The sequence below is a fragment of the Pantherophis guttatus genome, chromosome 5, assembly GCF_059756535.1.
Source record: "Pantherophis guttatus breed Tessera chromosome 5, ASM5975653v1, whole genome shotgun sequence".
NCBI classification, from domain to species: domain Eukaryota; kingdom Metazoa; phylum Chordata; class Lepidosauria; order Squamata; family Colubridae; genus Pantherophis; species Pantherophis guttatus.
The window spans coordinates 4,708,014-4,780,102 of NC_142067.1; the positions used below are offsets into that span (position 1 = coordinate 4,708,014).

General features: G+C 44.1%; 2 protein-coding genes across 2 annotated transcripts in view; both read right to left on the reverse strand.

The window, feature by feature from the left end:
- Nucleotides 1–201: 201 nt before the first annotated feature.
- Nucleotides 202–47,335, reverse strand: DGAT2 (diacylglycerol O-acyltransferase 2). Its single transcript, XM_060684457.2, has 8 exons — nt 47,061–47,335; nt 27,354–27,473; nt 18,581–18,688; nt 16,091–16,161; nt 5,845–6,049; nt 3,094–3,268; nt 1,829–2,031; nt 202–833 (listed from the first exon to the last, which is right to left on the reverse strand). Exons 1-8 carry the CDS (start codon nt 47,119–47,121, stop codon nt 679–681), a joined length of 1,098 nt encoding a protein of 365 aa, XP_060540440.1. The 5' UTR covers nt 47,122–47,335; the 3' UTR covers nt 202–678.
- Nucleotides 47,336–61,404: 14,069 nt separating this feature from the next.
- MOGAT2 (monoacylglycerol O-acyltransferase 2) overlaps nt 61,405–72,089 on the reverse strand; it is a 21,465-nt gene continuing 10,780 nt past the window's right edge. Inside the window, exons 3-6 of the mRNA XM_060684466.2 lie at nt 66,114–66,318; nt 64,800–64,974; nt 63,791–63,990; nt 61,405–61,639 (exon numbers count right to left, since the gene is read on the reverse strand). Coding sequence (XP_060540449.2) covers nt 61,485–61,639; nt 63,791–63,990; nt 64,800–64,974; nt 66,114–66,318 — 735 coding nt within the window. The 3' untranslated portion in view covers nt 61,405–61,484. The remainder of the gene's footprint in view (nt 61,640–63,790; nt 63,991–64,799; nt 64,975–66,113; nt 66,319–72,089) is intronic.

The following is a 72,089-nucleotide window of genomic DNA, read 5'->3' on the forward strand; positions in this document are numbered from 1 at the left end:
GTCTACCTACTTGGGCCTGGGTCACAACAATCACGCATGTTCTACTGGTGAGGAGCCCAAGAGTTGCAAACAATATAAATGGACCAGCTATCATTTCTGATTTCCTGAGATTAGGGGAGGTATTTGGTGGAGTTTCTTTCCAAAATGGCTACCCTAAACCTAATTTGGATACTTAACATAGAAATCAGACAATCAGAAGAGACTCTCTGAAATACAGATATTAGTAGGCTCCAATCTGCATCTCCTTTCTTCCCCGTTTCTTATCCATTTCTCGGTGTTTTCCCTCTCCGAAGAAGCAGCGACGGCACGTCCCAAGTCGGAGACGGAGTTCCTGCTTTTTGCAGACAAGGTCTCCATTCAAAGATGGTGGCCTGTAAAGATGGCGGCTGGCTGACCTTGGAGATTGAGGTGGGATGAGGGGATTCATTACCTCTTTAAGGAGACAAGGCAGCTCTGTCAGCAGCCGAACGATACACTGGCTCTAAGAGAGATCTAATATTTGAATATTTAGACAATATTCCTTTATCTTCTCTACACATCCATGCTTGATTCCCCCAATTCCACAGAGCAGAAGACAAAACAATTGGACTGGCAGAAAGAGTCTCTTTTGGCGCCGGTTTTTCCAAGCCCGCCAGAAAATTTAAGTCCCCCCAAGGCAGCGTCGTCGCGCGGGTGCCATCAGTTGATCTCCAACGTCTCCGACTCCGACAGGCCGAATTTCGTCTTGTACTTCTCAAAGAGTCTGTCCAGAGACTGTACGTACAGGTTGTGATAAAAGTCTATCTCCTTCTGGCAGGGATTGTCCGTTTTGGGAATTGTGATGGGCTCGCCGACTGGAAGGCAAAGGAGAGAAAGGGACATGACAGATCACGGAAAGATCGCTTTTCCCCTAAAATGGGTTTCTCTCTCTTTATAATTTACTAGAATTGCACTGGAACCGTGATGGCGATCCTATGGCACGCGTGCCACAGGTGGCACACATAGTCATATCGGTGGGTACACAGGTAGCACACATAGTCATATCGGTGGGTACAGCTCTGGCGCGCATGCGCATGTCGGCCAGCTGATTTTCAGGTCTTCTGGGCTCACCGGAAGTAGGGAAACAGGCTGTTTCCTGCCTCCGGAGGGCCTTGGGAGAGGGAGGCCCCTTTTTCTCTCTCCCCAGGCTCCAGAGCCTTTCTAGGAGCTTGGAGAGGGCAAAAACGACCTTCCCCACTCCTTCGGAGGCCCTCCGGAGGCCGGAAACGGCCTGTTTACCAACTTCCGGTGGGACCGGAAGTCCCGTTTTTTGCTCTCCCAGGCCTCCAGAGCCTTTCTAGGAGCCTGGGGAGGGCGAAAACAGCCTTCCCCACATACACACACACACACCGGAGGTCCCACCAGAAGTTGGCAAACAGGCCGTTTCCAGCCTCCCTGGAAGGAGGGAAGGCCGTTTTCGCCCTCCCCAAGCTCCTAGAAAGGCTCTGGAGCCTGGGGAGAGAGAAAAACAGGCCTACCGTACCATTGTGTGCCAGGAGCTGGGGGGATGGTGGTGTCGCGCGTGTATGCGCGGGGTTGGGGTGCATAGAATTATGGGTGTGGAGACGCATGCACGCAAAAACCCCTCCCCCCAGCTCCTGGCACGCGATGGCAAAAAGGTTAGCCATCACTGCACTAGAATATGAGCAAACCCCATCGCCTACTAGCACTGATGATGTTACCTAATTTGGTCATGAAACGTCTGCAAGGAAACAACCAAGCTCAGAGAGCACCAAGGACCCCACCGTTCAACCCCGAGCTACAAACGTTCTCCTCTATCGACACCAGGAATCTCTCTTTCCCCACTTACCGACGGTCGTGACGGGCCTGGCATAAGGCACCAACCCCCAGCTGTTGGAGGAGAAGACCCCCCGTCCATGGAAGATGCACGGAGCCACGCCGATATACTTCTGCAATTTCTTCTGCACCCATCTGCACCAGGATCCCTCTTCAAAAATGATCTGTTTGAAGACTTCATTCTCCCCAAAGGAGTAAATGGGGACCAGATCGGCCCTGGAGGAGAAAAGACAAAATCACTGTCAGAATTGCAAAGAAGCAACAGCTCCATCACCATTGGGGTCCTTCACAGGGTCAGAGTTGCACCCAGGAAGGTATTTTTCTTTTATTTGCAGGCGGGACTAGAACTCTCAGCCTCCTGGTGATTGGCCCAAAGTCACCCAGCTGGTTTTCAGACCTAAGGCGGGATTAGAACTCTCAGCCTCGTGGTGATTGGCCCAAAGTCACCAGGCTGGCTTTCAGACCTAAGGCGGGACTAGAATTCTCAGCCTCGTGGTGATTGGCCCAAAGTCACCCAGTTGGTTTTTAGACCTAAGGTGGGACTAGAACTCTCAGCCTCCTGGTGATTGGCACAAAGTCACCCAGTTGGTTTTTAGACCTAAGAAGGGACTAGAACTCTCAGCCTCCTGGTGATTGGCCCAAAGTCACCCAGTTGGTTTTTAGACCTAAGAAGGGACTAGAACTCTCAGCCTCCTGGAGATTGGCCCAAAGTCACCCAGTTGGTTTTTAGACCTAAGAAGGGACTAGAACTCTCAGCCTCCTGGTGATTGGCACAAAGTCACCCAGCTGGCTTTCAGACCTAAGAAGGGACTAGAACTCTCAGCCTCCTGGTGATTGGCCCAAAGTCACCCAGTTGGTTTTTAGACCTAAGAAGGGACTAGAACTCTCAGCCTCCTGGAGATTGGCCCAAAGTCACCCAGCCAGCTTTCAGACCTAAGGCGGAACTAGAACTCTCAGCCTCCTGGTGATTGGCCCAAATCACCCAGCTGGTTTTTAGACCTAAGGCGGGACTAGAACTCTCAGCCTCCTGGTGATTGGCCCAAAGTCACCCAGCCGGCTTTCAGACCTAAGGCGGGACTAGAACTCTCAGCCTCCTGGTGATTGGCCCAAAGTCACCCAGCCGGCTTTCAGACCTAAGGCGGGACTAGAACTCTCAGCCACCTGGTGATTGGCCCAAAATCACCCAGCTGGTTTTTAGACCTAAGGTGGGACTAGAACTCTCAGTCTCCTAGTAATTGGTCCAAAGGGAGGCAAATGAGGGTCCTTCATTCTCCTTACCCATGTCTTAATGCCAGCTTCACAAACCCCTTCCGGTGCTTCAGAGTCACACAGTTTTTCCCCGGGGCGCAATTCAAGGACTCCGCAGCGCCCCCCACCACGATGACGACCGCGTTGCCAGTGCCGTTTTGGGAAAGGAGGTAGTCTATGGTGTTGCGGTTCACGGGGCAGAGACCTGGACATTAAGAGAGAAAAAGGGCCTTTAGGGGGAAGAAAAAGGAAATGCAGGCAGTCCTCGACTTACAACCAATTCATTTAGTGACCGTTTGAAGTTACAACGGCACTGAAAAAAGTGACTTATGGCCCTTTCTCACACTTACGACCATGTCTTCAACCTACAACCATTCATTTAGTGACTGTTTGAAGTTACAACAGCATTAGAAAAAGTGACTTATGATCCTTTCTCACACTTACGACCATGTCTTCAACTTACAACCATTCATTTAGTGACCGTTTGAAGTTACACAGCACTGAAAAAAGTGACCCAAGACCCTATTTCAGACTTACGACCATTGCAACACACAAAGGTCACATGATCAAACTTCGAACATTTGGCAACTGGCTACTCTTTATGACGGTTGTAGTGTTCCGGGGATCATGTGATCATTTTTTTACAACCTTTTGACAAGCAAAGTCAATGGGGAAACAAGATTCACTTAACAACCGTGTTACTAATTTGAGTGCAGTAAGAAAGGTGGAAAAACAGGGCAAAACTCACATGAATTTTGATTGGTCACTAAACGAACCGCTGTAAGTGGAGGACTATCTTTATTAAGCCGTTTCCATCTCCCTGGCTTTTTAAAGATCAACCAAGGATAGCAAGTGCTGCCACCTGCTGCAGCATTAGAGGCATTACATGGCATTTTCTAAGTTTATCAAGAAAAACAAGATCTCGCAATTGGAGCTCAATTGAAGATGTTACCTAGTTGGGTAATGAAACTTCTGCAAGAAAACCACCAAGCTCAGAGAGCACCAAGGACCATACAGCCATTCTCCTCCTCCTCCTCCTCCTCCTCCTCCTCCTCCTCCTCCTCTCCGCAAACCCAACTCCCTTCTAGCACTGGTGATATTACTTAGTTGGGTCATGAAACGTGTTATGAAATGGTTATTTGTCTAACTAGTTGGTCAGGCAATATATAAACCAACAATGTATGTTTGCAGTCAGAAAGGTATTATATTGCTTTAAGACTGTATTGCATCATCCTGTATCCTGATTGGCTAAGCTCTGTAGCCAATGTACTTAAGGGAAGTCAGGATCATGGCTTGTGTGGATACTACACCATTTTACCTGCTTATTTGCTGTAACTCTCTACCTGATCTCTCTGCATGATCACTGTTTGATCATCGCTACATGTTGCTTTCTACTATTTATTGAATGTTTTGATATTGAACTTGTTCCTGTTTTGAAACTCAAGGAGAACTGTTTTATTGTGTATGACTACAACTGGTAAGAAGACTTTGTACTTGAAATATCCCTGGATTGATCTTTTAACTCTCGTCTTATCTGTGTATGACTTGGATTGTTTTTGGACTTTGCTTTACTTTTTCTAAAAGTAAAAGACTACAACAACTCAGTGTGTTTGTATGTTGACTGTGATTGTTCACAACCACTTCCAGGCGCTTTTCATGCATTTACTCAAAGGGTACTCTGCTCAATAACCCACAACATCAGTTATGAGCCAAGAATATCCTTAACAAAACGTCTGCAAGAAATCAACCCAGTTCAGAGAGCACCAAGGAATTTTCACTGAGGCTCAATTATCCATGTCGTTTTCCTAGTAGCAAAAATGGTTTTGCCACTGTTCTTCTGGATTGGGTCTTTAGCTTTCAAGTCTTACTATTTTCTAACCACTCCAAAACTCTTTTTGCTTTATTTTCTTCCCAAGAACAACCAAGGACAGCTAATTGCTGGTTCCAATTGTTTTTCTTCCTTTCCTCCAACCCATATAAACAAAGATTAAACGTCGCAGTCCTTTTCAGAAAGTTCCAAGTTCTACAACTTACAACAAGGGATCTCCAACTCTGGCAGCTTTTAAGACTTGTGGACTTCAACTCCCAGAATTCCCCAGCCAGCCATGAAGTCCACAGGCCTTAAAGCAGGGGTGGGATTCAAACATTTTAGCAACGGGTTCTCTGCCCGGTTGCTGGGTGGGCATGGCCTACTCGGCCTCATGCATCACGGCGTGAGGGGGGGCATTTTCACCCTCCCCAGGCTCCGGAGGCTTTTTTTGAGCCTCCGGGAGGGCGAAAAATGGCCTCCCTTGGGCTCCGGAGGCCGGAAACGAGCCTGTTTCCAGACTTCCGGTAGGCCTGTTTTTCACCCTCCCCAGGCTCTGGAGACTTTCCTTGAGCCTCCAGGAGGGTAAAAACAGCCTCTCCTGGGCTCCGGAGGCCCGAAACAGGCCCGTTTCCGGATTTCCAGAACTTCCAGAAGGCCCATTTTTCGCCCTCCCAGAGTCTCCGCGCAGGCGCTGCATTTATCTGGCATCCAAAACGGGCCGCATGGAGACTCCTAGGAGGGGAGGGGCAGGGCCGGGTGGGAGGGTTCAGCCAGTCCTTGCAACTACCAGTTTGGCGAACCAGATTAAAATTAACATCCGAACCGGTCCGAACCGGCTGAATCCCACTCCTGCCTTAATGTTGCCACGGTTAGAGACTCCTGCCTTAGAAGATCCAACGCATTCAACGGGCTTTCCTCCCGAGACAAAACTGCATCGCTCGACAACCCAAAGCAGGTTTTTTCCTCCTTACCTCCGGTCATCAAGTAGTCCCTCAGAATGGGCCACCGGAAGTTTCCCGTGAGTGTGGTGACGTACGGACGTATCCCGGGGAAGATCTGGCTCACTCCTGTGGCCTCAGTGCTAAAGTTGCAGAAGGCACCCAGGGACATGATTCCGTGCGGGTGGTAGCCAAAAATGTAATTCCGATTGGGGGCCAGGTTGTGAGTTTTGATCATCTGGGGAAGGAGAGAAGGAAAGGGGGAAAAAACAACAAGAAACACATATATTATACACTATCCTATCTGTTTGTATCCTCCACGTAATACAAACAGTGCATTAGATTGGACCAATTTTTTGAATCAAGCTATTTCAAATCCACTAACTTAAAGTATACATAAAGTATGCTTTATGTATAGTACTAGTAGTACTTAAGACTTATGTACCGCTTCACAGTGCTTTCCAGCCCTCTCTAAACGGTTTACAGAGTCAGCCTCTTGCCCCCAAGAATCTGGGTCCTCATTTTACCGACCTTGGAAGGATGGAATTTTATGGGTAAGGGGTTTTAAATTGGGGGAAGCCAATATAGATTTAATTATGTTTTTAAAGTATTTTAATGTTTATATTGTATGTTTTTTAATCCTGGCTGTTCACCGCCCCGAGTCCTTCGGGAGAGGGGCGGTATAAAAATTTAATAAATGAAATGGAATGAAATGAAATGAAACTGGAAATTTACATTACCAGGCTGAAAAAAGCCATTGCTTCATACTCCCCGGGAGATATTTTATCTCCCGAAGTTAGCAAACAAGCTTGATGTGTAACCTTTGGTCCTTAGCACCTGTGTAACCAGCTGTCCGCCACGTGCAACTTTCGTGAACAATAAGGGGGGGGGGGCGGGGAGAAAAAGGACAGTAACAGAGTTGGAAGGGACCTTGGAGGTCATCTAGTCCTACCCCCTGCTCACGCAAGAGACCTGCTCTAGGGATTCGAACCGCCGAACTGCCGAGCTTTCTGATCGACAAGCTCAATGTCTTAGCCACTGGGCCACCTAGTCAGGACTCTTACTGAACTGTCCCAGCTGCCTCACAGATGCTCAGCGATCCGCTTTGTGCTTTCTGAAGCCACGGAAAGGTCTCGGTGCCACGACACGCAATGTCAGAGATAAACGCGCTATCTACCCCCTTGCACCGTAAGGGGACGTCCTGTGTTCTCCAAACAACAACAAGCTTTGTCCCTGGTACAGATAGACCTCCACGGAGCCCAACGAATTTCTGTTTGCTAAGAGAGACCATTGGGTTGAGTGAACGGTGGCTCTGTCTTACGACCTTCCTTGCCACAGTTGTTAAGCGAATAACAGGTGGAATAACGGAGTCGGAAGGGACCTTGGAGGTCATCTAGTCCAACCCCCCGCCCAAGCAGGAGACCCTACACCATTTCTGACAAATGGCAGTCCAGTCTCTTCTTGAAAGCCTCCAGTGATGAAGCTCCCACAACTTCTGAAGGCAACTTCTGTTCCATGGGTGGATTGTTCTCACTGTCAGGAAATTCTTCCTTATTTCCAGGTTGAATCTCTCCTTGATCAGTTTCCATCCATTATTCCTTGTCTGGCCTTCGGGTGCCTTGGAAAATAGCTTGACCCCCTTCCTCCTCTCTGTGGCAGCCCCTCAAATATTGGAAGATGCTCTCCTGTCTCCTCTGGTCCTTCTCTTCACTAGACTAGCCAAACCCAGTTCCTGCAACCGTTCATTGTATGTTTTAGTCTCCAGTCCCCTCATCATCCTGGTTGCTCTTCTCTGCACTCTTTCTAGAGTCTCAACATCCTTTTTTATAGTGTGGGGATCAAAACTGGATGCAGGACTCTAGGTGTGGTCTTACTAAGGCTTTACAGAGTGGTATTAGTACCTCCCTTGATCTTGATTGTATCCCTCTGTTAATGCAATTTAGGATTGCATTGGCTTTTTTTTGGCTGCTGCCGCACACTGCTACCTCATATATAATCGCTGTAGTTGTTAAGTGAGTCACATGGTTGCTAAGCGAATCTGGCTCCCCCACTGACTTCTACTTGTCAAAAGGTCACAAAAGGTGGCTCACTTGACCGAGGGACACTGCAACCGTCATTAATATGAGTCGGATGCCAAGCTTCTGAATTTTGATCAATGAGCAGAGGTGGGTTTCAGCAGGTTCTGACCAGTTCTGGAGAACCGGGAGCGGAAATTTTGAGTAGTTCGGAGAACCGGTAGTAAAAATTCTGACTGGCCCCGCCCCCATCTATTCTCTGCCTCCCGAGTCCCAGCTGATCGGGAAGAAATGGGGATTTTGCAGTAAGCTTCCCCTGGAGTGGGGTGGAAATGAAGATAGATAGATAGATGGATGGATGGATGGATGGATGGATGGATGGATGGATGTCCCAGCTGATTGGGAGGAAATAGGGATTTTGCAGTAAGCTTCCCCTGGAGTGGGGTGGAAATGAAGATAGATAGATAGATGGATGGATGGATGGATGGATGGATGGATGGATGGATGGATGTCCCAGCTGATCGGGAAGAAATGGGGATTTTGCAGTAAGCTTCCCCTGGAGTGGGGTGGAAATGAAGATAGATAGATAGATGGATGGATGGATGGATGGATGGATGGATGGATGGATGGATGTCCCAGCTGATTGGGAGGAAATAGGGATTTTGCAGTAAGCTTCCCCTGGAGTGGGGTGGAAATGAAGATAGATAGATAGATGGATGGATGGATGGATGGATGGATGGATGGATGGATGGATGGATGGATGGATGTCCCAGCTGATTGGGAGGAAATAGGGATTTTGCAGTAAGCTTCCCCTGGAGTGGGGTGGAAATGAAGATAGATAGATAGATGGATGGATGGATGGATGGATGGATGGATGGATGGATGTCCCAGCTGATCGGGAAGAAATGGGGATTTTGCAGTAAGCTTCCCCTGGAGTGGGGTGGAAATGAAGATAGATAGATAGATAGATAGATAGATAGATAGATAGATAGATAGATAGATAGATAGATAGATGATGGATGGATGGATGGATGTCCCAGCTGATCGGGAGGAAATAGGGATTTTGCAGTAAGCTTCCCCTGGAGTGGGGTGGAAATGAAGATAGATAGATAGATAGATAGATAGATGGATGGATGGATGGATGGATGGATGGATGTCCCAGCTGATCGGGAGGAAATAGGGATTTTGCAGTAAGCTTCCCCTGGAGTGGGGTGGAAATGAAGATAGATAGATAGATAGATAGATAGATAGATAGATAGATAGATAGATAGATAGATGGATGGATGGATGGATGGATGGATGGATGGATGGATGGATGGATGGATGGATGTCCCAGCTGATTGGGAGGAAATAGGGATTTTGCAGTATCCTTCCCCTGCCACGCCCACCAAGCCACGCCCACCAAGCCACGCCCCGGTAGTAAAAATATTTGAAACCCACCACTGTCAACGACCATGGGAATGCTGCAGCGGTTGTAAGTGTGAAAAACGGTCATAAATCATTTTTTTCAATCCCGTTGTAACTTTGAACGATGACTAAACGAACTGTTGGAAGTCGAGGACTATCTGTATATAAAAATAAAAGCAAACTCCTTTCCCTTCTAGCACTGAAGACGTTACCTAGTTTGGTCATGAAACGTTTGCAAGGAAACCACCAAGCTCAGAGAGCACCAAGGAACCAAAACCCTGAGCTACTCTCTTCTATCAGTACAGGCAGTCCTCGACTTATAACAGTTCATTTAGTGACCATTCGAAGTTACGACGGCACTGAAAAATGCGTCTTAGTTATAACCACTTTTCACACTTACGACCGGTGCAGCATCCGCGCGGTCACGTGATCGAAATTGCAACGCTTGGCAACTGGCATGTACTTATGACGGTTGCAATGTCATGTGATCCCCTTTTGCGGCCTTCTGACAAGCAAAGTCAATGGGGAACCCCGGTTTATTTCCCAACCATTATTAACAACTGCAGCAAGGAAGGTGGTAACATGGGGGGAAAAAGACTCCCTTAATGACAGTCTCGCTTAGCAACGGCTCGATTGCGGTCAAGGACCACCTGTATATCCCCAACGCCAAATTTCCCGCCAGCCTCAGGGAAGGAAAAGCTCTTTTAAAGGACCACTTCTGGGGTTCACCAAAATCACTGAAGCTTCAAAGAACCCCACGGAATTTGTCTGCAACCTGAGGAAGGGTCAGGATCAGAGGTGAAATCAGTAGTGGGATTCAGCCGGTTCGCACCACTTCGGGAGAACCGGTTGTTAATTTTCTGAGCAGTTTGGCAAACTGGTTGTTGGAAGAAATCATTAGGGCAGAGAACCGGTTGTTAAATTACTTGAATCCCACCACTGGGTGAAATGTTTCCGGTTTGGCCCGGTTCGGGCAAATGATGATGGCCGGCGGTTCGGAAAACCGATAGCGATAGCAGCTCAAGGCTCCGCCCACTTGCCCGGTCGTCACTTCCTGGTTTTAACAGTAACCTGTTTTTTACCCTCTGTGCATGCACAGAGGGTCAGCGCACACATGTAATGCGCACACACACGAGAGTGAAGAGAGAGAAAGAGTGTGCGCGGTGTATGCACTTCCGAACCGGTAGGGAAGGTCAGTAGATTTCACCCCTGGTCAGGAATGCAGAGCACGGCTGTTGCGAAGAAGTTATTTTAAGAGACTTTGAGACTTAAATTGGGTCTTCGTCACCGAGAGATAAGTCACGTCTGGACTTCATTCGCTGTATTTTTACCACTGGAACCGGAGAAACCCGACTGCAGCAAATGAAAAGCTCTAGATCAAAGGATGCCCTTTGATAGGAGCCAAAGGCAAGTCACAATTCAGCTTGTTTATATATATATAAAGATGACAAACGAGTCCCAGGGCAGAAGTTCACAAACTAGGCGAATCTTTCAGTCCCAACGTGTTAAGTTTTTGCCGTAGAGCAAGAATAGGATTCGATGGTTCTGACCCAACCCATGTAAGCTCTCGTAACCCACATATCTTTCCAAGATCCTGGAGCACTGGGGAACTACCAGAGGGTGTTGTGGTCTGCCAGCAGCCTGAGGAGCTGGCAGCGGAGTCGGACAGCGATGAGGCTGAGGAAGAATGTGGGCCAGTCCTGGAGTCTGGGGAAGGCCTGGATGAGAGCTCTGCGTCGGAGGCAGAGATGGGGCCAGGGCCATCGGGGAGTGAGGTGCGGACTCCGGAGCCTCCAGAGACTGATAGGAGTGAGGCAGAGGAACAGGAGGAGCCTGTCAAGTTCCTTCAAGATACAGAAGGAACTTGACAGATTTGAACCTTGGGCTCTATCTAACAAAATGCAATTCAGTGATGAGAAAAGTAAAGTTGTACATTTAAGCAAGAACAACCAAATGCACAGGTATAGAATAGGTAATGTCTGGCTCAAAAATCTGTAGAGATTCTCCGTCATTCGGGTCACGATTGTCTCATATGTGCTTTTTGCAAGAAGCAACTGGACTTTCTCGTTTGATCTCTTTGTCTGTCTTTTAAAGGTGGCAAATCCTTAATTTCGCTTTTCTCTTTTCAAGTTCATTTCAGTTTTAAAAAGAAAGTTCAAATATCCAGCTCTGTTAATAAGCAATTCCCTCCAATCAATCAGTGCTGAAATAAAGATTCTTAAAGGGTTTAAAACTTCTTTCCCCCTTTTTTTTCCCCCAAAATCTCCAAGCCGCTCAGATGTTCAGCCGCTAAGTAAGGCTGGGGGTCTTATTTATTAATATCCTCTTTAACACGTTGTTCTCGCCTGGGCTTGTGTCACTCACCCGGCTCCGAAGCTTTTCGTCCTTTCTTCCTTCCTCCTGTACTTTGCTTGTCCTGATCTGTCACAGTCTCGAGGCAGCCGCCATGGCTGCCGTCCCCCGCCGCTGACTTAGAGGGTTGCCTCCGGCCTCCGAGGAACTTGCTCTTCCTCTCAGCCACCCAAGGGGTCCTTCTCTTTTTCCCTGTCCCTTCAGGAGAGGGTAGGTCCACAGACCTGTCAGCGGCAGTTAGTCAGTCGGGATTTTGGCGGGGCTCATCAGAGCCCTGCCATTTCCCTGACTGCATCCCCGCGACGCCAAACCGGAAGTCCCCTGAAGAAGCTTCTTGGATGAGAAGTGAAACATCTTCAAGAAAAAACAAAGTCCAGCTGCTTCTTGAAAAAGCACCTTTGGGATAGTACCTGGCTCATTAGCAGTACGTGAAATAGGGATTCTTGGAGTCCTAGTGGACAATCACTTAAATATGAGCCAGCCATGTGCTGCAGCTGCCAATAAGGCCAACACAATCCTAGGCTGCATTAACAGAGGAACAGAATCAAGATTACGAGAAGTGTTGACACCACTTTATAAGGCCTTGGTAAGACCACGCTTGGAATATTGCATTCAGTTTTGGTCGCCACAATATATATATAAAAAAAAAATTGTGGAGACTCTAGAAAGAGTGCAGAGAAGAGCAACAAAGATGATTAAGGGTTTGGAGACTAAAATGTATATGGAATGACTGCAGGAATTGGGTATGTCTAGTTTAATGAAAAGAAAGACATGGGGAGACATGATAACAGTCTTCCAATATCTCAGGGGCTGCCACAAAGAAGAGGGAGTCAAGCTCTTCTCCAAAGCACCTGAAGGCAGGACAAGAAGCAAAGGATGGAACCTAATCAAGGAGAGAAGCAACCTGGAATTAAGGAGAAACTTCCTGATAGGGAGAACAATTAATGAAATAACTTGCCTCCAGAAGTTGTAAATGCTGCAACACTGGAAGTTTTTAAAAAGAGACTGCATAACCATTTGTCTGAAATGCCTAAGCAGGGGTTGGACTAGAAGACCTCCAAGGTCCCTCCCAACTCTGTTATTCTATTCTATTCTATTCTATTCTATTCTATTCTATTCTATTCTATTCTATTCTATTCTATTCTATTCTATTCCATTCCATTCCATTCCATTCCATTCCATTAATTCTATCCTATCCTATCCTATCCTATCCTATCCTATCCTATCCTATCCTATCCTATCCTATCCTATTCCATTCCATTCCATTAATTCTATCCTATCCTATCCTATCCTATCCTATCCTATCCTATCCTATCCTATCCTATCCTATCCTATCCTATCCTATTCCATTCCATTAATTCTATCCTATCCTATCCTATCCTATCCTATCCTATCCTATCCCATTCCATTAATTCTATTCTATTCTATTCTATTCTATTCTATTCTATTCTATTCTATTCTATTCTATTCTATTCTATTCTATTCCATTCCATTCCATTCCATTCCATTAATTCTATCCTATCCTATCCTATCCTATCCTATCCTATCCTATCCTATCCTATCCTATCCTATCCTATTCCATTCCATTAATTCTATCCTATCCTATCCTATCCTATCCTATCCTATCCTATCCTATCCTATCCTATCCTATCCTATTCCATTCCATTAATTCTATCCTATCCTATCCTATCCTATCCTATCCTATCCTATCCTATCCTATCCTATCCTATCCTATCCCATTCCATTAATTCTATCCTATCCTATCCTATCCTATCCTATCCTATCCTATCCTATCCTATCCTATCCTATCCTATCCTATCCCATTCCATTAATTCTATTCTATTCTATTCTATTCTATTCTATTCTATTCTATTCTATTCTATTCTATTCTATTCTATTCTATTCTATTCTATTCTATTCTATTCTATTCTATGGGGCTGCCAGAAAGAACAGAGGGTCAACCTATTCTCCAAAGCACCTGAAGGACCTCAACAGAGTTGAACACATGGCCTTATCTATGAAAACGCAATTCAGTAGTGAGAAAAGTAAGGTTTTACACACACTTAGGCAAGAAAAAAACAAATATACAGATACAGAGTAGGTGGTACCTGGCTCAACAGCAGTAACTGTGAGAGGGTGTAGGAAGTTAGCACCCACACCTCTCCTAGAACAATGAGATATTTTAGGAAATATTACAAGGGCAGAATATTTCCCCTAAAAGGGAGGCAGAAACTCAGCCCCCCCTCTCCCACCTGTCAATGGGCCATCAAGGCCTGGGCCAGTCTATTCTACATAACAAAGATCTACCTCCTTCAGGCAGAGCCATAATAGGAATCCCAAAGCTCTTTCATTACATCATTACCCGGCAAGGCTCAACCAAGCTTGGGACTCAAAAGCACAACCTACAAAGTGACCCCTGCATGGCCCCCATGGGAGTCTGACCACCAATCAGAACACAAGCTCAAATTCAAAATCCCAGAGAGGGCATAAACTCCAGGCACTCTCAGCATCGCTTCCCCTTTTTTTGCTTCTTCGCCCAAGATTTGCCCCCGGAGATAAGAAGGATATCGGATCTCCGGGTCTTTCGCCGTGCCCTGAAAACTTTTCTTTTCCATCAAGCAGGGCTGGCGTGAAACCCCACCCCCCATTTTTTAGTTTTTTTAGTTGTTTAGCTTTTAATCTGTCAATGGGTTTTAATTCGAATTGCTTTAAAATTAGGCCAAAGTATATAATTCTTTTAATAATTTTAATTTTGTGTTGTTATGTTAGTTTTGGCTGTGCACCGCCCTGAGTCCACTAGGAGAAGGGCGGTATACAAATTGAATAAAATAAATAAGATCTTCAAGGCAGGTGATCCTGTCCACCATTAAAAACCATCCTTCCAAGCAGCCCCCATGTTTCCAGGATCTTTCTTCCCCACTTGGAAATTTCATTTTCTCTGTGAACTTTGTAAGAAGTAACACAGTATGGACACGTCCAGCATTAGACGTCAATCAAATACAGAGTTTATGGGTTTTCAGCGCGATATCACTCCAAATATTTGCCATATATAAGGAATGGGCTCTAAAGAGCTTCCCGGGGTTGGAATGAAAAGTGAAAAAGCTGTAGCCACTCTCATCCTGCAAACTTATTTTTTTGCACATCACCATAAGGACTCGATGCTGTTTTGCACAACCTCCAGAAAAACCCGAACAAATTCCGGCTCAACCAGTTTGGAAGTTAAAGGCAGAGTTCGGAGGAGCAGACAAAAGAGAGAAATTCGAGCCAGGGATCAGACACGATTTGAGCAAGATGTTTGAAGATAAGGTGCTGGGCAGAAAAACATTAAATTAATTAATTATTTATTTATTTATTTATTTATTTATTTATTTATTTATTTATTTATTTATTTATTTATTTATTTATTTATTTATTTATTTGCCGCCCTTCTCCGAAGACTCAGGGCGGCTTACAATGTGCTCAGCAATAGCCTTCATACTTTTGTATATTTATACAAAGTCAGCTTATTGCCCCCACAAACTGGGTCCTCATTTAACCTACCTTAGAAAGGATGGAAGGCTGAGTCAACCTTGAGCCTTGGCGAGATTCGAACCCTGCAGTAATTGCAGGCAGCTGGTCTTAATAACCAGCTTAATAACAGGGTGCCTTAAACCCCTGTACTACCAAGGCTCATGAAGAGGTGTGGACTTCAACTCCCAGAATTCTGGGAGTTGAAGTCCACAACCTCTTCCAAGTGCCAAGATTGAAAAACGCTACCATAGAGCTTTGATAAAACTCATTGGTAGACCGGCTGAGTCGGTTGACGCAATGTCGCCCCCTCTGGCCATCCCTAGCAGTGAGCAGTGAAACACAGCAGCAGCACCCATACTTGGAGGACCTCCTCCGTATCGGCACACTTGGGAAGTGTAATTAGTAGTTCGGCCATCGCATTCGTTACACCGCAAGCTTTCTTGGCATGTATGTGGCATGCATGTACCTGTAGTCCTCGAATTTATGACCGTTCGTTTAATGGCTGTTCAAGTTATGAAAGCAATGAAAAAAGGGACTTGCGACCAGTCCTCACACTTACGACTATCAAAGGTCACATGATCGAAACTCAGGTGCTTGGCAACCGGGTTGCAGCATCCTGGAGGTCACGTGACTGCCGTTTAATGGCCTTCCCGGGGGCTTTCAATAAAGTCAGTGACAAAAGCGAGATTCACTTAACAACCATGGCCCAAAAAGGGTCATAAAATTGGCCAAGACTCACTTAACGACCGTTCTGCTTAGCCACTTAAACTTCAGTCTCAATTCTGGCCGTAAGTTGAGGACTTCCTGTCAAAGGATCGTTTTTATCTTCTTTTTTTTTTTTTTAGATTGTAAGCTGCCCAAAGCTATCCTGTGATATGATGGGCGGCCAAGAAATTCTACAAATAAATTAAAAAATAAAGAAATAACCCACCCCAAAAAAATTATTTTAACACTTAATTGAAATAATCTCTGATAAAAACATCTCAGCAACTCACTCGGATTGGAAAGTAATCCCGGAAGTACCTCCAGATGGCCCAGTTCCTAATCCACTGTGATCTCCTTCCAGCTTTGAAAAAAAAAATAAGAAGAGAAAAGACTGAGAGAGGATATAAACAAGGATATAATCACCCTGCCAACAAAAGTGTGTATAATCATCCCAGTTGCAATGGATGGCTGTGAAAGTTGGACCACAAGGAAGGCTGAGAAGGCCAAAGAATGGAGGCCTTTGAACTCTGGTGCTGGAGAAGACTCCTGCGAGTCCCTTGGACTGCAAGGCCATCCAACCCGTCGGTCCTAGAGGAAGTCAACCCTGACTGCTCTCTAGAAGGCCAGATCCTGAAGAGGAAACTCAAATCCTTTGGCCACCTAATGAGAAGGAAGGACTCCCTGGAGAAGAGCCTAATGCTGGGAACGATGGAGGGCAAAAGAAGAAGGGGACGGCAGAGAACGAGGTGGCTGGATAGAGTCACTGAAGCAGTCGGTGTGAGCTTAAACAGACTCCAGAGGATGGTAGAAGGCAGGAAGGCCTGGAGGAACGTGGTCCATGGGGTCTCGATGGGTTGGACACGACTTCGCGACTAACAACAACAACAACATAAACAAGGAAGGTGCAGCCAAATGTCATTTTGGTGAAGCTAATTTAGTTAACCATGATGCTCGAATCAGAAATATAGTTAACAAGCATCAATGCAAAACCATCTGTTTTCCCTGGTTTGGGGTTTGGATCATCCTGGTTTAGGACTATATATCTGGGGGGGGAAAACCATTTCTTCTCATACATTTCTACCTTGGCATCTGAAGACACAGAATACAGAATAACTCTGCAAGTTCGAAGTTCGCTGGTCTTAAAGATGCCAGGACTGACTGCCATTTATAACATTTTTAGTGGAAAACCGGGGTTGACGCCGGCTTTCTGGGAAAAAAAAACCACCCACAGGGAACCATGGGCTCTCTTTAAAGACCGCCGCAAAAAGGTTGTAAAATCCGGCACAGTCATATGATGAGCCACTTAACGACCGTCACAAGTTACAATTGTGGCTCAATTAGAGTCCTAAGTTGAGGACTACCTGTACAACTCTCTTAAAGAAGGAGGGAAAAAGTCCTTCGCAGATTTTTTAAAAAATTGCAGAATTACCGGACATCCCTTACTGTCAGCTTTGCCTAGTTCGGCTTTGCGCCTCACAGGCATCCTGCCATCAGAAGCAGGCAGGCAGGAAGGCAGGCAGGCAGGCAGGCAGGCAGGCAGGAAGGAAGGAAGGAAGGAAGGAAGGAAGGAAGGAAGGAGGGAAGGAGGGGAGGAGGGAAGGAAGGAGGGAGGGAGGGAGGGAGGAAGGGAAGGAAGGAAGGAAGGAAGGAAGGAGGGAGGGAGGGAGGGAGGAAAGGAAGGAAGGAAGGAAGGAGGGAGGGAAGAAAGGAAGGAGGGAGGGAGGGAAGGAAGGAAGGAAGGAAGGAGGGAGGGAGGGAAGGAAGGAGGGAAGGAGGGAGGGAAGGAAAAAGGAAGGAGGGAGGGAGGGAAGGAAGGAGGGAAGGAAAGAAGGAGGGAGGGAAGGAAGGAAGGAAGGAAAGGGAGGGAGGGAGGAAAGGAAGGAAGGAAGGAAGGAGGGAGGGAGGGAAGGAAGGAGGGAAGGAAAAAAGAAGGAGGGAGGGAGGGAAGGAGGGAGGGAGGGAAGGAAGGAGGGAGGGAGGGGGAGGGAAGGAAGGAAGGAAGGAAGGAGGGAGGGAGGGAGGGAAGGAAGGAGGGAGGGAGGGAGGGAAGGAAGGAAGGAGGGAGGGAGGGAAGGAAGGAAGGAAGGAGGGAGGGAGGGAAGGAAGGAGGGAAGGAAGGAGGGAGGGAGGGGGGAGGGAGGGAAGGAAGGGAGGAAGGAGGGAGGGAAGGAAGGAGGGAGGGAAGGAAAAAGGAAGGAGGGAGGGAGGGAAGGAAGGAGGGAAGGAAAGGAGGGAGGGAAGGAGGGAAGGAAGGAAGGAAAGGGAGGAAGAAAGGAAGGAAGGGGGAGGGAGGGAGGGAATGAAGGAAGGAAGGAAGGAAGGAAGGACGGAAGGAAGGAAGGAAGGAAGGAAGGAAGGAAGGAAGGAAGGAAGGAAGGAAGGAAGGGTGAAGAAGGAGAGAAGGATGAAAAGGCTGTAGAGCTTTGTGGATATGCGACAGGAAATTGGGGGGGCGGGGGGAATGACAGGTGAGAAGGACAAGCAGCCAGATCTTATTTGTACCAGCATCCCATGGCCAAGCACCTTTGAGAAATATGCAGATTATCCCCAAACCTCTCAAAAAAGTTCTGAAATATCTGGAAACGGACTGGTCACGGGGGAGATGGACGGGTCGTGGGCCAACCTACACCTTGTTTTTGTATCTAGCAAGCGTGGAAGATTTCAGAGTCGGCTTGAATTTACTGCAACCCACATCCTTAGTAAATCCTTTGCTTTAACCCCAAGGGAGTCGAGGGTCTTTCTTTCCTAAGGGACCGGATTGGGGCAGGACTGACACTTACCCTTACTAGGAGTGTTCCAGTCGAAGGCGTACCACACCAAGTATAGAACTGCTATAATCCAACAGTCTGTGCAAAGCATATATATGAGGATAATGGTGCATATAATACCTGGAGGAAAAGAGAAGAGAAAATTAATCCAGGTTGGCAGGGGTGAAATGTAAAATGTGTTACTACCAGTTCTGTGGGTGTGGCTTAGTGGTGGTGGGTGGGGTAATGTGATTGATGGGTGTGGCCAACTTTTTTTTTTTTTTTTAACTTTTCAAAGCATTTTTTCTAGCCATCTGGAACGAGCTCCCCCCGGAGATACGGAGGATCCAAGACTTACGCATCTTCCGCCGCGCCCTAAAAACGTTTTTATTCCAACAGGCTGGTCTGGCCTAACTCTCCCTTTTAAATTGGGTTTAAAATGCTTTTAGATAAATCGGATGCCTTAAGTTTGTTTTTTGAGCCTAAATTATTTAATCTGTTTTTAATAGTTTTTTAACTTTTGTATGTCATTGTATTTTACCTTGGCTGTTCACCGCCCTGAGTCCTTCGGGAACAGGGCGGTATACAAATATGATAAAATAATAAAAATAATAAAAAAAATAATAGCCTCTGATGGGATCGTCAGAGACTTTTCAAAGCATTATTTTTACCACCTCTTCGGCCAAGAGGTTGCAGAAAAAAATGCTTTGAAAAGCCTCTGACGATCCCAGCTGAGCCGCGCGATCATCAGAAGCTTTTTTTTTTTACTTTTAAAAGCATTTTTTCGTCTGAAGAGGTTGTAGAAAAAATGCTTTTAAAAGACTCTGACGATTCCAGCTGAGCCGCGCGATCATCAGAGGCTTTTTTTTTTTTTTTACTTTTAAAAGCATTTTTTCGTCTGAAGAGGTTGTAGAAAAAATGCTTTTAAAAGTAAAAAAAAAAAAGCCTCTGATGATCGTGCGGCTCAGCTGGGCATGGGGGGGCACGCAGGGATTTTTGCTACCGGTTCTCTGAACCACCCGCCGCCATCGCTACCGGATCAGGCGATCCGGTCCGAACCGGGAGCATTTCACCCCTGCAGGTTGGAAATTATTTCATCTTGCAAGGATTTCCTCAAAGGAAAAATGGAATGTCCTTCACTTAGGTTGCAGGAGTTGAAAGTTCTCGGCAATACTTCTGTTTTCCAAAGCTAATTTTCCACAAATCCAAAGCTGCGGTGAGTTCTAATCAGAAAATTGCTGACACAGGTGGTCCTCGACTTACGACCACGATTGAGCCCCAAATTTCTGCTGTTAAGCAAGAGAATTGTGAAGTGAGTTTGGCCCCGTTTTACATCCTTTTTTTCCCATCGTTAAGCAAATCCCTTCTTATGACTTGCCTGTATGACTGTCGCACAACCACTGCAGTCCCGCGACGGTAATTTTGGGGGCTTGACAAGGGCCATCGACAACCAGTTGCAGCGTCCTGAGGTCACATGACAGGGATTTGGGACCGGTTTTCCGGCAAAAAGACATCCATTTGGGGATTCTGGATTGGTTGAACGACCGGGTGATTCGCTTTATGACCGACGTAAAAAAATGGGCGTATCATCAGTCCGGTCACATGATAATTTAACTTATGACTTCAGTGACTGAACGATGGAAATTCCACTCTCGCTTGTGGTTGTAAGTTGAGGACTATAATTGAGACTGGAATTAGTCCTCAACAGCTATTCATTTAGTGACCGTTTACAGTTTTTCACACTTACGACCATTGCAGCATCCCTGTTGTCACATGATCAAAATTCAGATGCTTGGCAGCTGGCTCATATTTATGACAGTCGCAGTGTCCTGGGGTCACATGATCCCCTTTTACGACCTTCGGACAAGCCAAGTCCACGGGGAAGCCCGATTCACTTAACAACCGTCTTCCTCGCTTATCAACTGCAGTGATCCGCTTAACAACCGCGGCAAGACAGCTCGTAAAATGGGGCAAAACTCAATTAACCAATGTCTCGCTTGACAACAGAAATGCTTGGGCTCAATTGCAGTCGTAAGTCGAGGACTACCAGTTAATGAACCCTGTCCCAAAGGAACAATAAAAGTGCCACGCACAGAAGACGTTTAGAGCTGGTAATTAAAAAGCTACCTGAGCTGCAAAGGGGAGGAATTTCTTTAAAATTCCTCTGCGGTTTAATTGCACTTTGTCCCCGGAGGGGATGGGGGAAAAAAAAATAACCCTTGCAGCAATAAACATGTTTACTTGCTCAGAGATTGTAAGGCTGGCGCTGGATGGAAGGCGGGCACAGCCAGGAGTGCCAGTTTGGTCAAAGGAAGGGGAGGAGGGGCTCTTTGGGAAAGGGATTTCGAACACAGGTACTCTCGACTTACGACCGTCCGTTTTAGCGGCCGTTCGAAAATTACAACGGCACTGACAAAAAGTAACGTATTCGTTGAAAATGTTGAGACTTTGGAAAACGTGCAGAGAAGAGCAGCTAAGTTGATTAAAGGCCAGGAGATGACCTCCAATTCTGTTGTTTTGTTTTGTTCTGTTTTGTTCTGTTCTGTTCTGCTTTGTTCTGTTTTGTCCTGTCCTGTCCTGTCTTGTCCTATCCTATCCTATCCTGTCCTGTCTTGTCCTGTCCTGTCCTGTTCTGTTCTATTCCATTCCATTCCATTCCATTCCATTCCATTAATTCTATTCTATTCTATTCTATTCTATTCTATTCTATTCTATTCTATTCTATTCTATTCTATTCATTCATTCTATTCATTCGGTATTCTATTCTATTCATTCATTCTATTCATTCTACTCTATTCCATTCTGTATTCTATGCTATGCTATGCTATGCTATGCTATTCTTTCATTCTATTCATTCTACTCTATTCCATTCTGTATTCTTTCTATTCTATTCTATTCTATTCTATTCTATTCTATTCTATTCTATTCTATTCTATTCTTTCATTCTATTCATTCTACTCTATTCCATTCTGTGTTCTTTCTATTCTATTCTATTCTATTCTATTCTATTCTATTCTATTCTTTCATTCTATTCATTCTACTCTATTCCATTTTGTGTTCTTTCTATTCTATTCTATTCTATTCTATTCTATTCTATTCTATTCTTTCATTCTATTCATTCTACTCTATTCCATTCTGTGTTCTATTCTATTCTATTCTATTCTATTCTATTCTATTCTATGCTATTCTATGCTATTCTATTCTATGCTATGCTATGCTATGCTATGCTATGCTATGCTATGCTATGCTATGCTATGCTATGCTATGCTATGCTATTCTATTCTATATGCTATTCTAATGCTGTGCTGTTCTATTCTATTCCATTCCATTCCGTATTCTATTCCATTCTATTCCATTCCATTCCATTCCATTCTATTCTTATGGATATTAAAACATATGAAGAACAGTTGCAGGATTTGGGTTTGGCTAGTCTAGAGAAAAGAAGGGGAAGGGAGGACATGATAGCAGTATTGCAATATTTGAGGGGCTGCCACGAAGAAGAGGGGGTCAACCTATTCTCCGAAGCCCCTGAAGGCAAAACAAGAAACAACGGATGGAAACTCATCAAGGAGAGAAGCAACCTGGAACTAAAGAGAAACTTCCTAACAGTGAGGACAATTAACCAGTGGAACAGCTTGCCACCAGAAGTTGTGAATGCTCCAACACTGGAGGTTTTTTTAAGAAGAGACTGGACACTCACTTGTCTGAAATGGTATAAGTTCTCCTACTTGAGCAGGGGGCTGGACTGGAAGACCTCCAAGGTCCCTTCCAGCTCCATTCTGATTGATTGGTTGATTGAAACGGTGTTCCCATGACCCTGGGACAATGCAACCGTCGTAAATACGGTACCTAGTAGTTGCCAAGGGCTTGGATCTTGATCATGTGACCATGACGATGTTGTAAGTGGGAGGACTAATGGAAAGTCACTTTTTCAGGGATGTTATAACTTTAAATGGTCATTACACAAACAGTCGTAAGTCAAGGACTGCCTGTATCCCAGGTTAATTTTGGGCAGATTTGGGCAATGGACTCTCGGCGCACCGTTGAAGCTTCAAATATGTCCCCTTCTCCAAACTACCTTCCCAAATCAAATAAAAGGTTCCAAACTTTTTGCACAGCAAGAACAGTTAAATATTTTTGGAAATGTCCCAACCAGAAAACATTCCCAGTTCCCCATAAACACGGCCCAAACCTGTCTCAAATCTGCAAATCATTATACTCGCATCTTGGCACAGAATTTTTCTTTAACCCGTTTTGTATTTAAAATGAGAATCTTCTCAGGGAAGAGGTCCAATTTAGAAATAATGGAGAAATGTCCTGACTGGGGGGGGGGACAATTAACCAGCTTAACTTGCCTCCAGAAGTTACGGATGTGCCATCCATCACTGGAGGTTTTTAAGAAGAGATTGGACAACCATCTGTCTGCCTGAACTGGTATAGGGCAGGGTCTCCTGCTTGGGCGGCAGGGGGTTGGACTAGAAGACCTCTAAGGTCCCTCCCAATTCTGTTATTCGGTCATTCTGTCCTTTTCACCCGGTTTGGTCAACCTGGGTTGAGAAAATGCCATCTCCAGCTGGCAAGAAACATAGAATGGACGGTTTGGAAGGAAGGACAGAGGTCATCTAGTCCAACCAACCCCACCCCAGGAATCTATTTCCATCACTAAATCAATTTGATGCTGGCTCAGTTGAGATAAAGCCACCACTCCGTGGTTAAAAGCTGCAGGGACAGGAAGCCTCGGGCCCTCCAAAACAGGGGTCTCCAACCTTGGCAACTTTAAGACTTGTTGTTGTGGCCCGCCAGCGGCCTGCGCGGATCGTGGCTGATCCCGACGACGAGGAGGCTGGTGTGGGGTCGCGCCAGCAGCCTGCGCAGCCAGCGTTCGCGTCGGACAGCGAGGAGGCTGAAGAGGATGTGGTGCCAGAGGCAGAGAGACTCAGCCAGGGCCTTCAGAACCTCCAGAGGCTCCTTCAAGTGGAGAGAGCGAAGTGGAGGAGCCTCTCCTCAATGCTCGAGCACGCAGGGCTGCCAAAAGGCAGGAGTGACTACTCAGGAGGAGGAGGTCTCCTCGAGAGTAAGGTTTGAGGATAATTGGCCATTCCCTTAGCCTATTTAAGTCGCACGCCGTTAGTAATTTCTTGCTGGAAACAACGTGTAATTATTACAGAGCATTTTTGAAGAGTGAGTGTCTTATCGTATCTTGTTTTCTGGGCTGGTTGCCAACCTTTGCCGGATTTTGTTTATTCTTGGTACGTTATAACTTTGATAAGGACCGTTGGTGTGGGTCACAATCCTTGGGAATCCGGAGCTGGGGCGGACTTCAACTCCCAGAGTTCTGGGAGTCAGAATTCTGGGAGTTGAAGTCCACAAGTGTTAAAGTTGCCAAGGTTGGAGACCCCTGCTCCAGGAGATGCTGAACTACAATTCCCAGCATGCTCCCCCGCATCCACCATTTTGGCTGAGGGGATTGAAGTTTTTTAAGACGAGATTGGACGGCCATTTGTTCAGAGCGGTATAGGGCAGTGGTGAAATCCAATTTTTTTTAACTACCGGGTCTGTGGGCGTGGCTTGGTGGGCGTGGCAGGGGAAGGATACTGCAAAATCTCCATTCCCACCCCACTCCAGGGAAAGGATGTTGCAAAATCCCCATTCCCTCCCCGCTCCTGAGGGAAGGTTATTGCAAAATCTCCATTCCCACCCCACTCTGGGGCCAGCCAGAGGTGGTATTTGCCGGTTCTCCGAACTACTCAAAATTTCCGCTACCGGTTCTCCAGAACCTGTCAGAACCTGCTGGATTTCACCCCTGGTATAGGGTCTCCTGCTTGGGTAGGGGGTTGGACTAGAAGACCTCCAAGATCCCTTCCCTTCCAACTCTGTTATTCTGATCCTTTGGATCATGCCATGCCATGTCCTAATAACATGCCAGGGTTGCCTTCCATGGTTTGATAAATGTTGCATTATTTATTTAACGATCTTTCTCTGCCAAGGGCTTTTGGTTGCCCAAGTAAAGTGTAGTGTATTTTGGGACATTTACCAAGGATAGGGCAGCTTAAACTTGCCAAAAGAAGGGGTGGAATTAACAAATACGCTCCCTTCCCCCAAATATTGGTACACTTCAACTCCCAGAATTCTCCAGGCAAAGATCATATTAGCTGGGAATTATAGCATAGAATAGCACAGAATAGAATAGAATAGAATAGAATAGGAATGGAATGGAATGGAATGGAATAGAATAGAATAGAATAGAATAGAATAGAATAGAATAGAATAGAATAGAATAGAATAGAATAGAATAGAATAGAATAGAATAGAATAGAATAGAATAGAATAGAGAAATGAAATGATAGAACAGAACAGAATAATAGTGAAATGAAATGAATAGAATAGTGAAATGAAATGAAATGAATAGAACAGAATGATTGTGAAATGAAATGAAATGAGATGAATAGAATAGAAATAGAATAACAGAGTTGGAAGGGACCTTGGAGGTCTTCTAGTCCAACCCCCTGCCCAGGCAGGAAACCCAACACCACTTCAGACAAAGGGTTATCCAATCTCTTCTTAAAAATTTCCACTGTTGGAGGATTTACAACTTCTGGAGGCAAATTGTTCCACTGATTAATTGTTCCAACTGTCTGGAAATTTCTCCTTAATTCTAAGTTGCTTCTCTCCTTGATTAGTTTCCATTCGTTGCTGCTTCTCCTGCCTTCAGGGGCTTTGGAGAATATTTTGACCCCCTCTTCTTTGGGGCAGCCCCTGAGATATTGGAACCTCTGCAAGGTGCCTTGTTAAAACATAATACAAGGGAAGGTGACTCACTATTAAGCAATCTTTTTGGATGTGACCAGGAATTGGGGAGGGGTGTGTGTCTTGGCACAGCAATCTAAACCCTCCCCTTATTCGCAGATCATGCGCCTACAGGTGCAATTCACAAAATCAACCAGGTGTAATAAACCACAACTGGAATATTTATCTACAGGTGGTCCTCGGCTTACGACCACAATTGAGCCCAACATTTCTGTTGTGAAGCGAGACATTGGTTAAGTGAGTTTTGCCCCATTTTGCGACCTTTCTTGCCACGGTTGTTAAGTGAATCACTGCAGTTGATAAGTGAGTAACACGGTTGTTAAGTGAATCGGGCTTCCCCGTGGACTTGGCTTGTCCGAAGGTCGTAAAAGGGCATCATGTGACCCCAGGACACTGCGACCGTCATAAATATGAGCCAAGCATCCAAATTTTGATCACGTGACAACAGGGATGCTGCAATGGTCGTAAGTGTGAAAAACTGTAAACGGTCATTAAATGAATAGCTGTTGAGGACTAATTCCAGTCTCAATTATAGTCCTCGATTTACAACCACAAGTGAGAGTGGAATTTCCATCGTTAAGTCACTGAGGTCATACATTAAATTATCAGGGGACCGGACCTGATGATACGCCCACTTTTTTTACGTCGGTCATAAAGCGAATCATCCGGTTGTTAACCTAATCCCGAATCCCCAAATGGATGTCTTTTTGCCGGAAACGGGTCCCAAATCCCTGTCACGTGACTTCCGGACACTGCAACTGGTTGTCGATGCCCCTTGTCAAGCACCCAAAATTACTGTCGCGGGACTGCAGGCAAGTCGTAAGGCACTTTTTCAAAGCCGTCGTCAATTTGAATCAAGATTAAACGGACGGTCCTAGGTTCAGGACTACCCGTGAAGTTCTCCTCGGTTCTTTCAAAAGGAAATAGTGCCAAAAATGGAGATTTTGTTATCCGTGGGGTGAAAAACACCAGAGAGGGCACGAAGCCAGATTTTCCACAAACAAGTTAAGAGGTGTGTAGAAAATCCATTCGTTCCAAGCAGGGGTGGAAACCTGCCCCCACCCCACCCACACAAAACGGCCTTGCGAAGTCACGGTCACACTCATATTTTGGATCCCAGGGTAGATAAAACTTGGAACCGGTGTCCAGGTCCTTTGGCTTGGAATATACAGATATACAGATTAACAGAGTTGGACCTTGTAACTCATCTAGTCCAATCCCTCGCCCAACCAGGAGATCCTGCCTACACCATTTCTGACCGATGGCAGTCCAGTCTCTTCTTGAAAGCCTCCAGTGATGAAACTCCCACAACTTCCGAAGGCAACTTCTGTTCCATGGGTTAAATGTTCTCACTGTCAGGAAATTCCTCCTTATTTCCAGGTTGAATCTCTCCTTGGTCAAATGCCATCCATTATTCCTTGTCTGGCCTTCAGGTGCTTTGGGGAATAGCATCGTCTCTTCTCTTCTCTTCTCTTCTCTTCTCTTCTCTTCTCTTCTCTTCTCTTCTCTTCTATTCTATTCTATTCTATTCTATTCTATTCTCTATTTTCTATCTATTGTCAGCGTCCCAGCATTGACATATATAAGGAGAGGAGAAGCTTGAACTTTTGCCTACTTAATTCTTTTGAAGATTCTGTCTCCTCAGAGATGGGAGGAGGGGGGACATTCCTGTGATCTGACGGAGAAGGGATGAGGAAAGTGGCTTGGAAGATAGCCAATGAGAAGCAGAGAACTGGGGATCGGAAAGGGAGGGATTGGGGGGCAAAGGTCAGTACTGACCGCGAAAGAGCCAGGGACAGATCGCTATGCTCAATAAAGAGAAAATTTCCTCAAAGATCGGCAGTTTGGAAATTCATTTATTTTGAGATAGCATCGAAACCTGACATCTATATTCCATTCCATTCTCTCTTGAAGGCACCTTCAGCGATCCACGCATCCCTATCTCCCAAGAGGACCTCCCCCAAAGTCTTGAGAGTTTGAGACAAAAAGATCTCCTTACCCATCATAAGGAATGAGACCACCCATTGCAGCACAGAAATGATCTGCAGTTGCTTCTCCACTTTTGACTTGGACAGCCAAGACAGATCCTGAAGGGCCGACAAGATGCTGGAACCGGTCCCTGAAAGGAGAAAAAGAGAAAAATTGGTCCATTTTGGAGTGATTTCCAAAGGCTTCCCCAACCGATCCCTTTCAGAGGCTTTGAATGTGACTCTCCACTGTCAGGGTTCCGACGGATGCCCTAATTAAATCATGACCCTCGAGCCAAGCTTCAAAAGAAATCCAGTTATTTATTAGGAGCTTCATGTCCGCACGTTCCCAAGTGAAGCCAACTCTGACCCCATGTAATTTACGCCCCAATCATGACCCTGTTTCCCCCCTTCCCCCCAGAGTGTGTCATCAATCACATTCGCCAATGGAGCAATTTCGTGAGTTGTAGCAATCACTCCCCTCCGGAGTATGAGTCAGTTGTCCAGCATCCCGATATAAATCACGTGACCATGGGGGGGTGGGGGGACGACGAAATGCTACAACAGTTGTAAGTATGACACATGGTTGTAAGTCACTTTTTGCAGTGCCGTTGTAACTTTGAATGGTCCCTAAATGAATTGTTCTTAAGTCAAGGACTACCTGTATGAGGGTTTCCTGCTTAACAGTAACAGAGTTGGAAGGGACCTTAAAGGTCCTCTAGCTCAACCCCCTGCTTATGCTGGCAGGTGGCTAAGGCGCTGAGCTTGTCGATCTAGGGATTCGAACTGCCGAACTGCCAACCTTTCTGATCGACAAGCTCAGCGTCTTAGCCACCTGCCAGCTTAAGCAGGGGGTTGAGCTAGAAGACCTCCAAGGTCCCTTCCAACTCTGTTATTCTGTAAATAGCAGTGTTAAAAGCAGAGTAGTGTTAAAATGGACACCTTTTCAGCCTTGCTCAGGTGTAAATGGGAAAAGGCTTCAGATGAGGTTAATTTAACAGCCCAGAAACAGGTAAACAACAGAGGAAGTAGATTACAGAAGATCCGACCAAGTGTTGACACTGTTTCCTTAGAAGAGGAAGGGAAGGTCAATCTGTCCTGCTCATAAACGGACCGTGAATAAATAAGAAAGGTTTGTTTGCAACTAGATTTTTCACCTCCGCAAATCTCCCAAAAGTTATCCATTGACCAATTCCTCAAGTTGCCGGAAATGTCAAACAAAACCATATCTTGAATTTTGGCTCAGCACGTAAGCATTTCCTAACGATCGGGACTCGAGTCAGGGAAGCAAGATGGATAAAAATCGATGTTGTTGTTGTTTTTTAAATTAATTAAAAAATCAGATTTTTAAAAAATGTAGATCACATTTTTTTTTTCATTTAAATCGGATTTTTTTAAAAATCAATTTTTCTTTGAATAAAATGCTTTCGGAGTAAAAAAAAAAAAAAAATCTACCTGAAGATCGTTTTCTATTTAAGATGCATTCATAATTTAGTTGACTCAGCATGAAATGGAGCTTAGTTAAGTAGCAATGAGGCGGTATATTCGGCAATATGGACACCCATTCAACGAATCCAAGCTCTGCGAGCTGAGATAACGTGCACTGCGTCGATGCATTCCCACAATTTCACAGTAAGCCATGAGATAAATCATCAAACAAAAAATTCAGGAATATTCCTTTATCCCCTTGTTTTGCAAATCTATGTACACTACAAACTGTACGATTGTTTGAAGAGAAATGCATCTGTACCAGGGGTAAATTTTTTTTACTACCGGTTCTGTGGGCGTGGCTTATTTTGTGGGTGTGGCTTGATGATCATGACGTCATATTGTCACCGCTACCGGCTCGGCCAAACCAGGCCGAACCGGGAGAGAACCCATAGCTGATCTGTACCACCAGGTTCTAAAGTGTGAGGAGGAAGGCCAAGCAGTAAAAATGAAAGTGAAACCTTCAGGGGTGGAATTCACTTACTTTCCCTACCGGTTCGCAAATGTGAGCGCACGCTTACACGCGCCCCGTCCATTCATGCGCCCAGCCTCCCGCGTATGCACCCGGCCTCAAAAACGTACCTAAATAGGATGGCATAGAGACAGGTCAGGTGGGTGGGGCCACCTGCATTTTCCGCTACCGGTTCTGGTGAACCGGTCTGAACCGGCAAAATAACCACCTTTGCAAACTTTCTAAGCAGCTTATAAATATAATATTAAAGTGCGCCTGTCATTTCAGATCCATCATGGCAGCGCCTGTTAGCGGGCATCTACTCACTTGCTGCCCGCCACGTCCCTCACCTTGTTGTGTGTCTGCCGCATCACTAGCCGTCCCCTTAAAGTGAATGGGACTGTCGGTGAGTCAACGGTGAGTCAGAAAAAGAGCTGCTGCGGGAACAGAGATGTCCGTTGCTCTTTAAAGATTGATTTCAATCAAGCCTTTTTACTAGTGATTTCAATCGTGATTTCAGTCATGATTTCAGTCGTGATTTCAGTCGTGATTTCAATCGATAGACAATCTGCCATAGATTATCATCGGTTGCAACTTTCACAATCAGCAAGCTCAACCGAGGACTGCTCAAATCCTGCCTTAAAACTGCCTTAAACTTTCTTAGAGCCAGTACGGCCTAGTCAAGTGCCTAAGTTACCAAGCTAGAAACCCAGAGATGGTGAGTTCAAGTCCTGCCTTAGATATAAAAGTCAGATGGGTGAGTTTGGGCTAGGGGTGGGTTCTAAATTTTTTTACTACCGATTCTGTGGGCGTGGCTTATTTTGTGGGTGTGGCTTGGAGGTCATGTGACAAGGTGGGCGTGGCTAGCTGGTCAGAATCATTTCTGGAAGGTCCTCGCACTTATGACCGGTCCTTGCACTTACGACCAGTCCTCACACTTACGACCCGATTCATTTGTTTGCTTTTAACACTGATCAGCTGTAGGATGGCCCTTTGAAGCCCTGCGGCAAGAGTTTAAACAGTTTTTTTCCCTCTAGTCATCAGCTGGGACTCAGGAGGCAGCAATAGATTGGGGGTGGGACCAAATAAAAGATAAGAATAACGTGGGGGGTGGGGGGTGGGAGGGCGTCACCACTACCGCCACCGCTCATATCGTCACCGCTACCGGCTCGGCCGAACCGGACCGAACCGGGAGGAACCCACTACTGGTCTGGGCCAATCACCAGGAGACAGTGAATTCTAGTCCCATCGTAGCCATGAGAGTCAGATGGATAACTGAGGGAATCACCAGGAGATGGTGAGTTCTAGTCCCACCTTAGGCATGCAAGCCAACTGGTTGATTCTGGGCCAATCACCAGGAGACAGTGAGTTCTAGTCCCATCGTAGCCATGAAAGTCAGATGGGTATCTTTGGGCCAATCACTAGGACAGGGGTTAGCAACCTGCAGCTCTGGAGCCACATGTGGCTCTTTCATCCCTCTGTGCAGCTCCCTGTCGCTCAAAATATGCGTCACAACTGTCAATGTGTGACACACACTGACGCGCAATTTATTAAGCTTTTCGACCCCCGGTAAGCCAACCATGGATAAATCCAAGAAAATAGAAGAAAATAGAATCTTTAATTCAACTATATATTCTAGTTTTGTGGCCACTCAAGAAATAGTCAGGCACGGGAAGGGTTTTGTGGCTCCCGGTGTTTTCTTTTCTGTGGGAAACGGGTCCAAATGGCTCTCTGAGTGTTTAAGGTTGCCGACCCCTGCACTAGGAGATGGTGAATTCTAGTTCAGCCTTGGAACATGAAAACCGGCTGGGTGACCTTGAAAACAGTCACTCTCTCTCAGCCCAACCCACCTCACAGGATTGTTGTTGCAGAGAAAATAGAAGTAGTATTAGATATTAGAGTTTTTTAACAAACAATAATAAAAATGGGATAAAAATCAGCTAAGTAAAGGATGTTGCCATTCACCCTGTGCCAATCTTCCTCACCCTAAAAAAGTCCCAACGGCTGGGAATTGTGGGAGTCGTTGTTCCTGCAAGGCGCTGGATTCAGATAGCTGGATGGTAGATCTTCCAGCAGCTTCTTGAAGCAATTTGGTTAGATAGGGAGATTCCTGGTTTTTTTTTTAAAAAAAAACAACTTCTCTTAAATCTCCTTGTAATTTCGGTGGAAAGACAGCCGTGCAATTCTCCTTCGGCAGCATTGGGTTTAATCATCCGAGAATTCTTTTGATCTGCATGAATCATCCGCCGAGGAAGGTTGGCTTGGAAACCGGCAATGTCAAAAAAAATAATCTTTGCAAAACCTGCTGTGTGGTTCTTGTTTTGTTTTGTTTTTTTCCTTCATGGGGCTGGGAGACGACAGCAAAGCAGGCTGCCGGGGAATGATGGTAGCTAATTGTGCTGCCCTGGCGATGATCGAAATCAGAGATCACAACACAACGAGGGTTTCTCTCTATACAGAACCACAGAGTCGTTGAGGGGGGCTGAGTAAGAAAAAAATGGTATCTCACTCTACATATTTTAGTTGCAGCTAGAATAGAGTTCGCCCAACAGTGGAAAGAAAAAGAGATACCGGCTAGTGCCCAAATTATAAATAAAAGTATTAGAGTGCGCTGAAGCGGACAGAATGGCGTATAGGTTGAAAAGAAAAAGAGGATTCTGAATTTTTTTCAAAGTTGGGACCGTTGGTATCGGTGGTTGAATAAAAGGATTGAGATGAAGTGAGGTGTCAGGTTTCGATGTCGTCTCAAATAAAATAAGTTGCATTTCCAAACAAATAGTCTTTGATGAAATCTTTCATTTATTTAGCACGACAATCTGTCCCCGATCATGTCGTAGCCAACACTGACTTCCTGACCCCAAACCTTCCCTTTCCGTTCCCCAATTCTCTGCGTCTCATTGGCCATCTTCCAAATCACTCTCCCCATATCTACTACTTCAGCTCCCAGGAATGTCCCCCCTCCCATCTCATCTCCTAGGGGATATTATCTTCAGGGAAAATAAGTAGGTGAGAAGTCAAGGGTCCTCTTGCCAGCTGCCCCCTCTTCTTCTTATGTCAGCACTAGAGTAAATGCAGGTTGAAGTGCTGACAGCAGGAATATTATCTGCCGGGATAGACGTGTCTGTATGTTTAGTGTTATGAATGGGGGAGGGAAGGAGGGAGGGGAATGTATGGTTTTTGTTTTTATGTATAATCAATGTTTTTGTCTTATGTTCACTTTAACTTGGAAAACTTAATAAAATTTATTTTTTTAAAAAAAAGAACAACAGAGTTGGAAGGGACCTTGGAGGTCTTCTAGTCCAACCCACCACTGCTCAAGCAGGAAACCCTATAACCAGTGATGGCGAAGCTTTTTTTCTTCGGGTGCCAGAAGCATGTGGGCGCACACAACAGCGTGCATGCCAACACCCATAATGAAATGCCCCACACAGGCCCCACCTCCTGCGCATGTACACGCTCCCCTCGCCCCCATGCATACGCGTACGCTCTTCCTGCCCCCACGCATGCACATGCGACCCCTGTTTTGGTGCTAGCTGGCCTCCCTGAAGCCTCCTGGGACCAAAAACAGGGCACAGGGGGGCACCGCACCCCCACCCCACCTCGTGCATGCGTGCATGACCCCCAACACCCCCCCACACCAGGGGTGAAATGCTCCCGGTTCGGACCGGATCGCCCGATCCGGTAGCGATGGAGGCGGGTGGTTCGGACAACCAGTAGCAAAAATCCCTGCCCCCCCAACCCCCCCCCCCATGCCCAACTGAGCCACACAATCATCAGAGGCTTTTTTTTTTTACTTTTAAAAGCATTCTTTCTACAACCTCTTCGGCCGAAAAAATGCTTTTAAAAGTAAAAAAAAAAAGCCTCTGATGATTGCGCGGCTCAGCTGGGATCATCCAAGGCTTTTAAAAGAAAAAAAAACCTTTTTTCTTTTAAATGCCTCTGACGATCCAAGCTGAGTTTTTGTTTGTTTGTTTTGTTTTTTATTAAATTTATATACTGCCCTACTCCCGAAGGACTCACGGCGGTGAACAGGCACAAAATAAAATACATAGATACAAAAGTTAGAAACATAATTAAAACCAGATTAAATAATTTAGCCCGAGACAATTAAAAATCCCAATCATTTAAAACAGATTAAAATTTCGATTTAAAAGAATTTTATTTTAGTTGCCTGATCGTCAGAGGCGTTTAAAAGAAAAAAAAAGTCTCTCCCGATCAGGCAACTCAGCTTGGATCGTCAGAGCCTTTTGAAAGCTCTTCGCCGAAGAGGTTGTAGAAAAAATGGTTTTAAAAGTAAAAATAAAAAAAAATTGGCCACGCCCACCCAGTCACATTACCCCCCCACCAAGCCACGCCCATAGAACCGGTAGTAACAAATTTTAGATTTCACCACTGCCCCACACACACATGCATGTCCAACCCCCCACCCCACGAATGCACAGGCGCCTCCCGACAGAGTCCCGAAAATCAGCTGGCCGGCGGGAGGCACACAGGCGTGCGTGGTGGCGCTGACCTAGGCGTCGGCTCGCGTGCCCTCAGAGATGGCTCCGTGTGCCACCTGTGGCACGCATGCCATAGGTTCACCATCATCACGGCCCTATACCATTTCAGAGAAATGGCTGTCCAGTCTCTCTTTGAAAACCCACAGCTTCAGATGGCAAGTTCTTCCACTGATTAATCGTCGTTGCTGTCAGGAAATTTCTCCTTAGTTCTAGGTTGGTCTTTTACGTGTTACTTCTTCATCTGCCTTCAGGTGCTTTGGAGAATAGGTTGACCCCTTCTTCTTTGTGGCAACCCCTCAAATATACGAACACTGCTATCATGTCTCCCCTTAGTCCTTTATTCGACTAGACATGCCCAATTCCTGCAACCGTTCATCATAAATTTTAGTCGCCAATCCCCTAATCTTCTTTGTTGCTCTTCTCTGCACTCTTTCTAGAGCCTCCATCACAATTGCAAATGACATTTTATTTTATTTTATTTTATTTTATTTTATTTTATTTTATTTTATTTTATTTTATTTTATTTTATTTTATTATTTTATTTTATTTTATTTTATTTTATTTTATTTTATTTTATTATTTTATTTTATTTATTTATTTTATTTCTATACCGCCCTTCTCCCACAGGACTCAGGGCGGTGCACAGCCAAAATAAAACATTGTATACAAAATTTAAAAAACAATTTAAAAACAATTAAATAATTTTGGCCCAAATCATTTAAAACAACCCAAATTAAAACCGAATCAATTAAAACTGAGAGGACGGGATCAAGCCAGCCCAGCTAGATGGAATAAGTGTGTTTTTAGGGCCCGATGAAAAGTCCGGAGGTCTGATATCGTGCGTAACTCAGGGGGTAGGTCATTCCAGAGGGCAGGTGCTGCCACAGAGAAGGCTCTCCCGCTGGGGGTCGCCAGCCAGCACTGTCTGGCCGACGGCACCCTGAGGAGGCCCTCTCTGTGCGAGCGAACCGGTCAGTGGGAGGCTCTTGGCGGCATTTTCTGACTAGGAAGCAAAACCTCAGCCTCCAAGTTTATTTTTATCTTAAACGTGTCCAGAGGTGGGCTCCTAAGGGTTCGGGAGAACCTCTAGCTAAGATTCTGTGCAGTTCGGAGAACCCCGCACCTTCCGCCGTGCTCTCAAGACCTTTTTATTCCATCAGGCTGGCCTGGCCTAATTTTTCCCTTTTTTCCCTTTTTAAAACGCAAATTTTAATTTGTTCTTAATTTATTGGGTGTTTTAAATCTGTCTTCGGCCAAATTGTTTAATTCGGTTTTATTCAGTTTTAAATTTTGTATTTATGTGTTTTTATCCTGTGGCTGTTCACCACCCTGAGTCCTTCGGAGCAGGGCGGTATATAAATCAAATAAACAAACAAACAAACAAACTCCAAATCTCAACCAACAAATGCTCTGTCTTACACATCGGCAAAAAGAATCAGAACACAAAATACAAGCTGGGTAGATACGACCTTGTAGACGACCCTCACTCTGTCAAGGACCTTGGAGTACTCATCTCTAATATCTAAGAGCCAGAGCTCACTGTAACAACATTGCCAAAAAGGCATTAAGACTTGTAAACCTAATCTTGCGTAGCTTCTTCTCCGGTAATATTGTACTACTAAGTAGAGCATACAAAACTTTTGCTAGACCAGTTCTTGAATACAGCTCATCTGTCTGGAACCCACACTGCATATCGGACATTAATATAATCGAGTGAGTCCAGAGATATTTCACGAGAAGAGTCCTCCACTCCTCTGCTCGCAACAAAATACCTTATGCCACCAGACTTGGACATAGATATGACATCACTTGTTCCAAACATCTTCCATCACTTTACAGTAATATTAGTACTCATATAAACATATACAGTAGTTCTTAAGCTTTGTTCATTATTTAAACATAATATGATATGATATTAATACTTTTTCCCTTATTTCTGTATATTTATTTATCTCTTAAACATACATTTATCTATAATAACATCTATATTTTTGTTCTAACATTATACATTTGTCTTGGCTACCCTCTTCTTATCTATCCAAATCATAAAATTGTTCCCAGATATTGTAGTACTTAGTTTCGCTTTTATCCTCGAGTTCCAAAGTACGTCTGTCCATTTCTGCGCGCTTAAAGATTTTCAGTAATATTTCCTCTTCAGTTGGAATATCTTTCACTTTCTATTTTTGAGCAAAGGCTATTCGTGCCGCTGTGAGTATATGCAGTAATAAATAATTTGTATCTTTCTTATATTTTCTTTCTATAAAGCCAGATTCACCCAACTACCATGTTACTAATTTGACAACTGCAGTGATTCGCTTAACAACCGTGGCAAGGAAGGTCGTAAAATGGGGCAAAAACTCACCGCAACTGTCTCGCTTAGCAATGGGCTCAATTGTGGTCATAATTTGAGGATTTCCCGTAATTCCACATCGGTGGGGTTTTTTTACCATTGCAATTCCTACCTACGAGCCTTGGTAGTACAGTGGTCTAAATCACCCTGTTATTAACACCAGCTGCCTGCAATTACTGCAGGTTCGAATCTCGCCAGGCTCAAGGTTGACTCAGCCTTCCATCCTTTCTAAGGTAGGTAAATTGAGGACCCAGTTTGTGGGGGCAATAAGCTGACTTTGTATAAATATACACAAGGATGAAGGATATTGCTTAGCGCATTGTAAGCCGCCCTGAGTCTCCGGAGAAGGGCGGCATATAAATCAAATTTTAAAAAAATGTAATCAATTTATCTCCATTTCCTTATTGTTAGCCCGAAGGCGTCTTTTGCTTTCCTCTCGACCCCCTCTGCCTTATTTAACGCTGGCCCATAAAAACTCCAATGCCTGCAAATCTCTCTTTATTTCATTTTATTTTATTTTTCACCTGGTTCTTGGGCAAACATCCAAGGAGCTGGTGAAATCTAATCTCCATCGGGGTAGCTCAGTATTTATTTATCATGAAAAACACTCCGGTGGCACAAAGCCATGAGCTTGGAGACTCTCTACGCAACCTTGGGTGAAGGGAAGCCAAATTAAGCAATCCCGAATAAAGTACAATTTCTTCCGATAAGTTATCGGTTGGGTGTTCCCCTCTGTCCTGTGATTGAAGTCTGCAGTGTTTGTTTATTAGAACTCTTCGGAGCTACCAAGATGGATCCCACTCGCACGGAACGCTCGGAATGAAATGAATCTTTTTCGCCGGATTCATACAACATCCTGAACCATAAACTCAGAAAAACTCTGTAAACGACATTTGCCCAGCACACTAAACCACAAAGAAATTATTTAAAAATAACCTGAGATTAGCAGATTTTTTATTTATTTATTTTCTGTCTTAGTTCTGCAAATAACTCCAGGCAGCAAACCTATCCAATGCACCTATTTTCCCTATAACAACAATCCTGTAAGGTGGGTTGGGCTGAGAGAGAAGGGACTGGCCCAAAGTCACCCAGCTGGCTCTCATTTTTAAATTGGGACTAGAACTCACAAGTCTCCTGGCGATTGGTCCAAAGTTACCCAGCTGCTTTCATGCCTAAGGTGGGACTAGAACTCACCACCTCCCAGAGATTGGCCCAAAGGTTCCCAACCAGCTTTCATGCCTAAGGTGGAATTAGAATTTACCATCTCCTGATGATTGGACCAAAGTCTCCCAGATGGATTTCATGCCTAAAGCGGAACTAGAACTCACCGTCTCCCGGAGATTGGCCCAAAGTCTCCCAGTCGGCTTTCATGCCTAAAGTGGAACTAGAACTCACCATCTCCCAGTTATTGGCCCAGAGCCTCCCAGTCAGCTTTCATGCCTAAAGAGGAACTAGAACTCACCATCTCCCAGTTATTGGCACAGAGTCACCCAGTCAGCTTTCATGCCTAAAGACGAACTAGAATTCACCATCTCCCGGTGATTGGCCCAAAGTCTCCCAGTCGGCTTTCATGCCTAAGGCGGAACTAGAACTCACCATCTCCTAGTTATTGGCCCAGAGTCACCCAGTCAGCTTTCATGGCTAAGGCAGGACTTGAACTCACTGTCTTTTGTTTTCTAGCCTGGTATCTTAAATCACTACACCAAATTGTGTACTGCATTTTGACATATAGTCCAGAAGTGAATTGGGTGTGTCTAGTTTAATGAAAACTATGGTCTTCCGAGTGCGCTTCAAGGTTTTGGTTATCACCTTTAGAGCGCTCCATGGCTTAGGATCTGGTTATTTACGGGACCGCCTGCTACCACCAATAGCCTCCCACCGACCAGTACGCTCCCATAGAGAGGGGCTCCTCCGGGTGCCGTCAATGTCGACTGGCGGCCCGCAGGGGGAGAGCCTTCTCCGTGGGGGCACCTACTATCTGGAACGAGCTCCCCCGGAGATACGGAGGATCCCGGATCTGTGTACCTTCCGTCACGCACTCAAGACTTTCCTATTCCATCAAGCTGGCCTGACCTAAGTCTTTCCCCTTTTTAAATGGAAATTTTAAATTTGGTTTTAAATTATCGGGGTTTTAAATTTGTTCAGCCAAATTATTTAATTTGTTTTATTTTATTTTAAATTTTGTATTTATATGTTTTATTCTATGGCTGTTCACCGCCCTGAGTCCTTCGGGAGTAGGGCGGTATATAAATTCAATAAAATAAATAAATAAATAAAATAAAAGAAGGACTAGGGGGAGACATGATAGCAGTCTTCCAACATCTCGGGGGGCTGCCCCAAAGAAGAGGGAGTCAAGCTATTCTCCAAAGCACCTGAAGGCAGGACAAGAAGCAACAGATGGAAACTAATCAAGGAGAGAAGCAACCTAGAACTAAAGAGGAATTTCCTGACAGTGAGAACAATTCATCAGTGGAACCACTTGCCACCAGAAGTTGTGAATGCTTTAACACTGGAGGTTTTCAAGAAGAGATTTGACAACATTTGCCTGAAATGGTATAGTGTTTCCCCTGAGTAGGGGAAGATCTCCAAGGTCCCTTCCAAATCTTATTTTGTTATCATGATCATTCATCCTGACCATCATATTACCAGATCTTGGAAACAGTCTACCTTTAAATCTTAATCTTCAAAATATTTCAGCCCACGTGGGAAAAATATTACGAGTCATGTCTCCTGGAGCTCCAGGGAATAAAAATCGTATTTTTAGCAAGCGCTACTGTATTACAGCAAGCCTGCTCTGCAAGTTTGTTTGTTTGTTTTCAAATCTAGGTGAATGAACCATTATCAACATGCCTCTGTGTTGATGTGCATTTCAGATAAATTAATCAGGAACCTTAGTTTAGGGACGGCAGCTAAGAAAACTTCCCTATGGAAGACAGCCTGTCGCTTAAACTGGTTTTAATGCTTTGAGGAATTGCTGAAAAGCACATGGCCGTCATCCAAAGCAAATTAAAATAAAATGTAATAAAATGAAATGTAAAAATAGGAAGGAAAGAAAGAGAGAGAGAGAGGGAGGAAAAAGAAAGAAAGAAAGAGAGAAGGGAGGGCGGGAGAAGAGGAAGGAAGGAAGGAAGGAAGGAAGGAAGGAAGGAAGGAAGGAAGAGAGAGAGAGGGAGGGAGAGAAGGGAGGGAGGGAGGGAAAAGAAAGAAAGAAAGAAAGAAAGAAAGAAAGAAAGAAAGAAAGAAAGAAAGAAAGAAAGAAAGAAAGAAAGAGAATGGAGGGAGGGAGGGAAAGGAGAAAGAAAGAGAGAGAGAGTGAGAGAGAGAGAAAGAGAAAGGGAGGAAGGAAGGAAGGAAGGAAGGAAGGAAGGAAGGAAGGAAGGAAGGAAGGAAGGAAAACTCAAAGGGAAGACTGACAGCAGTCTATCGACTACTAGGTCTTTTTCTGCTATCAATTTCCTATATTTCTAACAACCCTGTTCGTTATTTTTCTCCCCCAGCACAACAGCCTTAGGAGGTAGGATGGATTGAAACGAGAGAGAAGAGATCCAAAGTCGGAGGGGAGTTACTCCCAGTGGCAGCTCAACATCTTAACCCAAGCGTTTTTCCAAGCTTGGCCATTTTAAGACACGTGGAACTTCAGGTCCCAGAATTCCCCAGCCAAGGAGGGCTGGTTGGGGAATTCTGGGAATTGAACTCCACGTGTTTTAAAGTTGGCCGAGTTGAGAAATACTGATCTAGGCTATAAGGCTAGAATCTTGAAAATTTGACTTTGCTTCTTTCTCACTTATTCCAAAGCAAGTCAAAGCAAGTCAAACTTGAATTTCTTTCTCACGTTTTCCTGTTTCCCGGGGCTAAGCTCAAGTTTTACTAATGATTGCCAAATAGCTTCTGTCTCCTACCTAGTTAGAGAGAGATGCTTTTTTTCCCAGATCTTGCAGAGCGATCAAGCCTCCAAAATACGGGTAGTCCTCGACTTACGACCCCAACGGAGAGCCCCAAATTGTAGTCCGTCGTTCAGTGAGGTTTTGCCCCGTTTTACAACCTTTCTTGCCGCCGTCGTTAAGGGATCGCCGCCGTTGTTAAACGAGTAACACGGTTGTGTTAAACGAATCTAGGCTTCCCCGTTGACTTTATTTTATTTTTATTTTATTTTATTCAATTTCTACACCGCCCTTCTCCCGAAGGACTCAGGGCGGTGAACAGCCACGAGATAAAACACATAAATACAAAAAAATTTAAAATGAATTAAAAACGAATTAAATAATTTGGCTGAATTTAAAATACCCCATAATTTTAAAACAAATTAAAATTTACATTTAAAAATTTACATTTAAAAAGGGGAGAAGATTTAGGCCAGGCCAGCTTGATGGAATAGGAAAGTCTTAAGTGCGCGACGGAAGGTGCACAGGTCGCAGAAGAGGATCGATCGCGTGACCCCCCCCCGGGACACTGCAACTGGCATATTTCTACGACGGGTTGCAGTGTCCCAGGGTCATGTCATCCCCTTTTTGTGACCTTCTGACATAGATGCATGCCAGTTACCAAGCCTCTGAATTTCAATCATGTGACCATGGGAGATGCTGCGATGGTCGTAAGTGTGAAAAACGGTCATAAGTCACTGTTTTCACCGCGGTTGTAACTTCGAATGATCGCTAAACAAATGATTATCAGTCAAGGACTACCTGCAATGTTTCCCCCCTCCGAAAGAACTCCTCTGAGGACGGCCCTTCAAAGCAGGGTGGATAAAAATCAATGATTTTTTTAAAAAAAAAATCAAAAAAATCGGATTTTTTTGATTTAAATCGGATTTTTGTTTTATTTAAATCAGATTTTTTTATTCAAATCAGATTTTTTTGATTTTTATCGAATTTATTTTAATAAAAAACTTTTGGGGTAAAAAATCTTATCGTAAGATAGTTTTCTATTTAAGATACATAAATAATTTAGTTTATTCAGCATGAAATGGAGCTTAGTTATGTAGCAGGAGGCTGTATATTCTGCAACACTGGGACTATCGGTGAGTCAACGGTGGGTCAAAGGAGGAGCAGAGATGACAGTTGCTCTTTAAAAATTATGATTTAAATCGAGTCGATTTAAATCAAGTCTTTTTACTAGTGATTTAAATCATGATTTAAATCGACTCGATTTAAATCAAATCCACCCTGCTTCAAAGTAAACCAGACCAGGATACCAAAACGGTTGCTGGAATTGGGTGTGTCTAGTTTAATGAAAAGAAGGACTAGGGGAGACATGATAGCAGTCTTCCAAAATCTCAGGGGCTGCCCCAAAGAAGAGGGAGTCAAGTAGACGTGGTATTCAGCCGGTTCGCACCGGTTCTCATGTACTGTTGGCGGAAATTTGGCCAAGGTCGCCGAACCGGTAGCGATGGCCAGCTGGCCACGCCCCTGAACTGGTCCCCCCCCCCGGTCGCCGCTCGCTCGCCCCACCTGCCATGTTCAGCGCCGCCATGTTCTTCGCGCACGTGCATCCCATTGCCTTGGAAGTCCAATGGGATGCGCATACACGAAGAAGATGGTGGCGATGACAGCTTTTTCCGCGACCTCCGGTACTTTAAGGCGGCCTGCGGTCAGCCACCACACCCTCAAAACAGCTCTCAAAGAGGAGGCGGCTGAGAGGCTTCTTTGCCAGCCACTTTCCAGCAGCAGCAGCAGCTGGCTGGGGGCCGCCGAAAACTCCGGTCAGCTTGCCTTCTGGACTCTGTACCAGCCGCCGCGGAAGGTAAGCAGCCCGAACAAAGAGGAGGTGGGGGAGAGGAAGCAGGGCTGCTAAAGGAGGGAAACAGGGGGCACTGGTGAAGGCAAGGCGGGGATAGATAGGTGGAAATTCCAAAAATGTTCCTACCTTTTCCTGTGGACGTGGCTAGGTGGGGGAGGGGTCATGTGACTGGGCGTGAGTGATGTCAAGTTGGCAACACCCACCCAGTCACGTGCCCCCCACACCTAGCCATGCCCACCGAACCGGTAGCGAAAATTTTTGAAACCCACAACTGGAGTCAAGCTATTCTCCAAAGCCCCTGAGGGCAGGACAAGAAGCAATGGATGGAAACTAATCAAGGAGAGAAGCAACTTAAAACTAAGGAGAAATTTCCTGATAGGGAGAACAACTAGTCAGTGGAACAACCTGCCACCAGAAGTTGTGAATGCTCCAACACTGGAAGTTTTTAAGAAGAGGTTGGATAACCATTTGTCTGAAGTGGTGTAGGGTTTCCTGCCTAAGCAGGGGGTTGGACTAGAAGACCTCCAAGGTCCCTTCCAACTCGGTTATTCTTTTTCTATTCTAAAACCTAGGATACTAAGCCTACCGTTGTCTGGCTCCAGTTCTTCCTTCTGCTTCCCAAGGTTATTCTCACAGCCCATTAAACCTGATCTCACCTGCCTGTTTTACCTAACCATTCATCAATTGCCAAGCTTCAGGCCAACCGCAGCAGTAACAGATGCAAACATGGATTGGAGAACTGCGGAAAAAGAAAACAGCCGGAAAAACTAGACAAGACGACGGACAGGGCTTACTTAAAACAAAGACACCGATGCAATTAGGCGTGACAGATAGACCTAAAAAACAAACAAACAAAAAAAATCCCTAGAGTTCATGGAGCTAGGCTGTAACATCTGGAGAAATCTGTCTGCCTGCAACTTTAACAAGTTAAAGTTAGCTTTTCTATAGAATACGGAACAAGAGGAATCCGGTAGGAAGTTTGCAAGACTATCAGATGTTAAATATTTATTTATTAAATTGGTTTACTGTCCATCTAGATCTACATATCTAGATATCTAGATATCTATATCCAGATATCAAGATATCTATATCCATCTAGATATCTATATCCATCTAGATATCTATCTATCATTATCATCATCATCCTATATTTAGATACTCTTGAGCAGCTTGCAACATTAAAATAAAATCTACATACGTATCTATAAATATAGGATGATGATGATAATGATAGATAGATATCTAGATGTGAGAAAGAGAGAGAGAGAGAGAGAGAGAGAGAGAGAGAGAGAGCTGGATAGATAGAAAGATAGATAGATAAAATGGGGCACAATTCATTTCACAAATGTTTCAGTTAGCAACAAACGTTTCGGGCTCAATTATGGTCATTTTTATTTATTTATTTTTTATTTTATTTTTAAGTTGATTTATATGCCGCCCTTCTCCGGAGACTCAGGGTGGCTTACAATGCGTTAAGCAATAGCCTTCATCCTTTTGTATATTTATACAAAGTCAGCTTATTGCCCCCACAAACTGGGTCCTCAATTTACCTACCTTAGAAAGGATGGAAGGCTGAGTCAACCTCGAGCCTGGTGAGATTCGAACTTACAGTAATTTCAGACAGCTGGTGTTAATCACAATGCTATCAGTCTGCTGAGCCACCAGGCCCGTCATAAGTCAAGGACTACCTATATTTGGCAGCTGGACGCTCAAAAGGTCCTGCCACATCGGACCCTTCTCGTGTGCTGAGGCCCACAGAATTCCAGCTTGTCTATTTTGGCAGGTGGCTCATCACTCTGACCTTGCTGGCGCTGCCCGCACTCACTCCCCAAATAGCCGAGGGATTACAGGTTAATTTTAACAGACTTTGGAGAATCTAAAGTTCACCTTTCTCGCAAAAACAACCGACAGATCGCGAAGATCAGGCTGCTCAGAGCAGAAGACTGGCCCTCCTGCTCTCCCAGGAGTGGAAATAACATAAAAGTAACAAGAGTTGGAAGGGACTTTGGAGGTCATCTAATCCAACCCCCTGCCCTCGCGGGAAACCCATACTAGGGATTCGAACCGCCAAACTGCCGACCTTTCCGATCGACAAGCTCAGTGTCTTAGCCACTGAGGATCCCCTTTCGTGAGGGTTCCTAGCAGAAACAGATTCAGAGGTAGACTGCCTTAGCACATGGAAGCTCCACTACACCAGACTTGCCATCCTGCAAGAGAGTACAGTGTCCAGAATTGGCACCTAGCGGTACCTGACCTGTTTTTCAAGCTTTGTTACGATCAAAAGAAGCGAAGTTCCAAAAAAAAAAAAAATGTTTCGTGATGACTCGATAAGATGATAGTTACTCCTCCCTGTAAGCTGAGTTCGCAGAACAGCCTTAAATTAAGGCCAGATAAAATCCCATTTCTAAATTCCAAAACGTTCGAAGCCCTGAAAAATTAACCAGCATCCAAAATTCACCATGGTTAGTATTTAGTGCGGGCATACTGGAGTCCTGAGTGAACATGAGCTTCGCTCGTAAATCAATGATTATCAATCTTGGCTACTTGAAGATGGGTGGACTTCAACTCCCAGAATTCCCCAGCCAGCCAGCATGGAGAGGAGGGTTTCCCCCAAATCATAGAAATAATAATTATTATGGGGGTGGCACAGAAGTTGGACGTTTATCAGGATTTGGCATTTTTAGGCACTTCTAAAATCCTTTGCAAGGATCTGGGAGAGGCAGATGGAACATAGAGTAATAGGACTGGGACTTATTATTGCATTATATTCATGTATATGAATATATATTACATTACATTAAATGTATATTATTTTGTATTAATATATATATATTATTGTAATATACATCGTATTATATCTCATCTCTTTATTTTATACCTTCATGTTATATATTCTGTACTGCAGATCATATATCATATATTTACCATATCATACCGTATAATATATTATATTTTATATTACCTTGTATAGGTTTATCTTATATCTTCATCTTATATCTATTATCTTATATATCATATATATATATATATATATATATATATATATATATATATATATATATATATATATACGTATTTTTAGAATAGTCTGTAATATACTGTATCTTATTTATTTATTTGATTTGATTTGTATGCCGCCCTATCTCCATAGGACTCAGGGCAGCTCACAACAATTAAAATCAAACCAGATAAAACATCAAAATACATATTAAACACATATTAAACATTAAAATAATCCAAACCCCATCAGTCCAGGCTGGGCAATTTGAACAGCCATGTTTTTAATTCGCGGTGGAAGGTGCTTATATCTTATATCACATATCATATTATATCATATATTATACCTTATATTATTATATTCTTACATCATCTTATATCTATATGATATATACTGTGTATCTTGTATATCGTATTATATTGTATCATATCTTATACCTTATATCTCATACCTTCATCTTACTGTGTATCTTATATTGTATATCATATATTACATCATATAATACCTTACATCTTATATATCTTATAGCTTCATCTTAGTATATATCTGATACTCAGTGTCTTATATTGCGTGTCTTATACGGTGTATCATATTCTATATTACATTTATAAGATGCAATATAGAATATGATACGCCGTATAAGACACGCAGGATAAGACAGAGTATCAAATATATACGAAGACGAAGCTATAAGATAAAGATGTGTAATAAAATATATAATATAAATTATCTCTATTTACCGTGCATCTTTAAATCTTATATATGCTACGCTGTAGCATTTGTCTTGCATCTTTCTATCTTATATATGCTACGCTGCATATCTCCTATCTCTTATACCATATCATATCACATATATTACATCCTAGGAGATCCTATATAAGATGTTGTTATTATGATCATCATCATCATCATCATCATTAATTATTATACCTTCATCTTACTGTGTATCTTATATTGCATATCATATATTACATCATATAATACCTTACATCTTATATATCTTTATCTTATAGCTTCATCTTCCTATATATCTCATACTCAGCGTCTTATACTGTGTGTCTTATACGGTGTATCATATTCTATATTACATTTATAAGATGCAATATAGAATATGATACGCCGTATAAGACACGCAGGATAAGACACAAATATATCTTATATATGCTACGCTGCATATCTTCTATCTCTTATACCATACCATATCACATATATTACATCCTAGGAGATCCTATATAAGATGTCATTATTATGATCATCATCATCATTATTATTATACCTTATATCTTATACCTTCATCTTACTGTGTATCTTATATTGTATATCATATATTACATCATATAATACCTTACATCTTATATATCTTTATCTTATAGCTTCATCTTCCTATATATCTCATACTCAGCGTCTTATACTGTGTGTTTTATACGGTGTATCATATTCTATATTACATTTATAAGATGCAATATAGAATATGATACGCCATATAAGACACTGAGTATCAAATACATCTTATATATGCTACACTGCATATCTTCTATCTCTTCTATCATATCATATCACATATATTACATCCTAGGAGATCCTATATAAGATGTCATTATTATGATCATCATCATCATTATTATTATACCTTATATCTTATACCTTCATCTTACTGTGTATCTTATATTGCATATCATATATTACATCCTATAATACCTTACAACTTATATATCTTTATCTTATAGCTTCATCTTCCTATATATCTCATACTCAGCGTCTTATACTGTGTGTTTTATACGGTGTATCATATTCTATATTACATTTATAAGACGCAATATAGAATATGATACGCCGTATAAGACAAGCACGATAAGACACTGAGTATCACTGATATTTGATATCAAATATATCAAATATATGCTACGCTGCATATCTTCTGTCTCTTATATCATATCATATCATATCACATATATTACATCCTAGGAGATCCTATATAAGATGTCGTTATTATGATCATGATCATCATCATCATCATTATTATTATTATTATTATTATTATTATTATTATTTATTTATTTATTTATTTATTTCCAGCCACTCCCACCCAGGGGGTCTCTAAACGCTTCCAGCCCTGGCTCAGGATCCCACGCAAAGGAAGGGAAGCCGCGCAAAGAGAAAAGCCAGATGCGCGGCATCCTCATCTCACCCACCCCTCCAAGACCCCCTTCCTACCTCGCAGGACCCCCGCGTAGGCAGCGATGAGCGTCTTCATGGCTCCGTCAGCAGCGCCCATCCATGCCGGGGTGGGTGGGACGGACGAGGGTCCGGCGGCTCAGCCAGCCCAGCGCCCGCCGCGACGGCCTTTATAGCACCTGCCCGGGGCGGAGCCGGCACGGCGGAGGCGGAGGAGGAGGAGGACGGAGGGGCGGGCCGAGCCGTGGCCGTTGCGGGCATTGTGATGCTGCGCGACCCCCCGGACCCCGGCCCCGACTCTCCCCCCACCCTTCTCGCCCAGGCGGGGAGGAGAAGGGCGCTCTCGGATGAGGAGGGCCCAGGGAGGGTCGCCCAGAAGAGGGGGAGACTCAGGACCAGGGAAAGCCAGAATAAGGGGGTACACAGGACGGGGGTGGGGACTCACAGGGGAGGGTCGCCCAGAAGAGGGGGACCCAACGGCCCAGGGACACCCAGGAAGAGGGGGGACACACACTGGAGGGACACCCAGAAGAGGGGGACACCCAGGACCAGGGACACACAGAAGAGGGGGACACACAGGAAAAGGGGGACACACAGAAGAGGGGGACACACAGGAAGAGGGGGACACCCAGAAGAGGGGGACCCAACGGCCCAGGGACACACAGGAAGAGGGGGACACACACTGGAGGGACATCCAGAAAAGGGGGACACACAGGACCAGGGACACACAGAAGAGGGGGACACACAGGAAAAGGGGGACACACAGGAAGAGGGGGACACCCAGAAGAGGGGGACCCAACGGCCCAGGGACACACAGGAAGAGGGGGACACACACTGGAGGGACATCCAGAAAAGGGGGACACACAGGACCAGGGACACACAGAAGAGGGGGACACACAGGAAAAGGGGGACACACAGAAGAGGGGGACACACAGGAAGAGGGGGACACACAGAAGAGGGGGACCCAACGGCCCAGGGACACCCAGGAAGAGGGGGGACACACACTGGAGGGACACCCAGAAGAGGGGGACACCCAGGACCAGGGACACACAGAAGAGGGGGACACACAGGAAAAGGGGGACACACAGAAGAGGGGGACACACAGGAAGAGGGGGACACCCAGAAGAGGGGGACCCAACGGCCCAGGGACACACAGGAAGAGGGGGACACACACTGGAGGGACATCCAGAAAAGGGGGACACACAGGACCAGGGACACACAGAAGAGGGGGACACACAGGAAAAGGGGGACACACAGGAAGAGGGGGACACCCAGAAGAGGGGGACCCAACGGCCCAGGGACACACAGAAGAGGGCAACACACAGGAAAAGGGGGACACACAGAAGAGGGGGACACACAGGACCAGGGACACACAGGAAGAGGGGGACACAGAGAAGAGGGGGACACACAGGACCAGGGGGACACAGAAGAGGGGGACACACAGGACCAGGGACACCAAGAAGAGGGGGACACACAGGACCAGGGACACCCAGAAGAGGGGGACACACAGGACCAGGGACACCCAGAAGAGGGGGACACACAGGACCAGGGACACCCAGGAAGAGGGGGACACCCAGAAGAGGGGGACACCCAGAAGAGGGGGACAACCAGGACCAGGGACACCCAGAAGAGGGGGACTCCCAGGAACAAGGACACCAAGAAGAGGAGGATACAAGGACAAGGGACACCCAGAAAAATTGGGACACGCGGCAGGGTCACACAGAAGAGGGGGGACACACAGGGGAGGGTCATCCAGAAGAGGGGGTAACACACGAAGGTCACCAGAAGAGGGAGACTCCCAGGAAAAGGGGGTCACAAAGGCCCAGGGACACCCAGGAAGAGGAGGATACCCAGGACCAGGGACATCCTAGGGAGGGTCACTCAGGAAGAGGGGGATACCCAGGGCAGCACGGGGATCAAGGCTGCGTGCAGATGGCTCTGTTCCCACAGGTTGCTAAAGCCAGCCCGGCTGTTGGCATGGATCCACCTGGCGCAGGTGGCTGAGGCTGGATCCAGACTGAGGGTAGCGAAGCCAAGATCCTGGCTCGGGTGGGAGTGGATGCCTGGGGCATTTGGAAAGAGCTGGTTAGCTTCCCACAAGATCATTAGACATCTCATCATCCTACTAAGTAACATCCTCCATGTCACAGAGTGTGGGGTTTGTTCTGTGTTTATATACTACTATTTATATGTCTTGTCTATAAACGGGGAGCAAACCCCACTCCCACCTAGATATTACCTAGTTGGGTAATGAAAAGTTCGCTAGCTAGCTAGCAAGCAAGCAACCAGCCATCAGGGATGAAACAAAAAATACTTTTTATTACAGATTGGATGCATTTTATGACCTTTTTGCCAAAAATGTAAAAACATGGAAGTGATTTAGGGATTTGCTGGTTGAAAAGGGTTGAATAGAGAGAAAAGGGGAAATGTGATATTAAAAGAAGGAGAGGGAAAAAATAAGTTTGTCGTAAAAGAAGTCGCAAAATGGGGCAAAACTCACTTAACAACTGTCTTGCTTAGCAGTGGAAATTTTGGGGCCAACTGTGGTCCTAAATTGAGGACTACCTGTATCATAATTTCATTTTTTTTCCCCCTGTTCCACGCAAAAATTCCAAAGGGAGTTTCCAATTAGCATTAAAGTTTCAGGTAACCTTCATCTTTCTTGAATGTCAAAATTAGATGAGCAATTTAGCGGCAAAAAAAAAATGTGGACTAATAATTGGCCCGATTAATTGACTTTTTATGCAAAAAGGATGGATCAGAGAAATTTTGGGCTCAGTTTTCGTAAGATGAGGACTGCCCGTAATTATAACTGAAAAGCATAATCATCCCCTCTTTATGGAGCTGTTTTCCCTGTACAGGTAGTCCTCGACTTACAACAATTCATTTAATGACCGTTCGAAGTTACAACAGCCCTTGAAAAATGTGAGTTATGACAGTTTTTCACACATACGACCGTTGCCCCACGGTCACAGGATCAATATTCAGATGCTTGGCAACTGATTCATACTTACGACCATTGCTGTATCCCCAGGGTCCTGCGATCCCCTTCGGAAAAAGTTGATGAGGAAGCCAAATTCATTTAACAAGTGTGGCAAGAAAAGGGTGTAAAAATGAGCCTGTAACAAATATCTCATTTAACAACAGGAGTTTTTGGCTGGATTGTGGTTATAAATCGAGGACAACCTGTAATGGAAAATGCCTTCAAAATACAGATTAGCTGATTATTAAATAGCTGGCACTTTTAATCCTTGGGCAGGGAGCAATAAATAATTATTCTTTGATTTGATACCACCAAGGAAAAACTTGGCTCTCCAAACTACAGTTTAGAGGGGAATCACAAATTAAGCACTGGTTATTTGTTTTTTGAGAAAAATCAGTGCAAGTTGCCCTTTGCCCTCCATCATTTGGAAACATGACAATAGATTATTTTTTTTTAAAAAAGGGATGAAATGAGTGAAAGAGCTTTTGGCAAGGTATCTGGCACAAACCAGATACGATGATGAAAAACTGATGAAATTTTCGTTGCAATGTCATGTCGCGAATCCAGAATTTGCAACAGTGGGATCTAAGGATGTGAGTGACAGGTTGCACGTTTGATACCATGAGGCATGGAAGAGACACGCGTACATATGCACAGATAAAGTTTGTGGCTCATGGTAATGCAAAACGCACTACGAAAAGGGAGATTTGGGAATGGGGAGAGAGAAAAAGCAGGAGAGAAAGAAAACGGAATTAAAAAAAAATAATATTAATCGGCTAAAATTAAGAGCCACTTTGGTGTAGTAAAATAGTCGCCTAGAGACCAGGAGACAGTGAGTTCTAGTTCTGTTTTAGGCATGAAAAACCAGCCGGGTGAATTTGGACCAATCACCAGAAGACCGAAAGTTCTAGTCCTTAGCAAGGAAAACATGGTCAGCAACTTTAGGCCACGGGTGTCAAACTTGCCATGTCACTTTGATGTCGTGACATATCATGACATTTTTTGCCTTCGTGGAGCTGGGGTGGGCATGGCCTGTGTGTGACGCATCCGGCCCGCTGGCTGCCAGCTTGATATCCCTGCTTTAGGCGAATCACCAGGAGACTGTGAGTTCTAGTCCTGCATTACACATGAAAGCCAGCTGGGTGACTTTGGGCCAATCACCAGGAGACTGTGAGTTCTAGTCCTGCCTTAGCCATGAAAGCCGGCTGGGTGACTTTGGGCCAATCACCAGGAGACTGTGAGTTCTACTCCTTCCTTAGATATGAAAGCCAGCCGGGTGACTTTGAGCCAATCACTAGGAGACTGTGAGTTCTAGTCCCATCTTAGCCATGAAAACCCGCTGTGTCTATGAGTCCCAGGAAAGATGCAGCTGCTTTAAAGAGCTGCAGCTGTTAGTGCTCTTCACACCCCTGTATTCTCCGAAATACCGTGTTTCCCCGAAAATAAGACCCTGTCTTATAGCTTTTTGAACGCTGAAATAAGCGCTTGGCCTTATTGCCATGCGCTCAAAAGCCCGATTGGGCTTATTATCAGGGGAGGTCTTATTTTGGGGGAAACAGGGTAGATAGAGACAGAAAGAGAGATAGAGATAGATAGATAGATAGATAGATAGATAGATAGATAGATAGATACCACCTTTTCCTGAAAATAAGACCCTGTCTTATATTTTTTTGAACCCTGAAATAAGTGCTTGACCTTACTGCCATGCGCTCAAAAGCCCGATTGGGCTTATTATCAGGGGGTGTCTTATTTTGGGGGAAACAGGGTAGATAGAGACAGAGAGAGAGAGAGAGATAGACAGACACACATACACACACACACACACACGTTTCCCTGAAAATAAGACCCTGTCTTATATTTTTTGAACCCTGAAATAAGCGCATGGCCTTACTGCCATGCGCTCAAAAGCCCGATTGGGCTTATTACCAGGGGATGTCTTATTTTGGGGAAAACAGGGTAGATAGGAAGGAAGGATATATAAGATATATAGATATAGATAAACTATAGATAGATAGGCTATAGATAGATATAGATTTAGTTAGGATATATAGATAGATGGAATGTAGATGGATGGATGGATGGATGGATAGATAGGATATAAATATAGAGTGGATATAGATAGATGGGATATAGACAGACAGATAAATAGATGGGCGATAGATAGATATAGATATAGAAAGAATACAGATAGATAGATAGACAGACAGACAGACAGACGATAGAGACGGACAGACCGTAGGCAGGTAGGTAGGTAGAGAGAGAGAGAGAGAGAGAGAGAGAGAGAGAGAGAGAGACAGTAGATAGATAGACAGACAGAGATAGATAGATAGATAGACAGACGAAAGAGACGGACTGACCGTAGGTAGGTAGGTAGGTAGAGATAGATAGATAGATGATGATAGATAGATAGATAGATAGATAGATAGAGATAGACAATAGATAGATAGATAGATAGATAGATAAATAGATAGATAGATGATAGATAGATAGATAGATAGATAGATAGATAGATAGATATAGATAGACAGACAGACAGACAGTAGGTAGGTAGGTAGAGATAGAGATAGAAGACAGACAGACAGACGATAGATGATAGATAGACTTTATTGTCACTTTGAATGTACAATAACTGGCCTACATTAAAATGAAATTCCGTGGCATAGAGCTCTCCAAGGGTCACCACCTCCACTATACAAGAACAGTTTCTGAAGTTTGGAAACAATTTTGACGGTTTTTGCGAAATGGTTTGTTAGCTTGAGTCCGTGGTTGGCAGAGAGCCTTCGGGACAAGCTGCCACGTCTATTTTCTGCCCCTTTCATTGTGGGGCAATAATTGTGGCTACGTCCCAATTGGCTTGTGGGTCCCTCCAGGATCCTTGCCACTGAGACTTTGGGTAAAAGAGCGATTTTAAAACTGGTTATGTACAGGATGTCATCATGCTGCATGGGGGGCTGGGAGTGAAATCAGCTTTGGTGGGTGGCTGGGAGGGAGGGCCCAAGGTCTACAACAGCCTGCAGGGCCCAAAGACTGAAAGGTTAGATCAGGATAGGAAGACAGGATAGCTCTTTGCTGCAAGGAACTACTGAGGAGCATCCTTTTCTTGTGCATTTTACTTTAATCAGTTGTCATTCAGTCCCATATGTGCATTAGGAATTAAGTTCTAGTAAACTCTCCATCTAGTCCCAAGTAAATGAATGTAGGATTATGTTGCTCTGTCCAACTCTACCATGAGTTAGCTGTAGTAAATGTAGTGGGGTGGGAATGGAGATTTTGCAGTATCCTTCCTCCAGGAATGGGGTGGGAATGGGGATTTTGCAGTATCCTTCCCCCTGGAGTGGGGTGGGAATGGAGCTTTTGCAATGTCCTTCCCCCTGGAGTGGGGTGGGAATGGAGATTTTGCAGTATCCTTCCCCCTGGAGTGGGGTGGGAATGGGGATTTTGGAGTATCCTTCCCCCTGGAGTGGGGTGGGAATGGGGAATTTGCAGTATCCTTCCCCTGGAGTGGGGTGGGAATGGAGCTTTTGCAATGTCCTTCCCCTGGAGTGGGGTGGGAATGGAGATTTTGCAGTATCCTTCCTCCAGGAATAGGATGGGATTGGGGATTTTGCAGTTTCCTTCCCCTGGAGTGGGCTGGGAATGGAGATTTTGCAATGTCCTTCCCCCTGGAGTGGGGTGGGAATGGAGATTTTGCAGTATCCTTCCCCTGGAGTGGGGTGGGAATGGAGATTTTGCAGTATCCTTCCTCCAGGAATAGGATGGGATTGGGGATTTTGCAGTTTCCTTCCCCTGGAGTGGGGTGGGAATGGAGATTTTGCAGTATCCTTCCTCCAGGAATGGGGTGGGAATGGGGAATTTGCAGTATCCTTCCCCCGGAGTGGGGTGGGAATGGAAATTTTGCAATATCCTTCCCCCAGGAATGGGGTGGGAATGGGGATTTTGCAGTATCCTTCCCACCTGCCTTGCCCACCAAGCCACGCCCACAGAACCGGTAGTAAAAAAAAATTGGATTTCACCACTGAACTGGATGACGGAGAATCTCCATAGTCTTAAAAGCTGACAAGTTTGGAGACCCCCTACTCTAAATGATTGCACCGACGGCAGTGTAGGATGAAGGCCGTAGCAAAACCCCGAACAGAGGTCACCCAGAAATGAGCTTCTCAACCATGTCCTAATCCACCTTCTCTTGATTCAGAAGAGTTTCCCCCTGGAGACGTTATTGCAAAAAATTGCTTCAGCCGAGATCCTTGGAGATCCAACGTCCTCCGTTTGCAAAATGCTTAAATCTAGCAGGAGAAAAATGGGAGGGGGAATTTTTTTTTTTTCTTCGACAAGAAGACCGGACTGGAGGGAGGCAGCTTCTGGTTTCACTAAAAAAGGTCAAGGAAAAGATACCAGACAGTGATAATTTTAATGTCCTCAGGGACTCATATCCAGGCTGGACTTTCCTCTATGACTCAGAGGTGAAATCTGCAGTCATTTTTACGAATATCTCTGCATTTGGAAACATGGGGCGGGGGTCCCTCCCCAGAATCTGAATTGCTACCGATTGCTAAAAGCTTATGAAAGTTTCGACAGAGCAACTATTTCTAATTTTGGAAAGGGAGTGAATCTGCGCCCGGATTTCAGAATTTAATAAAATAATCATTGGAGCAAAAGTAAGAACTGAAATACGTTTCGCCATGACATTTTTAAAATGGTAGCCAGAGGCGGTATTCAGCCATTCAGACCGGTTGAGGCAAATCGGTCGTGGTACCCGCCCACCCGACAGGGGTGAAATGCTCCCGGTTCGGACCGGATCGCCTGATCCGGTAGCGATGGCGGTGGATGGTTCGGAGAACCGGTAGCAAAAATCCCCACCATGCCCAGCTGAGCCGCACGATCATCAGAGGCTTTTTTTTTTTTAACTTTTAAAAGCATTTTTTCTACAACCTCTTCCGCCGAAAAAATGCTTTTAAAAGTAAAAAAAAAAAGCCTCTGATGATCGTGCAGCTCAGCTGGGATCGTCAGAGGCTTTTAAAAGCATTTTTTCTACAACCTCTTCAGCCGAAGAGGTGGTTTAAAAAAAATGCTCTGAAAAGCCTCTGACGATCCTAGCTGAGTTGCCTGATCGGCAGAGGCTTTTCAAAGCATTGTTTTTCGACAAAGAGGTTGTAGAAAAAATGCTTTGAAAAGTTAAAAAAAAAAAAGTTGGCCACACCTACCCAGTCATATTACTCACCACCACCACCACCAAGCCACGCCCACAGAACTGGTAGTAACAAATTTTACATTTCACCCCTGCCACCTGGGCACAATCCCGTCCTATATCACTGTGTTTTTGACACAACATACATGCACAGATGGCACACACGAGAGAATGACCGTGTTTTGCGATGCTGTGCAAATGCACGGATGGTGCACTCTCACATTTCCAGTGATGGGCAATCCGGTGGTAAAATTATGTGAAACCCACCTCTGCAGGTAGTCCTCGAGTTACGACCGCATCCGGGGCTGGAATTTGGGCTGGATCAAGCCTGGCCCGATTTTTAAATTTTTGCAGTGTGGGGGTTTAAACAACCCCCCCAGAAATCCTCACACCCCCCCCCACCCCTCCAGAAATCATTAAAAATTGCTGTTCTGGTTTTGAAGAAGAAAAAAAAAACCAATCTCAGGATTACAGGTAGTCCTTGACTTACAACAGCTCATTTAACGACCGTTTGAAGTTACGACAGCCCTGAAAAAGGGCGCTCCTGACCATTCTTCACCCTTACGACCTTTGTACCATCCCCACGCTCCCGTGATCAAAATTCAGACGTTTGGCCACGGATTCATACTTACGACCATCGCTGTGTCCCGAGATCACGCGATCCCCTTTTGTGACAAGCAAAAGTCAACGGGGGAAGCCAGATTCATTTAACGACCGTGTTCCTGGCTTATCGACGGCAGGGATTCGCTTAACAACGGTGGCAAGAAAGGTCCGTAAAACGGGGGCAAAACTCATTTTAACAAATGTCTCGCTTATCAAACAGGCATTTCGGGCTCGATTGTGGTCATATCATTATTTTATTTAGCTCACCACCCCCCAGAGATTTCTTGGGGTCAGGTTTAGTTGGGAAAAATCTCAAAGGAGCCTTGATAGTACAGTGGTCTACGCACCCTGTTATTAACACAGCTGCCCGCAATTTACTGCTGGTTCGAATCTCTCCAAGGCTCAAGGTCGACTCAGCCTTCCATCCTTTCTAAGGTAGGTAAATTGAGGACCCAGATTGTGGGGGCAATAAGCTGACTTTGTATAAAATATACAAAAGTATGAAGGCTATTGCTTAACGCATTGTAAGCCACCCTGAGTCTCCGGAGAAGGGCGGCATATAAATCAAATTAAAAAAAAAAAAAAAGTGGGGCAAAGGTTTACCCCAGGTTTCGGGAAAAGGGGAGCGATAAACTCAACAGACAGAAAGGTGAAATTGGTACAAATCCGAGATGTCAACATACCCTCTGGAACTCGGCAAAGCACAAATTGTCTCTTCCCCCCCCCCCCGTGGGTTTTATCTGAATAGCGGTGCATAAATTGCCCCCTTTATATACAGAAGGTTAAAGGGCTTAAGTTTAAGACGGTGAAACGGTTAAGACTGGGAGAGGCGCGGAGGGACCCAGATTCTAGCCGTCTCTCTTAGCCGGAGGAGCTGCTACGAGTGTTGTAACCGTCACGTTTGCAGTAGGAAACAAAGGTCTGGACGCGAGCAGCCTCCGTGCAGACTGTCTGGATTGCCAAACTGTACAGTGAAGGCGTAAAGGGCAGTTTATGTGTAAGGTTGAGACGGGACCGACCCACCTCTTTGGACTGTGGCCCGTGTTTATTGCAGCTAAAAATAACAGGAGAAGGTTTGCAGGTCAGGGTTGAATTGTGGGGTCCTCGGTGCTCTTTGAGTTGAGTGGTTTTGTCGGAGACGTTTCATTACCACACTAGGTAACATCTTCAGTGCTAGGAGGAAAGGGGGTATGTGGAGAGGAGGAGGAGGAGGAGGACTGTGGGGTCCTTGATGCTCTCTGAGCTTGGTGGTTTCCTTGCAGACGTTTCATGACCCAACTAGGTAACATCTTCAGTACTAGGAGGGAGTGGGGTTTTGGAAGGAGGAGGAGGAGAAGGGTTGTGTCAATGGATAGACTTGAAGTCCCAATAGTCTCTAACTAGAACATGCGGACTTCAACTCCCAGAATTCCCTGGCCAGGATATCTGGACTTCAACTCCCAGAATTCCCTGGCCAGAATACCTGGACTTCAACTCCCAGAATTCCCTGGCCAGGATACCTGGACTTGAACTCCCAATAGTCTCTGACTAGAACATGCGGACTTCAACTCCCACAATTCCCTGGCCAGAATGTGTGGACTTCAACTCCCAGAATTCCCTGGCCAGAATGCCTGGACTTCAACTCTTAGAATTCCATAGCCAGAATGCCTGGACTTCAACTCCCAGAATTCCCTGGCCAGAATGCCTGGACTTCAACTCCCAGAATTCCCTGGCCAGAATGCCTGGACTTCAACTCCCAGAATTCCCTGGCCAGAATGCCTGGACTTCAACTCCCAGAATTCCCTGGCCCGAGAAACCCTGCTCTAGGCAACGGACAGAGAACGTGTTACACTGAACCTTACAACTATACTACCAGACAATTTGGGGCTCCTTGCGTTCAATTCATGCGACAACCTGGCTCCGATGACACACAGTAATATTGGTGAAAACACCACAACTCTAGTTTGTTCTATGAACTCAGCGGATTTCAAGTAGTTTTTTGAAGTGATGACAAGAAAGACGCAGAACAAACTGCTTTTAAACTTGTCTAATCAATATTTTTACTGGCCAGGCCAGTTATCTACCTGAGGCTCTCACCTTTCAGATACAGATTAACAGATTAACAGAGTTGGAAGGGACCTTGGAGGTCATCTAGTCCAACCCCCCGCCCAAGCAGGAGACCCTACACCGTTTCCGACAGAGGGCAGTCCAGTCTCTTCTTGAAAGGCTCCAGGGATGAAGCTCCCACGACTTCTGAAGGCAACTTCTGTTCCATGGGTTGATTGTTCTCACTGTCAGGAAATTCTTCCTTATTTCCAGGTTGAATGTCTCCTTGTTCAGTTTCCATCCATTATTCCTTGTCTGGCCTTCGGGTGCTTTGGAGAATAGCTTGACCTCCTTCCTCCTCTCTGTGGCAGCCCCTCAAATAATATTGGAAGATGCTCTCCTGTCTCCCCTGGTCCTTCTCTTCTTTTCACTAGACTAGCCAGGCCCAGTTCCTGCAACCGTTTTTCATATGTTAAGCACGTCAGTGTCGATTTGTTATATTAAATAAAATATTCGCAGAAACTAATCACGGAAAGAACCAACCTAGAACTTGTTCTAGGTGTCAGGAAATTTCTCCTTAGTTCTAGGTTGGTTCTTTCTTTCTTTCTTTCTTTCTTTCTTTCTTTCTTTCTTTCTTTCTTTCTTTCTTTCTATCTATCTATCTATCTATCTATCTATCTATCTATCTATCTATCTATCTATTTATTTATTTATTTATTTATTTATTGGTTCAATTTATATGCTGCCCTTCTCCAGAGACTCAGGGCGGCTTACAATGCAATATAGGGTTTTTAACTATGGGCCAAATTGATTTAATTGGATTTTAATATTGTTTTAAATTTTGTATCTGTGTATTTTATTTGCTGGCTGTTCACCGCCCCGAGTCTCTCGGGAGAGGGGGCGGTATATAAATATAATAAACTAACTAAACTAACTAACTAACAATGCGTTAAGCAATAGCCTTCATACTTTTTGTATATACCTGCTTAGTAGGGCTTTCGGGCCCCTCCTAAGCAGTGTTCTATTTTATACAAAGTCAGCTTATTGCCCCCACAATCCGGGTCCTCATTTTACCAACCTCGGAAGGATGGAAGGCTGAGTCAACCTTGAGCCTGGTGAGATTTGAACTCGCAGTAATTGCAGGCAGCTGGTGCTACTTTAACAGCGCTTTAGTCTGCTGCGCCACCAAGGCTCCTTGGTTAGTTTCCATCCGTTGCTTCTTGTCCTGCCTTCAGGGGCTTTGGAGAATAACAGAACAGAATAACAGAGTTGGAAGGGACCTTGGAGGTCATCTAGTCCAACCCCCTGCCCAAGCAGGAGATCGTACACCATTTCTGACCGATGACAGTCCAGTCTCTTCTTGAAAGCCTCCAGAGATGAAGCTCCCACAACTTCTGAAGGCAACTTCTGTTCCATGGGTTGATTGTTCTCAGTGTCAGGAAATTTCCTCCTTATTCCCAGGTTGAATCTCTCCTTGTTCAGTTTCCATCCGTTGTTCTTTGTTCTTTGTTGACTTTAGGAAGTTGGGGGGGGAAAAACCCACCTCTCAGGCTCATCTTCAGCCCAACTGATCTATTCCTCCCTTTAGCATCAAGCTACGCGAATTCCTTTGCGGCTTTTATGGCTCCTGTATTAACAGATCGCAGGCACCCATCGCAGGCGGGCATCAGAGGTCAAAATTTAGCATTAATGAATAGCCCAGGGGTCTCGATGCTATCGCACGACGTGAGTCCACTCAGGTAGAACAAAGAACAGAGAATCCTAAAATTAGTAGGGACCCTCGAGGTCTTCTAGTCCTGGCTGGGGAGTTCTGGGAGTTGAAGTCACAAATCTTGAATCAATACTGCCTGGGAATTCTGGGAGTTGAAGTCCACACAGCTTGAAGCACAGAATTCTGGGAGTTGAAGTCCACGCATCTTGAAGCATGCTAGCCAGGGAATTCTGGGAGTTGAAGTGCACGTATCTTAAAGCATGCCTGGGAATTCTGGGAGTTGAAGTCCACACAGCTTGAAGCACAGAATTCTGGGAGTTGAAGTCCACGCATCTTGAAGCATGCTGGCCAGGGAATTCTGGGAGTTGAAGTCCACGCATCTTGAAGCATGCTGGCCAGGGAATTCTGGGAGTTGAAGTCCACGCATCTTGAAGCCTGGGAATTCTGGGAATTGAAGTCCACACATCCTGAAGCATGCTGGCTGGGGAATTGTGGGAGTTGAAGTCCACGTATCTTAAAGCTTGGGAATTCTGGGAGTTGAAGTCCACATATCCTGAAGCATGCTGGCTGGGGAATTCTGGGAGTTGAAGTCCACGTAGCTTAAAGCATGCTTGGGAATTCTGGGAGTTGAAGTCCACACATCCTGAAGCATGCTGGCCAGGGAATTCTGGGAGTTGAAGTCCACATATCTTAAAGCATGCCTGGGAATTCTGGGAGTTGAAGTCCACACAGCTTGAAGCACGGAATTCTAGGAGTTGAAGTTCATGCATCTTGAAGCATGCTAGCCAGGGAATTCTGGGAGTTGAAGTCCACGTATCTTAAAGATTGGGAATTCTGGGAGTTGAAGTCCACACATCCTGAAGCATGCTGGCTGGGGAATTCTGGAAGTTTTAAAGGTGCCCAAGGCTGAAAAACACTGCATTAGACAGATTCCCCATTGTATACAATTTGTTTCTGCTAATTTCCCTATTCCTCATTTTCTTCTGATTATTGTCCAATTCTTCTTGTTTGGACAACTATCTCCCCAGGTCAAAAATGTTCTTTTGAACTCAAAAACCTATTTTTAATCTTCACCCCCTAGGAAAAAAAAAAAGAGGACCAATACAAAACAAGGATGACAGTCACTGGGGTAGGAAAAACATTCTTCTTATTTGATCTGTCACGTCAAGATCCTTTTTCTTAGATAACTTTATTAGATCTTTTAAACCAGCGAGATAAAAATTAACAGGAACCGATAACTAAGATAGAAAAGAGGAAAAAAGCGAAGAACGAAAGGTTGCAAAGCTAAAAGTGCAGAAATAAACAGAAAAATATTTTAAAAAATGATTTCCGATCATTTGGAAATGTTGGAAATGTTGGAAATGTGGAAAATGATTTTCCACAACACATGTAAATATTAGCTTCCATTAACCTCCTAATCTAAATTTACAATATAGCTTTCATTTTTTTCTATTCTATCTCGTCAGCGAATGCATGTTTTCTAATTTCATTTTTTCCTCCCGTTTTACAAGGAAAGAGACTTTCAATCAGCATTAAAATGTATCTTTTCTCTAATTCAGGTGTGTTCAACTATGGCCCCTTCAACGACTTGTGGACTACAACTCCCAGAATTCCTGTGCCAGAATTTCCTGGCTGGCTCGGGAATTCTGGGAGTTGAAGTCCACAGGTCGCATTGCCCAAGCGGTCAATTTTGCCATCTCTTGTCAGTTCCATTGATTTCACCATCCCGTCTTCCATCGTAGGCCATGTCAAAACCTTTCACCGTTACGCATATAAAAGTCTCGCCACTGTTATCCTATATATATATAAAAAAATCCCTGTGAGGTTTTATTTTTTCCAACAATTTGTCCATTGGTCCCAAAAGGAATATCTCTGGTTTCCATGGCAGATTCACTTTGTCACTTGCGGCTTCGATGTTTCCGATTCTTTGTCGCCAAAGTTTGTGGCTTTGGTGTCTCATATGAAAGAGAGATGCGTGTCTTCTGGCACGTTGTACTTCAATTTATGCTCCTCAAACAGCTTGCAGAGAGCCTCCAGGTACCTCTTATGGAGCTCATCGACTTCGTCTTGGCTGGGATTGTGTTTCTTCATCACCGGAAGAGGTTTCCCCACTGGAGGAGTCAAACAGGAGAAAAACAGTTTAGTTTAGTTTAGTTTAGTTTAGTTTAGTTTAGTTTAGTTTAGTTTAGTTTAGTTTAGTTTAGTTTAGTTTGCTTTGCTTTGCTTTGCTTTGCTTTGCTTTGCTTTGCTTTGCTTTGCTTTGCTTTGCTTTAGTTTAGTTTAGTTTAGTTTAGTTTAGTTTAGTTTATTATTATATTATATTCTTTTCTTTTCTTTTCTTTTACTTTGTTTTATTTTACTATTCTGTTCTACTCTATTCTTTCTTTTATTTGATTTAACTTACTTTCCTTTATTATTTTCTTCTATTTTATTTTATTGACCTTATTTTATTTTTTCTTTATTGTATTGCCTTTATTTTATTTTATGGTTTCATTATTCCACCCTGTGTTATTTATTTTATTTCCTTTCCTTTCCTTTCTTATTTATTTTATTATTTTATTCTGTATTTTATTTTATTTTACTTTACTATTTTATTTTAGTTTAACTATATTTTATTTTGTATTTTATTTTATTATATATATATATATATATATTTTAATTTGATTTATATGCCGCCCTTCTCCGGAGACTCAGGGCGGCTTACAATGCGTTAAGCAATAGCCTTCATCCTTTTGTATATTTATACAAAGTCAGCTTATTGCCCCCACAAACTGGGTCCTCATTTCACCTACCTTAGAAAGGATGGAAGGCTGAGTCAACCTTGAGCCTTGGCGAGATTCGAACCCTGCAGTAATTGCAGGCAGCTGGTCTTAATAACCAGCTTAATAACAGGGTGCCTTAAACCCCTGTACTACCAAGGCTTTTAGCTTATTTTATTTTTTATTTTATTTTATTTATTTCATTTCATTTCATTTCAAATTTCATTTCAAATTAATTTAACTTAACTTAACTTCTTAACTTAACTTAACTTAACTTAACTTAACTTAACTTAACTTAACTTAACTTAATTTAACTTAACTTAACTTAATTTAACTTAATTTGTGTGCTGCCCATTTCACCAAAGGTGGCTCTAGGCAGCCTACAGACATGCCCTACAGGTAGACCTCGACTTACAACAGATCATTTAGTGACCGTTCAAAGTTACAACAGCACTGTAAAAAGGGACTTAGGACCGTTTTTCACACTTAACGACCCCTTCAGCATCCCCACGGTCACGTGTTAAAAATTCACATGCTTGGCAACTGATTCATATTTATGACGGTTGCAGTGTCCTGGGGTCATGTGATCCCCTTTTGCGACCTCCTGACAAGCCAAGTCAATGGGGAAGACCGATTCACTTAACAACCATGTGACTAACTTAACAACGGCAGCGATTCCCTTAACAATTCTGTCAAGAAAGTTCGTCAAATGGCGGGGGAGGGCAAAACTCACTTAACAACTATCTCACTTAGCCACAGAAATATTGGGCTCAATTGTGGCCGTAAGTCGAGGACTACCGGCTGTAACGTAGTTTTAGCATATCCGGTTGTGTTTCCTTTCTCGTCAACCTGGGACGGCTAATAAGAGGCAACATGGACCAGGGGTGTCAAGCTTGATTTCATTGAGGGCCACATCAGGGTTGTGTTTGACCTCGGAGGGACCAGGGGGGAGTGGCCAGGGTGAGAATGGCCAGGGTGGGCGTGGCCAGATTGACGACACTCGTGTTGGGGGTGCCTGTGGTGGCCCGAACACTCTGCCAGTGAAAATGGGCTCCTGAGTTCCGTTGTTGGCTGCCACGGCCTCCTGCAACCCTCTGCCAGTGAAAACTGAGCTCGGGTAGGCCACACATGCACCCTGGGCCATGTTTTCGGCCGCAATGGCCTCCTGCAGCCCTCTGCCAGTGAAAATGGAGCTCCGTTTTCGCTAACAGAGGGCTGCAGGAGGCCATTGCGGCTGAAAACGGGGCCTGGGAGGGCTGCAGGAGGCCCTCCCAAGTGCCGTTTTCGCTGCCACAGGCACCGCAAGCTGGTCCTTCCCTGTTTCCAGGGCAGCCCCACGGGCCAGATCTAAGCCCCCCCGTGGGCCAGATCAGGCCCGCGGGCCTTGGGTTTCACACCCCTGACATAGAATAATCCTCAAAGAAGGAAGATCGTGTCCAGCAGTCCCTTCCTCATTCCACCTGTCTCTTCTTTCTGGATGCCACCTAAGAAACAAGGACTTACCCACGGTGTAGATTGGCTTCCGGTATGGGATAAATCCAAAGGTGTATTGGAAGATCCCTCTGGCGTGGAAGAGGGGCAGGGAGACCCCCATGATCTTCTGCAAAAGCTCTTGCGTCCATCTCAGCCACGATCCTTTGGGATTTTCGACCTGGTCGAACAGCTCATTTTCTCCGAAGGAGAAGACGGGAACGAGCGTCGTCCTAGGAAAAGAAAGAGAGAAAAAAAAGAAAGGAAAGATGGAACGAAACAGGTTGGGAGAACGGAGGAAGGCTGGGTAGCTGCAAATATAGTGTCGTTCTCGAGTTACGACCCCAGTTGAGCCCCAGATTTCTGCGGCTGAGCGAGACATTCGTTCAGTGAGTTTTGTCCCATTTTACGACCTTCCTTGCCACCGTGGTTAAGCGAATCACTGCAGGTGTTAAATTAGCAACCTGGTTGTTAAGTGAATCCGGCTTCCCCATTGACTTTGCTTGTCAGGATATGTCGCAAATGGGGATCACGTGACTCCAAGGGCACTGCGACCGTCATAACTATGAAGTCAGTGGCCAAGAGTCTGAATTTTGATCATATGACCACATGGCCCAGGCGATCACATGACCGAAGGACACAGCAACCATCCTATGCATGAACCAGTGGCCAAGAATCTCAATTTTGATCAGGTGAACAATGGGGGGAACGCTGTCACGGTCGTAAGTGTGAAAAACGACCCCTTTTTTCAGTGCCGTTGTAACTTGGGACGGTCCCTAAATGAACTGTTGTAAACCGAGGACTATCTGTGACGGATTCGGGGCAGTGTTTCTTCTTTTTCCAAGCGAAGTCAGCGGGGGAAGCCGGGTTCGCTTAACGACCACGTGATTCTCTTGACAACGTCAGCGATTCACTTAACAACCCAGGCAAAAAGGTCGTAAAATGGGGCACTAAACAACTGTCCTGCTTAGCAAGGGAACTTTGGGGCTCAATTGCGGTCGTAAGTCGAGGACATGACCCCCCAGAAGCTGTTCCTACTTACCCATTCTCTATGGCCAGCCGAACGAAGCCCTTCCGGTTCTCCAACAAGAGGGTGTAGGCTCCAGGGCGAGCATCCAGGGCTTCCTGCGCCCCTCCCACAGCGATGACCACGATATTCCCCCCTTCCTTCTTCCTCAAGACGTAGGAACCGGATTCCCTGTCCGAGGGAATTATACCTGGGGGAAGCAAAGCAGGAAAGAGAAGGAATATGAAAGTCCTGTGCAAAAAAACAACAAAAACAACCCACAAATAGCCTTAACAGCGGATAACAGAACAACAGAGTTGGAAGGGGCCTTGGAGGTCATCTGGAATGGAATAGAATAGAATATAGATAGAGAATGGAATGGAATGGAATAGGATAGGATAGGATGGGATGGGATGGGATGGGATGGGATGGAATGGAATGGAATGGAATGGAATAGAATAGAATAGAATAGAATAGAATAGAATAGAATAGAATAGAATAGAATATAGATAGAGAATGGAATGGAATGGAATGGAATAGAATAGAATAGAATAGAATAGAATAGAATAGAATAGAATAGAATAGAATAGAATAGAATAGAATAGAATATAGATAGAGAATGGAATAGAACAGAACAGAACAGAACAGAACAGAACAGAATAGAATAGAATAGAATAGAATAGAATAGAATAGAATAGAATGAAAGAAATAATAGGAATAGAATAGAATAGAATAGAATAGAATAGAATAGAATAGAATATAGATAGAGAATGGAATAGAACAGAACAGAACAGAACAGAACAGAACAGAACAGAACAGAATAGAATAGAATAGAATGAAAGAAATAATAGGAATAGAATAGAATAGAATAGAATAGAATAGAATAGAATAGAATAGAATAGAATGAAAGAAATAATAGGAATAGAATAGAATAGAATAGAATAGAATAGAATAGAATAGAATAGAATAGAATGAAAGAAATAATAGGAATAGAATTGAATAGAATAGAATATAGATAGAGAATGGAATGCAATAGAATAGAATAGAATAAATAGAATAGAATAGAATAGAATATAGAATAGGAAATAAGAAATAGGAAATAAGAGAAGAGAAGAGAATATAGAAAACAGGAAATAGAAAATAGAAAATAACAGAAAATACAGAAGAGAAGAGAATATAGAATATAGAGAATAGAATGTAGAAAACAGGAAATAGACAATAGAAAATAATAGAAACTAATAGAAAATAGAAAATGAGAAGGGAAGGGAAGGGAAGGGAAGGGAAGAGAAGAGAAGGGAAGGGAAGGGAAGGGAAGGGAAGATGGAAGGGGCCTTGGAGGACTTGGCTTACCTCCACTCATCAAGTAATCCCGGAAAAAGGGGGCTCGAAACCACAAATTCAGCATCATCATGTGAGGCTTCAGTCCTGGGAAGAGTCTGGAAAAGCCGGTGGCTTCGGTGCAGAAATTAATGAAGGCACCAGCCACCATGATGCCATGGGGATGAAAGCCAAAAATGTAGTTCTTGCTTGGATCCAAATCCACCGTCTTCACCAGCTGTAAGAACAAAGACATTTAGGATACTTGTCTAATTATTTTATTTTATTTTTAAATTTTTTATTATATTTTTATTGTTAAAGAATAACAAAAAGGAAAAAAAAATCAATACAAAAAATCAATAGTAAGGAAAGAAAAAATTTTTTCCCCCAATGTGCTATACAAACGTAAAGGAAGTTTTAGGAACTTGAAGTCTTCAATTCTTCCAGAAATTATTTTATTTTATTATTCCATTTCATTTATTTTTATTTCATTACATTTATTTTTATTTTATTTTATTATTTTGTTTCTATTTAATTTAAATTTATTTCATTTATTATTTTTATTTCATTTCATTTATTTTATTATTATTATTTTGTTTCTATTTAAATTTTATTTCATTTATCTTTATTTCATTTCATTTTTTAGTTATTAATTTATTTATATCCTGCCTTTATTATTCTTACAAATAAGGTACAAACATATCCAATCCATCTTTCTTCTCCTTATTTTCCTCACAAATAAGGTGGGTTGGGCTGAGAGAGTTACTGGCCCAAAGTCACCCAGCTGGCTTTCATAGCTAAGGCAGGACTAGAACTCTCAGTCTCCTGGTGATTGGCCCAAAGTCATCCAGCCAAACTTTTGTGCCTAAGGCAGGACTAGAATTCACGATCTCCTGGTGATTGGCCCAAAGTCACCTTGCTAGCTTTCGTACCTAAAGCGGAACTAGAACTCACTGTCTCCTAGTGATTGGCTCAAAGTCACCCAGCCGGCTTTCCTGGCTAAAGCAGGACTTGAACTCCTGATCTCTTGCTTTCCAGCCTGGTACCTTAACCACTAGACCAAAGTGGCTCTCTTATGGTGTCTCAGCATTCTTTTGTAAGAAAGATGGGTGAAAGGATGGGTTATACTCAGTGGTGGATTTCGAAAAATTTTACTACTGGTTCTGTGGGTGTGGGCTTGGTGGGCGTGGCATGGCTTGGTGGGCATAGCAGGGGAAGGATACTGTAAAATCTCCATTCCCTCCCCACTCCTGGGGGAAGGATATTGCAAAATCTCCATTCCCACCCGACTCTGGGACCATCCAGAGGTTGTATTTGCTGGTTCTCCGAACTACTCAAAATTTCCGCTACCGATTCTCTGAACTGCTCAAAATTTCCGCTACCGGTTCTCTGAACTGCTCAAAATTTCCGCTACCGGTTCTCCAAACTACTCAAAATTTCCACTACCGGTTCTCCGAACTGCTCAAAATTTCCGCTACCGGTTCTCCGAACTACTCAAAATTTCCGCTACCGGTTCTCTGAACTATTTAAAATTTCCGCTACCGGTTCTCCAAACTACTCAAAATTTCCGCTACCGGTTCTCCGAACTACTCAAAATTTCCGCTACCGGTTCTCCGAACTACTCAAAATTTCCGCTACCGGTTCGCCGAACTACTCAAAATTTCCGCTACCGGTTCTCTGAACTACTCAAAATTTCCGCTACCGGTTCTCCGAACTACTCAAAATTTCCGCTACCGGTTCTCCAGAACTGATCAGAACCTGCTGAAACCCACCTCTGGTTATACTGGGTTGGATTGGATGAGCCCTGGAGTCCCTTCTGACACTTATATTCTATGATGACCCTTCGCCTGGTTTCTCAAAGCCCAGCTGCCATTTTATTTTTCTGCAACGCTCAATGATCTGAGCACATAATAACAATAACCTAATAGCTATTCTCGTCCTGAATGTCCAGGCTCCGTCTGCTCACTGGGATTAATTTATCACCAGGCGCTTCAGGCACAGACAGGGCCCAGCTGCTGACGAGCCACTTGCAATGGGCCCCTTTCACTCGTCCTTCTGATTAATGAGGCTATTATGGAGCTCACTCGCGGCTCTGAACTGCCCTGGTTGGGTACATCATGTTCCCCCGTTTGTCCTTACAATGTTATTCCTTAAGAAGTGGGTTTATCTCTCTCTCTCTCTCTCTCTCTCTCTCTCTCTCATTTTCTCTCTCTCCCCCCCCTTCTTTCTCTCATCTCTCTCTCATCTGTTTATGTCTGTAGCTATCTAGTTATCTCTAGTTATCATCTATCACCTCTATTTCTCTATTTCCTTTCATCTGTCTGTCTGTCTATCTCTATTATTCTATCATCTTTCTATCTATATCTATCTTTCATCTTTCTATATCTGCCTGCCTGCCTGCCTCTATCTGTCTGTCTGTCTATCATCTCTATTATTATATTATTTTCTTTCTATATCTATCTTTCATCTATCTATCTATCTATCTATCTATCTATCTATCTATCTATCTATCCACTCCTATCTCCATCTCTCTCTCTCCATCCCTATCTCTGTCTATCTATCTTCTATCTTTATCTTCCTATTTCTTTCTTTCTATCTATCTATCTATCTATCTATCTATCCATCCATCCATCCATCTATCTATCTATCTATCTATCTATCTATCCATCCATCCATCCCTATCTCTATCTCTATCTCTCTCCATCCCTATCCCTATCTCTATCTTCTGTCTTCTATCTTTATCTTCCTATCTCTATCTATCTGTCTGTCTGTCTGTCTGTCTATCTATCATCTCTATTATTATATCATTTTCTTTCTATATCTATCTTTCATCTTCCTATCTATCTTTCTATCTATTCACCCCTATCTCCATCTCTCTCTCTCCATCCCTATCTCTCTATCTTCTATCTCTATCATCTATCTATCCATCCATCCCTATCTCCATCCCTATCTCCATCTCTCTCTCCATCCCTATCCCTATCCCTATCCCTATCCCTATCTTTCTATCTTCTATCTTTATCTATCTATCTATCTATCTATCTATCTATCTATCTATCTATCCACTCCTATCTCCATCTCTCTCTCTCCATCCCTATCTCTGTCTATCTATCTTCTATCTTTATCTTCCTATTTCTTTCTATCTATCTATCTATCTATCTATCTATCTATCTATCTATCCATCCATCCATCCCTATCTCTATCTCTATCTCTCTCCATCCCTATCCCTATCTCTATCTTCTGTCTTCTATCTTTATCTTCCTATCTCTATCTATCTGTCTGTCTGTCTGTCTGTCTATCTATCATCTCTATTATTATATCATTTTCTTTCTATATCTATCTTTCATCTTCCTATCTATCTTTCTATCTATTCACCCCTATCTCCATCTCTCTCTCTCCATCCCTATCTCTCTATCTTCTATCTCTATCATCTATCTATCCATCCATCCCTATCTCCATCCCTATCTCCATCTCTCTCTCCATCCCTATCCCTATCCCTATCCCTATCCCTATCCCTATCCCTATCCCTATCTTTCTATCTTCTATCTTTATCTATCTATCTATCTATCTATCTATCTATCTATCTATCTATCTATCTATCTATCTATCTTTCTATCTATCTATCTATCTATCTATCTATCTATCTCTATCCATCTATCCATCTATCTACTGTATCTATCTATCTAAATCTATCTATTTATTTGATTTCTAGAAAAAATTTCAGTGCCATTGTAATTTCAAATTACAAGGCAATTTCAAGGGCCTTGGTAGTACAGTGGTCTAAAGCACCCTGTTATTAAGAACAGCTGCCTGCAATTACTGCAGGTTCGAATCTTGCCAAGGCTCAAGGTCGACTCAGCCTTCCATCCTTTCTAAGGTAGGTAAATCGAGGACCCAGTTTGTAGGGGCAATAAACTGACTTTGTATAAATATACAAAAGTATGAAGGCTATTGCTTAGCGCATTGTAAGCCGCCCTGAGTCTTCGGAGAAGGGCGGCATATAAATCAATTTTTTAAAAAAAATGGTCACTAAACGAATGTTTGATGGTATTAAAGGCATCGTGCACAGGTTGTAAGTTGAGGACGGCCTGTATCATACGTTGTTCATATAGCAGCATCCCTCTTTGACACAATTCACCCCAATTCACCCCAGTTAAAGAAGTTATCCAGGGTATTTTACATTAATGTACTGCCTTTTAATTACCAGTTAGATACAACAATCAAACCTGTTTCAGGAACCAGGAAAATCTGCTTTTCTAAAAGAATAAATGTTGGTTTTTTGCCAAATTCTGCTCTGATACATAAAAGAAGAACCACTTAGCACCATCAACTTTTTACAAGTTTGAACGCCAAAGGATTTAGCGTGGTATAGATTTTCATTTTGAAGAGGTAGTTTGATGACATGATCACTCGGCAAAGGAAAAGATTTATGGAGCTTAACTTTTGACGGTGGGCGTATTCGTGGAATTGCCCAATTGCTCATCTTAATTTCATTCCCACCGAACATCTTCTGTTTGACAAAGCATTGTGGGTTCAATAAAAAACTAACCATCCTATTTTGACATTTTTTAAAAAAATGATAATATAAGGGAACTATTAACTATTAAGCTTTTGAAAGCGGTGCCAAATAAAACTAGAAGGAAGCAAGAAAGAATATTTATATTATTGGTCACAATGCCAAATGTTTTATCCACGTATCTAGTTCTTTCCAAGGACCTGAGAGAGACAAATGTGGTATCTCTCGAAGGATGTCCGCTGTTCCAAAAAAAGAGCTGCCTTTTGAAATTGACTGATAGGGATTTTGTCAATGTCGATGGTATACAAGGGGCGCTCCAGTCGTTTTGGGTTGCACCCAAGGTGCCTATCACTATTGGTCGTACATTGGCTTTCTTTGGCCACCGTTCTTCTCTTTCTATTTGCAGGTCTGGTGTTTTATGATCTCCAGTTCTTTCTCTTCTATTCTGCTGTCTCCAAGTCCTGCCATGTCCACTATTGAGACTTTTTTTTTGGTCTTTTTATTGACTATTATTGGCAATAATAATAATAATAGAATGACTGTGGCAAAAGAAATGGTTGGGTGTCTGTCTGTCTATCCATCCATATCTATTTATCTATCCATCCATCCATCCATCCATATCTATATCCATCCATATCTATCTATCTATCTATCTATCTATCTATCTATCTATCTATCTTCTATATATCTCTCCCTCCCTCCCTCCATCCCTATCTCTGTCTGTCTGTCTGTCTGTCTGCCTATCTCTCTCTCTCTCTCTCCATCCATCCATCCATATCTATATCCATCCATATTTATCTATCTATCGATCTATCTATCTATCTATCTATCTATCTATCTATCTATCTATCTATCATCTATCTATCTATCTTCTATATCTATCTCTCCATCCATCCATCCATCCATCCATCTATCCATCCATCCATCCCGATCTCTGTCTGTCTGTCTCTATCTGTCTGTCTGCCTATCTCTCTCTCTCTCTCTCTCCATCCATCCATCCATCCATCCATCCATCTATCTATCTATCTATCTATCTATCTATCCATCCATCTATCCAGGGGTGAAATCCAGCAGGTTCTGACAGGTTCTGGAGAACCGGTAGCGGAAATTTTGAATAGTTCGGAGAACCGGCAAATACCACCTCTGGCTGGCCCCAGAGTGGGGGGGGGGGAATGGAGATTTTGCAGTATCCTTCCCCTGCCATGCCCACCAAGCCACGCCCACCAAGCCACACCACGTCCACTAAGCCGCACCCTCAGAACCAGCAGTAAAAAAAAATTGGATTTCACCACTGCATCTATCTATCATCTATATCTATCTATCTATCTATCCATCCATCCATTCTTATATTTCTGCCTGCCTGCCTACCTACCTACCTACCTACCTTTCTATCTATCTATCTATCTATCTATCTATCTATCTATCTATCTATCTATCACTCTCTCTCTGTCTCTCTCTCTCTTTGTCTATTTCTTTCTATCTCTCTCTCTCTCTCT

Bases quoted from the DNA above. Each gene is read 5' to 3' on its own strand.
- DGAT2 (XM_060684457.2), bottom strand. From the start codon at position 47,121: ATGGGCGCTGCTGACGGAGCCATGAAGACGCTCATCGCTGCCTACGCG. The intron at 6,050-16,090 runs GTGAGTTGCTGA...CTCCTTCCCCAG, and splicing joins GGGATTACTTTCCAATCCGA to ATGATCAAAACTCACAACCT. The intron at 2,032-3,093 runs GTAAGGAGAATG...TTTCTCCTCCAG, and splicing joins AAGCTGGCATTAAGACATGG to GGCCGATCTGGTCCCCATTT.